Here is a 72,089-nt window from a genome sequence, read left to right on the forward strand (position 1 = left end):
CCTATGCTGGTGCACTATCGTTGCATAACAATCTGGTTAAACAGGTCCGGGGTCAGAGGAAGCGGATATGGGTCACGAATCGTGATACGGTTCAGCTCCCTGAAATCCAGACAAGGTCTTAAAGAAGCATCTTTTTTCTTAACAAAAAAAAAAACTGCGGCAACAGGTGACTTCAAGGGTCGGATGTGTCCCTTTCTCAGGCTCTCAGAGATATAAGTACGCATAGCGACTCTTTCAGGTTGGGAGAGATTGTATAGTCGTGATTTTGTCAGCTTGGCGCCTGGGATGAGATTAAAAAGGGCAGTCGTACTCCCGGTGAGGGGGCAACTCCTGGACACCACTCTCGGAAAACACATCCAAAAATTCAGAGAGAAAAGATGGCACAGTCTTGGTAGAAACCTCTGAAAGAGACGCCGTGAGGCAATTCTCTCTGCAAAACTCACTCCAACTATTTATTTGCCTTGCTTGCCAATCAATTGTGGGATTATGTTTAGTGAGCCAGGGTAGCCCTAACACTAGAGGAGTAGGTAATCCGCTTAAGACGAAACATGACATATCCTCAACATGAGCGTCACCCACAGTCAAACGGATATTGTGAACTATGCCCTTTAACGATCTTGGAGAAAGTGGAGCGGAATCGATAGCAAAAACAGGTATATCCTTTTCCAAAGTGCATACCTGGAAACCATGCGTTGTTGCAAATTGATTATCAATGAGATTGACAGCTGCTCCACTATCTACTAAAATCTCACAAACAATGTTCTTGCTGTCTAGCGCCACCCTGGCAGGCAGGAGAAAACAGGAACTACAAGCAAACGGCAAACCTTCAATTTCCGCATCAACCTTGCCAATAGTAGAAAATAGAAAGTTTTTAGAGTTTTTTCTTGTTTTGTTTTGTTTTTATTGCCCTCAGAAAACGCTATGAATCTCTTAGAGGGGAAAACATTAGCCAAATGATTTATACTCCCACAACAGAAACAAACCCTCCTCTGAGAGCTGAATCCTCTACTATCAGAGGCAAGCAAACCCAGCTGCATGGCCTCCTCCTCAGATGGGATTGATACAGACTGAGACCCCTGCGCACTGATTGAGACAGCCCCACTGTCCTTGGGCTCAATATGACAGGAAAGAGTAGTCTCCTCTCTCTCTCTAAGACGCCTGTCAATACGAACAGCTAGAGACATGGCTGACTCTAACGACGCTGGTCTCTCATGAAATGCGAATGCATCTTTTATTGTTTCCGAAAGACCATGGAAAAATTTACTTCGGAGTGCAGCATCATTCCAACCAGTATCAGCTGCCCATCTCCAAAATTCAGAACAATATATCTCTGCGGAATGTTTACCCTGGCATAAAAAACGCAGTTTAGATTCAGCCAGAGCAATACGATCCGGGTCATCATATATCTGCCCCAGGGCTACAAAAAATTCATCCACCGATTGGAGGGGCTGTGCCCCCACCGGCAGCAAAAAGGCCCAAGACTGAGCGTTATTCCTGAGCAGCGAGATGATGATCCCAACCCTCTGCTCCTCATCACCAGAGGAATGGTGAAGTAGGCGAAAATGGAGTTTGCAAGCCTCTCTAAAGCAAACAAAATTCTCACTACCCCCGGAGAACGTATCCGGGAGCGAGATCTTAGGCTCGGAACAAACTCCATGAACGCCAGCAGAACCGGTCACCTGAAACTGAGAAACAGTTTTACGGAGATCTGCTACCTCCAGCGAAAGACCTTGCATGCAGTCAATCAAGGCTGAAACCGGATCCATGCTTAAGACGGTTATGGCAGTTTATAATGTCATGGATGAAGTTAGCAGATAGCTGGAACATATAAATAAACAAGCGACTGGCTTGATCCCAAACTAAGGAGCTTATAGGTGAGCCCTATAAAACCCTAAGAGCTCTCCCTGACTGCTATGCACATGCAAGGGTCTGTATGGTAGACGATTGCATGCCCGCGTACCTAATACTGTGTGACAACTGAAAACCCTATAATAGTGAGGGGACAGGACCACCGCTCCCTGCACTTAATACGGACGGAGTCAGGGTCACCTAGAATCAAGCCAGAAAGGAAACACAATAAAGTAACTGACTTATCTTAACAAACAGCAGAAGCAGCCTCCAGCAGTGAACACCTCATCCAGGAAGTGGTATAAACCGCAAAGTGAGGCAGTATGGGAGGGATTATAAAGGAAGACAATTAGTCGAAATAAGTGACACCTGGCAGAAGGAAAGGAGATGAGAAAGTGAAACCAAAACAAAGAATATCATACAAGAGGTAGAGAAGAACGTCTGCCAGATCTTCTCACAGAACTGGCGGTGACAAATAGATGGCGCTGTTCATCTTGTAGGGGGGCTAGTAGGTGAGGAACCCTGCTCAACAGAGTCCACACACCGTGTAGCACTCCCCTATAATAGCCTGCGCTAACACTGAGGTGTATATTGGATTGTTGCTATCATTCACACATCTTCTAGCACTTTATCTGCGGTAATATGTTTGCTAGGATGTATCTGAGGACTATTGCCCTGCTTGTAATGACACATGAACAGCGCCATCTATTGGTTTCATAGTCTTATGACAAGACTATGAATCCAATAGATGGCGCTGTTCATGAGTAGTGTAGATCGTGAATATTCTAATCGCGAATTTTCCATGCAAAAGGCTAAATGCTACATGGCGTGTGGAATCTGTTGAGCAGGGTGCCCCACTTACTAGAGCCCCAACAAGATGAACAGCAACATTTATTGGTTTCATAGTCTTATGACAAGACTAATAGTCTTGGTATAGTAAGGACCAGCACTCGCTTCAGTAATAATTTCAAATAGATTTAATGGTCACATACAAATGATAAGTGACGCGTTTCGGCTACTGTGAGCCTAGCCGAAAGGCATCACTTATCATTTGTATGTGACCATTAAATCTATTTGAAATTATTACTGAAGCGAGTGCTGGTCCTTACTATACCATTATCCGTGGATCTTCCTCCTGGGACGCGCGCACCGCACCGCTGAAAGCAGAAGTGCCGCTTGTATCTTCTCTTGGATCTAAGACTAATAGTCTTGTCATAAGACTCATTGTCTAATAGCCTTGTCATAAGACTATGAAACCAATAGATGGCGCTGTTCATGAGTAGTGTAGATCGCGAATTTTCCATGCAAATGATTTTAGAGCTAAAAAACAAGGCAGATTCTGCTAATTTGCATGTCTTTCCTATATGCCCATGTTTATGCAAATAAGTTTTTACATGACAACACTGTAAAAAAATGTTATTAAATATTATGTTAGGACAATCAGAAAACTTTTTGTCACCCTAATGATATTGATCTAGGTGTGCAGGTCCACTCAAGCCATTCAACAGATGTAAAGCAATTTTGAGGCTTACTGGCTCTCAGTCAGATGAGAGCTAGTTTGGAATGTCTCATAATGCACAAGTGTCATGCCCTGCTCAGGTTATGTGCGGAGGTCTGCCAGGTTAGCAGCACGTGTGTAGTTTTTTGTTTTTGTTTTGGAGTTGAGCTGTATCCACCTCCCTTCAGGTGCACTGGGTGGGGTCGTTTGTATGAGTTTAAATTACTCCCCTTCCCAGTGTCCTGTGCGGGTTATAGCTTCTATCTTGCTCAGTGGAAGGAAGGAAGGAAGGAAAGAGGATTTTCTGTATCTGCTCTGTGACAAGATAAGTTGGTTTTGCTTTCTTGTGTGTGTTCTGTCTAGGCTGTTAGAGAGACGCCTGCCTCATCCAGGTCTGAGGAGTCAAGCTGTCTCTTTCCCCCTGTCACCATCTTAGGGAATCTTCAGCCTTAGGCACGGGGGCACGTTTATTCCCACCTCTAGGGTCTAAACATGGGCACAAAAGTCTAGGGAGAGCTGGTAGGGATTTGTAAGGAGGTGACCTTTATCCCTAGCTTCTGGCCTAGACACTTGTTTGTGGATTTCTGTTGTATCTTGTATCCTGTCTAGCGTGACATTATAACCCGCCCATACCTAGACTGCCATTTATCAGCAGCTTTGAGATGGAGTCAATTGATTCGTTGGTTGATCGCATGCAGGAGTTAACTTGGGAGGTAGCTGACCTCCCCAATGCAGTTTCACTTTGTCAGAATTTTCTGCTTCATGGCTCCGCTGGTGGGAGTCAGTCCAGCCTTGAACCTAAGGTTGCTCTCCCTGATTGGTTTTCTGGGGGGGTGGATGATTTTATCCGCTTTAGAGAGTCTTGCTAGTTGTCTTTTTAGCTGCAGCCGTCTTCATCTGGTGATGAGAGTCAGAGAGTAGGGATAATCATTTCCCTGCTTAAAGGGGACGCGCAGTCCTGGGCCTTTTCTCTGCCGACCGGTTCTCTGGCCCTTCGGTTGGTGGATGAATTTTTTAAAGCCTTGGGATTAATTTATGATGACCCAGATCGGGTCTCGATGGCAGAATCTAAGTTGCGTACTTTATTACAAGGAGAACATTCTGCAGAGGTGTATTGTGTTGAGTTTAGGAGATGGGCTATGGAGTCTGGGTGGAATGACCCCGCGCTTCGTAGTCAGTTTTGTCAGGGGTTGTCTGAGAGATTAAAAGATGCCTTCGCTTTTCATGAGTATCCTGACACATTGGAGAATGCTATGTCTTTGGCAGTGCGGTTAGATAGACGCATTAGAGAGAGGTGTAAGGTCCCCTCCACGCGAGGGATCCCTTCTGTGAGTGGTTTCGTCCCACCAGTTCCCCAGAGTATTATGACATGTAATACTGGGGTAGGGGAGGAACCCATGCAGCTGGGTCAGGTGTTGTTCTGTTCTGGTAATAGGAACTTTAGGAGGTTGCATAAGCTATGTTATTACTGTGGAGAAAGTGGTCATTTTGTTTATGCTTGTCCTTTTGTTAAATCACGTGTTGATGATAAAGAACCACAAAGAGGTTTACATAAAGACAAAAAAAAAACATCCTTGACTCTTGGTAGTGTGAATGGGCTGCCGGAGCAAGCAAGCATGCAATCTCCCTGCAATACTGGTTTTCTCCTTCCAGCTATGGTGGCGCTAGACTCAAGAAAATTTTATTTTGAAGTATTCCTTGATTGTGGTGCTGGGGTAAACCTTATTGATTATCTTTTTCTTCAAAATCTGGACCTAAGTACTTGCACCTTAGAAAGAGAGATTCCGGTGTTCTCAATCGATTCTTCCCCTCTTTCTCACTCATATTGCTCATGGCATTCAGTTAAGGGTGGGTGATTCATATGTTGAGATCATATTTTGTTTTGTCATGAAGGACTTGCCCGCTCGTATGGTCTTAGGGTTACCGTGGTTGATAAAACATAACCCTACTATAGATTGGCAGGCAAGGCAGATCATTGGTTGGAGTGAATTTTGTTCGGACAATTGTCTTAGTGCCTCTATCTCTGGGGTGTCTACTACGGTTTTACCCCAGTATCTCTCAGATTTTGCGGATGTATTTTCGGAAGGTGGGGCTCAGGAATTGCCTCATCATCGTGACTATGATTGCCCGGTTAATCTCATCCCAGGGGCTAAATTGCCAAAGTCTCGGCTATACAATCTGTCTCAACCCGAAAGAGAGGTCATGCGGAAGTATATTGCCGAGAGTTTGGCAAAGGGTCATATTAGGCCATCTAAATCTCCAGTCGCAGTTGGATTATTCTTTAAGAAAAAGGATGGATCGCTTAGACCCTGTTTGGATTTCCGGGAATTGAACCGCATTACGGTCCGTGATCCGTATCCCCTTCCCTTGATCTCTGACCTTTTTAATCGAATTGTTGGAGCCAAGGTGTTCTCCAAGTTAGATTTAAGAGAAGCCTACAATCTGATCAGAATCAAGGAGGGGATTGAGTGGAAAACGGCCTTCAACACACACGAGGGTCATTTCGAGAATCTGGTTATGCCTTTTGGGTTAACGCACGCGCCAGCAGTGTTTCAGAGATTTGTCAATGACATTTTCCATCATTTTGCAAGGTTTGTGGTAATTTACTTGGATGACATTCTAATTTACTCTCCTGATCTGAAGACTCATCAGGATCACATGAGACAGGTTTTGTCGATCCTTCGGGAGAATAAATTGTATGCTAAATTGGAGAAATGTGTGTTTACTGTTCAGGAGCTTCAGTTTCTGGGTTACCTGCTTTCTGACTCTGGTTTTCGTATGGACCCCGAAAAGGTCCGGGCGGTTCTGGAATGGGACCGACTGGAGAATCAGAAAGCTTTGATGCGGTTTTTGGGGTTTACCAATTATTATAGAAAATTTATCTTGAACTACTCTACCATTGTAAGACCTCTGACCGATATGACTGAGAAAGGCGTCGACTTCTCTGTCTGGTCGGATGAGACATTGCAGGCCTTTTCGGATATTAAGGAATGTTTTGCGTCTGCTCCCATTCTGATGCAGCCCGATGTGTCTCAGCCATTCGTGGTGGGAGTGGATGCATCAGAAGTGGGGGTTGGAGCAGTGTTGTCGCAGGGTTCATCTCCTGGCAAGTGGCGTCCGTGTACTCTTTTTTCCAAGAAGCTCTCGGTCGCCGAGAGGAATTATGATGTAGGAGATAGGGAATTGCTGGCCATCAAATTGGCCTTTGAGGAATGGCGTCACTGGTTGGAGGGTGCGTCTCATCCCGTTACGTTATATACTGATCATAAGAACTTACCTGCAAACTGCCAAGCGTCTGAATCCTAGACAGGCTAGATGGTCACTGTTCTTTACTAGGTTCAACTTTGTGGTTACTTTTCGCCCAGGGGTTAAAAACATCAAGGCGGATGCATTGTCTTGTAGTTTTCCTGGGGGAGGTGATTCATAGGATCCTGCTCCGATTTTGGCTGATGGGGTGGTTGTTTCCGCTCTGTACCCCGAGTTGGAGATGGAGGTATTGGGAGCCCAGGAGGAGGCTCCGGATTCTTGTCCCCCAGGTAGGTTGTTTGTTCCTGCTGGATTGCGATACAAGGTATTCAAGGAACATCACGATACTGTCCTTGTGGGACATCCTGGTGGCAAGTCCACCTTTGATCTGATTTCTCGGAGGTTCTGGAGTGCTGAAGATTACGTAGCAGCTTGTGAGACCTGTGCACGGGCAAAGGAGGAATGCAATGGAGTATGGCGGAGCGCACCTGAGTGACCACCAGTGGAAGCACAAAAAAAAAAACGCCAGGAACCAGGCGTGGACGAAAGCAACAGAAGAAAGTGATCCAGCTTCCAAGATGGCAGTAATAAACGTGATATTCTTTATTTCATGGGTGCAGAATAAAATCCAACATATACTTCTACGCGTTTCGGATCGTCAGGTTCCGATCCTTACTCATGACAATAGTAAATACTGAGTGCCGGTCTTATATAGAAAAAAGAGGTCGGACATCTCAGGTGGAGGTCATTAGCAATAACCACTCCTTCTTACATGCAAATTAAAATATCCTGGAAAACCAGTAAAAGACGAAAAAACTGTGATGTCTGAACAGAGTCCAAGAAAAGACTAGGACTAATTTTTTGTGCTATGGTAGGCGCCCTGCTTGCAATGCAGATGATACCTGGGTGCACTATATGTGTTCAGACATCACAGTGCTGGCTGCAGTTTAAGGGCACTTTCAAATGTGGTCACCGCATTTGTATGTGTTGTGACTTTATACAACCAGGCCCAACCATTCAATCTACAGCTAACAATAAAATACACACTTTGAAACAGTATGTTAATTGCAATACCACATTTGTGGTTTATTGCATTACTTGCACATTATGTCAACTACAATATATTGGCTGTACTACTAACAATCTCAAGGTGAGGATACGCAGACACATCTCTGATATACCCTTTGTATTATCTAGAAATGTGTCTGTGGTCAGTGCACACTACGCGGCATGTCATGCGGGTGATGTTACTGGTAATAAAAATATTAAACTGAAAGTACCATCTTGGAAACTGGGTCCAAGATTTATTGGACCTTACAAAATATCTGCGGTGATCAATCCAGTAACGTTTCGTCTGGATCTTCCGCAGATCTGGAGGATCCACGATGTGTTCAACAGGTCTTTACTTAAGAAATATGTGAAACCGGTGGAACCATTGCCTTTGCCTCCTCCCCCTGTTCTGGTTGATGGAAATTTAGAGTTCGAGATCTCTAGGGTTCTCGACTCACGGGTTCTTCGGGGTTCCCTTCAGTACCTGGTACACTGGAGGGGATACGGCCCTGAGGAGAGGATGTGGGTTCCGGCTGTAGATGTTAGTGCCAGCCGACTGGTGAGGGCTTTTCACAGATCCCACCCGGACAAAGTTGGGCCGGGGTGTTCGGAGGTCACCCGTAGAAAGGGGGGTACTGTCATGCCCTGCTCAGGTTATGTGCGAAGGTCTGCCAGGTTAGCAGCACGTGTGTAGTTTTTTGTTTTTGTTTTGGAGTTGAGCTGTATCCACCTCCCTTCAGGTGCACTGGGTGGGGTCGTTTGTATGAGTTTAAATTACGCCCCTTCTCAGTGTCCTGAGAGGGTTATAGCTTCTATCTTGCTCAGTGGAAGAAAGGAAGGAAAGAGGATTTGCTATATCTGCTCTGTGACAAGATAAGTTGGTTTTGTTTCCTTGTGTGTGTTCTGTCTAGGCTGTTAGAGAGACGCCTGCCTCCTCCAGGTCTGAGGAGTCAAGCTGTCTCTTTCCCCCTGTCACCATCTTAGGGATTTTAGGGAATCTTCAGCCTTAGGCACGGGGGCACGTTTATTCCCACCTCTAGGGTCTGAACGTGGGCACAGAAGTCTAGGGAGAGCTGGTAGGGATTTGTAAGGAGGTGACCTTTTATCCCGAGCTTCTGGCCTAGACACTTGTTAGTGAATTTCTGTTGTATCTTGTATCCTGTCCAGCGTGACAACAAGGTTGCCATTGTAGGGTATGCAGACTGTTATCTGTCTCATGGATAGATTGTTGGCTTCCACATACCTGGCTTTTGGCATATAGCCTTTGTGTGGTTGTCTATTGTATGTCATAGATAATAGGAGTCCAAGACGCATCCAGCCATCCTCTTAATGCTGTTTCCAAACCATTTTGATGGGGTTTCCATCAATTTCTAACCTTTTTTTGTGGACCAGACACCCTCTCTTCTTCAGAGCAAGGGGTGCCTGGCTTGATGCTCGGGTCTCCCATTGACTTTCATTGTATTAAATTATACTCGAGCACCAGCAGTATTCAGCCGAGCACAGCAATGTGCTGAACATAGCCATGCTTGAGCCAAACAGCAGTTTGGCCGAGCATGCTCGCTCAACACTAGAAATTACGAATATATATCACTATATTCTAAATATTCGCGAATTCTCGAAGTGCCGATATTCACGATTAATATTCGCAATTCGAATATTCACGCCAAACACTACTTACCACTATTGTCATAGGGCCACTCTGTGTTCTCCTCATACTGCTTCCACCTCACCACTATGTCATAGGGCCACTATATAATCTCCTCATGCTGCTGCCACCTCCATACTATGTCACCTTGCCACTCTGTGGTTTCCTGATGATCCCACCACCTCCAAACTGACATTGTGCCACTCTATGGCCTCCTGATGCTGCCACCACCTCCAGACTCTGTCATTGGGCCACTCTGTGGTATCCTTATGCTGCTTACACCTCACCACTATGTCATAGGGCCACTCTGTAGCCTCCTCATGCTGCTTCCACCTCACCACTATGTGATAGGGCCACTCTGTGGTCTCCTCATGCTGCTGCCACCTCCATACTATGTCACCTTGCCACTCTGTGGTTTCCTGATGCTGCCACCACCTCCACACTGACATTGTGCCACTCTGTGGCCTCCTTGTGATGCTGCTGCTGCCACCACCTCCACACTCTGTCATTGTGCCACTCTGTGGCCTCCTGATGCTGCCACCACCTCCAGACTATGTCATAGGGCCACTCTGTGGTCTCCTCATGCTGCTGCCACCTCCATACTATGTCACCTTGCCACTCTGTGGCCTCCTCATGCTTTTTCCACCTACAGACTGTCATTGGGCCACTCGGTGGCCTTCCTCATGCTGCTTCCACCTCACCACTTCGTCATAGGGCCACTCTGTGGACTTTTCATGCTGTTCATAGCTGAGTGAAGGCAGATGTAGGTTATTGTTCTGACGGATCAGAGGAAGGGCAAAATAAACACAAACTTACTACTGACACCTCCCTCCACTTGCATTAGTGTTTAATAGAACAGGTTCTGTAGACATCTATGTTAAATCAGTTGCCGAGGGTGTAAAAGAAGTACGCTTCTTCTTGGCGCTAACATTGAACTGTAAGGCTGAGTTCATACTTGAGTTATTTGATCAGTTTTGACCCCGTCACTGCCCAAATAAGTGAAGTGTGCAGTGATTCTAAGCGCCATGCCTGTTATCTGCATTTCATACTGGCTAACAGTATTATTTCACTACCAAAGCAGACTCCCTATGCGTGTTACTGCAAGGCACAGTGTTCTACACAACTATAAAGGCTCTGTGCAGCCAGGAAATAGCTGTTTTTTAACGTAATTCGCCGCAAATATATTCGGATCGAACCAAATTCTCCAAAAAAAATCGGCGAACAGGCAAATTGAAATTTTTTAAAATTCGCATCATCTCTAATTATTATACACTGCTCAAAAAAAATAAAGGGAACACTTAAACAACACAATGTAATTCCAAGTCAATCACACTTCTGTGAAATCAAACTGTCCACTTAGGAAGCAACACTTAATGACAATCAATTTCACATGCTGTTTGTGCAAATGGGATAGACAACAGGTGAAATAATAGGCAATTAGCAAGACACCCCCAATAAAGGAATGGTTCTGCAGGTGGTGATCACAGACCACTTCTCAGTTCCTATGCTTCCTGGCTGATGTTTTGGTCACTTTTGAATGCTGGCTGTGCTTTCACTCTAGTGGTAGCATGAGACGGAGTCTACAACCCACACAAGTGGCTCAGGTAGTGCAGCTTATCCAGGATGGCACATCAATGCGAGCTGTGGCAAGAAGGTTTGCTGTGTCTGTCAGCGTAGTGTCCAGAGCATGGAGGCGCTACCAGAAGGACAGGCCAGTACATCAGGAGACGTGGAGGAGGCCGTAGGAGGGCAACAACCCAGCAGCAGGACCGCTACCTCCGCCTTTGTGCAAGGAGGAACATGAGGAGCACTGCCAGAGCCCTGCAAAATGACCTCCAGCAGGCCACAAATGTGCATGTGTCTGCTCAAACGGTCAGAAACAGACTCCATGAGGGTGATATGAGGGCCTGACGTCTGTGGTTGTGCTTACAGCCCAACACCGTGCAGGACGTTTGGCATTTGCCAGAGAACACCAAGATTGGCAAATTCGCCACTGAGCACATGTGACAGACGTGACAGAGTCTGGAGACGCCGCGGAGAACGTTCTGCTGCCTGCAACATCCTCCAGCATGACCGTTTGGCATTGGGTCATTAATGGTGTGGGGGTGGCATTTCTTTGGAGGGCCGCACAGCCCTCCATGTGCTCGCCAGAGGTAGCCTGACTGCCATTAGGTACCGAGATGAGATCCTCAGACCCCTTGTGAGACCATATGCTGGTGCGGTTGGCCCTGGGTTCCTCCTAAATTCAAGACAATGCTAGACCTCATGTGGGCTGGAGTGTGTCAGCAGTTCCTGCAAGACGACGGTATTGATGCTATGGACTGCCCGCCCGTTCCCCAGACCTGAATCCAATTGAGCACATCTGGACATCATGTCTTGCTCTATCCACCAACGTCACGTTGCACCACAGACTGGTCCAGGAGTTGGCAGATGCTTTAGTCTAGGTCTGGGAGGAGATCCCTCAGGAGACCGTCCGCCACCTCATCAGGAGCATGCACAGGAGTTGTAGGGGAGGTCATAACAGGCACGTGGGAGGCCACACACACTACTGAGCCTCATTTTGACTTGATTTAAGGACATTACATCAAAGTTGGATCAGCCTGTAGTGGTGTTTTTTCCACTTTAATTTTGAGTGGGACTCCAAATCCAGACCTCCATGGGTTGAAAAATTGATTTCCAATTTTTTATTTTTGTGTGATTTTTGTTGTCAGCACATTCAAATATGTAAAGAACAAAGTATTTCAGAAGAATATTTAATTAATTCAGATCTAGGATGTGTTATTTATGTGTTCCCTTTATTTTTTTGAGCAGTGTATTAAAAGTTATGGTATAAAAATAGAATTTTTTACTTTTCTGCTTTTTTCTTTACTGGTAAAAAAAATTATTAAAATTCTTCTGCAAGTTATTGCAGTTTTTGTAATGTACTTACTATGAAATATCACAAAACAGTATTGGTGTGTTCTATAATCTTAATACACTATACAATATAATGAACATGTTATTTACCGTGCTGGGTAAATGGCGTGAGTATTTCCCCTTCATTTCAGTATTATACTATTTATTTAGTGTCATGCCTGTGAAGAAAGTAGCTTTATAAGCACAGAAAACTCCAATAATGGTAGGTTAATAGTGTTATGGTAACTCTTCTGCTTGCCATACACAAAGTCTGGGGTTCAAATCCTAGTGAAGAGCTGTTAAGTAATTTCTTTAGTAAAAGTCTATGTGCCTGAAGAGGACCCCTTCCCCAACACATATCCAGCACAACTTCATTAGTATTACTAATTTTCGAGCTGGGAGGGGAACTAGAGGCAGACACCTGATGCTGCAGACACTCTCTGTGAGTCTTGCTCTAGGATGTAAAAACAGGGTGTGTGTCACAGATTGCAATTACGCTGAAGGAGTAAAAATGCACTCAGACCTTTCTTCAGATTTATTTTTTGTGTAATGGGAACACCCAGTGCACTTAAACTAGGCCTGAGCCCCTCAATGGACCAAACCTCCTCTGCTTCTTCCTCCCTGCCCCAACCAGCCTAATTTTGATGAACAGGGTCTTGTCAATCAAGATGGCCTTTTCAATCTAGACAGAGTGTGAGGAACTGGAAGGATGAAACAGAGCAGCTGTGCACCAAATGGCTCTGGCCTGCTCTCAGTGCACTTAAAGGGGTTGTCTCACTACCTGCAAAAGGCATTTATCATGCAGAGAAAGTTAATACAAGGCACTTACTAATGTATTGTCATTGTTCATATTGCTTTCCTTTGCTGCTAGACTAATTTTTCCATCACAATATACACTGCTCATTTTCCTTGGTTACACAGTCATTGCAGACCACAATACAGGCACAGTCATGTGGCATGAGGCCTAGGAATCAAAGGGTATGTGAGAAATATTGGGGGGGGGGCAGCCACCATTTGTGTTATTTACAAGTGTTTTTTACAGATGATATATTCCCTTTAAAAATTCAAAACCTATATTTTCACATTACTAATAGAAAGAGCTGGATGACTGAAGAGGATCAGAGCTCTTCAACATAGTCAGTTATTGTACTCTTTGAGGCTATTTCACGCTGGCGTCAGAAGCTTCATTAGGAGCCTCCATTACAGATTCCATCATTAATGACAAATAGCTCATCATGCATGACATAAACCTGTAGGAACCCATCATATCTCAGCGGGGTCCGTTCAGCATTGTTGGTGTTTGTCATTTGACAGATTTTCTCACAGCTTGACTTGCAGATATGAACTTAGTCTAAACTAGTGGTAAAATAGCTCTATTGTTAGATATCAACAGAGCTCGAATAACATCACAGAGTAGAGCGCGTGGTGATGAACAGTGCTGAGTCTGTCAATAAGATAATTTTTGCCCAATGATACCTTATGGTCTGTTACTTAGTTAACCAATTGATCTACTTAAAGGGGTTATCCCATGATTAATGAAAAAAATGAAAATCAGACATCATGTAGCACATGACAAACAAAGCTAGAACCAGCCCTGTACCTCACATGGAGCCAGAGATCTCCTAATTCATTGCTTCAATTGCTCTGCTAGCAGCTCAGGGGGCATGTACTTTCTTAAGGAGGTGTGTCCTTTCTGCCTCAGCTTTCTCCTTATCCCAGCTCAGACGGCATGCCCTTTCTGCAGCAACTTTCCCATAACTTTCACAGCTTCTAATAAAAAAATATGACTAGTAACATTTAAAGGATGAAATCGAGTATTTGTGTCTGCCTCAGTGAGGTGGACAAATGCTTAGGCTGATTTCAGCCTGTAATTGTGGGAGTTGGCGGAGGCCCCATAAATTCTCACCTGCTCAGTCTATCCAGGGCAGGCGTCCTGTAGTGCTGAGGGATGTTTCCGTCGAAGAGCTTTCTCCTAGCTACGTCACTATCGGGTGTCCCCCTAGGTGAGTTTGCTCTCTCGGCGCTCCTACTACCCCGTTATATTCTTTCAAGGACCTCCGGTCTCCCTCCCCCTGCTTCCAACCGATGCTGCTTATTTGGTTTATGTTCGAATCCGTATGAGGGGATTGGTCAGTTTGGCAGCACTCACAGGTAAGCCGAAGGCGGCTGAATCGCTGCTCTCATGTCTCATTCCTGCCTGGCTCCGGGTCACGTGTGCAGCATGAGTAGGCGCAGGCTTCAGATTACCATTGCTAGTTTTTCTTTCCTACCATTAGCATGGGGCTAGAAGCTTATGTTTTTTCCAAGGCTTCAAGTCTTCAGTTTTTATATTCATTATTTATAACAAATTAAAAAAAAAAAAAAAAAGGGGGGGAGTATACGTTTTATTATAATAAAAAAAACAAAAAAAAAGACATGTACATATCAAATATATAAATAAAGAACGTAACACCAAAATTCTATATGCATCTTATTTTTGGGGGGATAAATCGCTGCAGGCACTGGCGTTCATCATCCCACCTTCCGAGGGGTTCGTTTTAGTTATTACAGCATTTCATTCCTTTCTACAGTATGTGGTCATTTACTTAATGCGGACATGTTGTTTAATTTTTTATTCATGATTATATCTGATTTCACATGTCGCATGTCCAGGATTATTACAAGTTCTAACAGAGATACCAAGCCTGCTTACGCCACGTAAACCATCTTTAACGATTCAAGGTTTGCATGCTATTTATGCACCTTCCTCAGTTTCAGCATGCATTTCACCAATTTTCGCTTGATCTACCTATCTGTCTGCTCCTCCCTAAATTAAAAAAAATATATATAAAAATAAATTATATATATACACTGCTCAAAAAAATAAAGGGAACACTTAAACAACACAATGCAACTCCAAGTCAATCACACTTCTGTGAAATCAAACTGTCCACTTAGGAAGCAACACTGAGTGACAATCAATTTCACATGCTGTTGTGCAAATGGGATAGACAACAGGTGGAAATTATAGGCAATTAGCAAGACACCCCCAATAAAGGAGTGGTTCTGCAGGTGGTGACCACAGACCACTTCTCAGTTCCTATGCTTCCTGGCTGATGTTTTTGGTCACTTTTGATGCTGGCGGTGCTTTCACTCTAGTGGTAGCATGAGACGGAGTCTACAACCCACACAAGTGGCTCAGGTAGTGCAGCTTATCCAGGATGGCACATCAATGCGAGCTGTGGCAAGAAGGTTTGCTGTGTCTGTTAGCGTAGTGTCCAGAGCATGGAGGCGCTACCAAGAGACAGGCCAGTACATCAGGAGACGTGGAAGAGGCCGTAGGAGGGCAACAACCCAGCAGCAGGACCGCTACCTCCGCCTTTGTGCAAAGAGGAACAGGAGGAGCACTGCCAGAGCCCTGCAAAATGACCTCCAGCAGGCCACAAATAGAAACATAGAAACATAAAATGTGTCGGCAGATAAGAACCATTTGGCCCATCTAGTCTGCCCAATATATCTGAATCCTATGAATAGTCCCTGGCCCTATCTTATATGAAGGATAGCCTTATGCCTATCCCATGCATGCTTAAACCCCTTCACTGTATTTGCAGCTACCACTTCTGCAGGAAGGCTATTCCATGCATCCACTACACTCTGAGTAAAGTAATACTTCCTTATATTACTTTTATACTTCCTTATATTACTTTTTGTGTCTGCATGTGTCTGCTCAAACCGTCAGAAACAGACTCCATGAGGGTGATATGAGGGCCCGACGTCCACAGGTGGGGGTTGTGCTTACAGTCCAACACTGTGCAGGACGTTTGGCATTTGCCAGAGAACACCAAGATTGGCAAATTCACCACTGGCGCCCTGTGCTCTTCACAGATGAAAGTGTGCTCTTCACAGATGAAAGCAGGTTCACACTGAGCACATGTGACAGACGTGACAGAGTCTGGAGACGCCGTGGAGAACGTTCTGCTGCCTGCAACATCCTCCAGCATGACCGGTTTGGCATTGGGTCAGTAATGGTGTGGGGTGGCATTTCTTTGGAGGGCCGCACAGCCCTCCATGTGCTCGCCAGAGGTAGCCTGACTGCCATTAGGTACCGAGATGAGATCCTCAGACCCCTTGTGAGACCATATGCTGGTGCGGTTGGCCCTGGGTTCCTCCTAATGCAAAACAATGCTAGACCTCATGTGGCTGGAGTGTGTCAGCAGTTCCTGCAAGACTAGGGAATTGATGCTATGGACTGGCCCGCCCGTTCCCCAGACCTGAATCCAATTGAGCACATCTGGGACATCATGTCTCGCTCTATCCACCAACGTCACGTTGCACCACAGACTGGCCAGGAGTTGGCAGATGCTTTAGTCCAGGTCTGGGAGGCGATCCCTCAGGAGACCATCCGCCACCTCATCAGGAGCATGCACAGGCGTTGTAGGGAGGTCATACAGGCACGTGGAGGCCACACACACTACTGAGCCTCATTTTGACTTGTTTTAAGGACATTACATCAAAGTTGGATTTTGTTGTCAGCACATTCAACTATGTAAAGAACAAAGTATTTCAGAAGAATATTTAATTAACTCAGATCTAGGATGTGTTATTTTTGTGTTCCCTTAATTTTTTTGAGCAGTGTATTTATATATATATTCCATTTGGCCTGTTTGCGTTACTCAGGCCACGCTTGATTACTTTTCTACCGCCTGTTTACTCTATTCAGGCTGTGTGCTTGTTCCTTAGCCTGTATACATTATTCAGGCTACGTTTGGTCTTTCTCTCGTCTTCTGCCTGTTTGCGTTACTCAGTGATGTTTTTTGTTACTTCTATGTGTACTGCCTGTTTACATTATTCAGGCAGTTGTGTCGTCCATACCCTGGTCATGTCAGTCAGGCTACGTTTGTTTTTCCATGTCTCCTGCCTGTTTGCGTTACTCAGGCCACGTTTTTTCATCTTTTCTATGTCCACTGCCTGTTTACGTTATTCGGGCCACGCTCTCTCATCTTAAATTCTCCAACCGCTTTTCTTCAGGGCACGCTCATCTATGTTTTTAACCTGTTTATGCTATTCAGGTCTTCTATTCCTCATCTTCATTCACCCCTCACACCACTCAACACCAATCTTCATCTGCACAATTCATGGTTTCTTGGGTCTCGTTTCAGTCCATCTAGGAGCTGGTTTGTTTTTTCTATACTCTGCCTTAGGGGACAGCTATTTCCTGGTTTCAGGCTTTCAGGTTCCTTCATCACTACTAACTCGCCTCGTATTCATCTATATGCCCACGGACAGCCGCACTTTTCAATACACGTCATTCTATCTCATGGTTTTTTCAAACTGTCTCCAGGGTCACACGTCTAGACTGTCGGGTGCTCCCGACTCCAACATTTTTCCCAGGACAAAATTGATTTATAATGCTTTCATTTAAGTTGATTGTGGTTCGTATCGGCGATACAATCCAGCTTTTCATTCCAAGCATCGCTTGCCAGCTTCATGATCAGGTATTTAACCTCCTTTTACTAGGTTCTTATTTCACAGGTTCCATTTCAGTCTTCCGCACTTCATTCACTCCGTCTCTTCTCATCGGACGACTATACACCCTGCAGCAGAATAACTTCTAGTCACAAACACGGGTTTAAAGGATAACTGTCACATTTAGACCCTAATTTCAATTTTCATATATGTAGTTACTAATAACATGATATTCCAGAATCAGTTACTATTAGACTGACTTACCCCATATTTAATAAGATTCAGCCCTTAGCGAACAGTCTGCATAAAACTGCAATTTCACTATTCAGTTAAGATGGCCGCCACTGCCGTCACCCTGAGGCTAATCCCGCCTGCCCTCACTAGCCAGTAACAATAGCCCCCCAAAAGTGTCAGTAACCAGAGCCCACCCCCCCTAAAGGGTTAATCTCCTGCAGCACAAAGGGGTCCTCTTACCACGTGTTGCTTTCATTTATACACTGAGCAGATGGCGGATCTCCCTTCTCTGCTCTGCGCTGCTCCAACTCTGCATTCTCCAGCTCTGCTGAGTGAGGGAGCATCTGCCAAGCGCAGGGACAGGGAGAAGTGCACACAGCCCAGGCACTGTTATCAGCTGCTGGGGAGGACCTGGGTTTAATGTGACCTTGCAGATAGACGGACCATGCCTAGCAACCCTATTTTAAGCACAGGTAAAAGTAGGCAGTACAGGGAACAAAAATGTGGAATTAAGGGGTAATTGAATACACATTGAAAAGTTGAAATAGGGCCACCAAGGTGATATTAATCACCACAATCGAATACTCAAAAAAAAGAAAAAAAAAGACAGTTATCCTTTAAGGTTACTCCATAATCAGGGGGGACGATTGTCTTAATGGTAGTCCCTTACACTCATTTATTTCAGTTTCAGCATGTCACACCTGGCAGATATCGAGGAGGCCTCGTCAATTACAGAAACCCCAGCATCTGAGCATGCAAGTAATATGTCTCTAAGAAGCTGGACGGTTCCCAAGCTAATCGCTGAACTGAACAGAAGAGGCATCCATTACCCAGATTCCGCTCACAAAACGGAGTTATACAGACTTGACTTTCGAGTCATCTTCCCCAACGAGGGAGCAGGTGTCTATGTCAACATACAATTATCCTTGACACAACTGCATGCCACAATAAACTGCTTAACTTCCTCAATCTCGGACATTCAGAATAGGCTGCAGGTTGTGGAATCTAGAGGCTCGGCAGCCAGCTTATCTGCGCCTCCTCTCCCAGCCTCTTCCACGTCACAATCAACCTCCCAGGTAGAGTCCTCAACATGACTGAAGTAGGTCTGTCCCATTTTGTCACAGATGGCGTTAATAGAGTTTTATTGGAAGGGAAAGATGTTAACCTAGCTGCTATTCTTATAGCCACACATGATACAGTGGAAAACAAAACAATTGTTTCCATAGTTCTTAAGTCCAGAGATGCCAGTCTGAACAAAAAATTATCTGTCCCTAAGTTTGTATTGGCGTTCAGTCTATTTAGGGATATAATCTGTTCTGCCCACCCAGAAAGAAGGGAGAAACTGGATCTTTAAATGTATAGGGTCACCGACTTGGGGTACAAGTATGGATGGTATGCCTTTTACGATTATCATCGTTCTTTTTCAGCAAAAGCAGCCGCAGCTCTTGCTCAGTTCCATCGGGTCACCAATTGGGCGTCCCTGGACATGGAACTTTCCTGCCGTCATTTCGCTGGGCTAAAAGCTCCAGCGTGTATCACTTGTCAATCGATCCTCCATTCCTCAGAGTGGTGCCCAAATGTTAGTCATCCGGTGGCCATAAGTCGACCTTCGGCCGGCCCCTTTAGGGTTCCTACAAAGGCAGAACATTAACACAGATAAAGTGGGGCGCCCCATGGTGTTTTTAGGAAATAGTCAGGTCTGCAATAATTACAATTTAGCTTCATGTAATTATAATCCATGCAGAGCACTCCATGTCTGTTCCTCTTGCTTTAGAGCTCACCCCCTAGTGGCTTGCCCTAAAAAAGAACATCCAAGCATAAATGACTAGGCGGGGTTAATGTTGATCTGCTGGGGCTACTGCTTCGGGACCATTCTTGCTGGATGGGTTCACAAACGGTTTCCACACTGGTCTCAATGCCCTTCCTTAGTCCACCTGGGAAGGTCCCAATCTAATGTCGGCAGTCAGCGACACCAGTTCAGTAGATTCTTTAATCCAGGCAGAAGTGGGAAAGGGTTTCCTCATCGGTCCCTTTTTCACGTTTTCTTTTGACTACTAGAGAGTCAATAACATGAGTATTGTCACCAAAAAATTCTGTAATAAAAAAACATGCATGATCTCTCAGCGCCTCATGGTTCAGACATTCCTAGCCTTAACTCGTTAATTCCATCTGAAGAATTTTCTATGAAATACTCCTCACTTCAAGAGGCCATATCACTCATCCTGTTAGCAGGTAAAGGGGCTTGGTTGTCTAAAGCAGATATTGCAGATGCCTTCAAACTGCTACCTATTAACCCTCAACTTTGGAAGTTTTATGGAATAAAATGGGAAGGCCTCTATTACTTTGCTAACCGATTAACATTTGGTTCCAAGAGCAGCCCTTGGTTATTCAACCAGTTCGCTCAGGTCCTACATTGGATTTTGGTCAACCACTGCGAATGCCCAATGGTTATTCACTATTTGGATGATTTTCTTTTGATAGAACAACCCGACGTCAAACCCTGCAAACTTAATAGCCTGTTACAACTATTCGAAAATCTCAATATTCCGGTAGCTCCATCCAAAATAGAAGGGCCCTCCACGGTAGTAACCTTTTTAGGCATAGTCTTCGACACAGAAAAAATGGAGGCAAGACTGGCAGAGGAGAAGCTCATTAAAATCAAGGAGATCATGTCCAAATTTGTGGGTTCCCGAGTTCTCATAAAACAGGAGTTACAATCTATGTTAAGTATGTTAAATTTTGCAACCAGAATCATGCCGCAAGGCAAGGCCTTCATGTCCAGACTTTTTGATCTGCTTGTGACAGCCACAGAGCAGGACTCTCCTGTATCCCTGGATTCCCAAGCTATGGCCGACTTGGCAATGTGGAATACCTTCCTGGCCAGTTGGAATGGGATATCTTTATTCATCACCCAAAGGAATCCTACATCTCCAACTGTTTTCTCAGATGCAGCGGCCTCCAGAGGTTTTGCAGCCATATACAAAAACCAATGGTTTGCTGGCCATTGGCCCCCTGAAGTTTATTCGCTTAACGAGTACCCCAAATTCTCCACGTTACTAGAGATCTACCCAATAGTGGCCGCTGCTCAAGTGTGGGGTAGGCAATGGGCCAATTTTCCAGTAACCTTCATCACGAAAAATCAGGCAGTGGTGGACAACATTAGCAAAGGGCAGTCAAAGTCTTCTTGCATCATGCCCTTTGTTCGCAAATTAGTCTGGCTCTCTTTGCGTTATAACTTTCAAGTGTCATGAAGACATATCCAAGGTATTCAGAATGTAGCTGCCGACGCTTTATCCCGCTTAAATTTTTCGTAATTTTTTCCATGTTATGCCAGAAGTGGAGCAAATGGGATTACCCCCTCCAGCTTTTCATACTCTACAAATGAACTAGAGCACTTCATATCTACAGCCAAAACCCTTGTCCATAGGTCGCTTTCTGCTAACACGGCCAGAAATTACATGACCAGCTGGAGCATCTACAAAAAATTTTCCCATCTCCATCCAAGATTCGACTCAGATAAGAGCACTTATTTAATGGCTTTTTTGGCATATTGTCACGAACATCTAAAACTTTCCTACAATTCAGTTAGATTATATTTGGCCGGGGTGCAGTATTATTCAATGTTCAAAGATCCAGGCAGTAGGTAGATTTTCACTTCCCATGCAATCAACTCTCAGAGGTATTCAAAAAAGCAGCAGGAATCCCACCCCAAGCAGACAGACAGTTACAGGGAACTGTTCAGGAAACTCTTTAATTCCCTAGACAGCTCCAACCTAGCACGGTCATCAAGGTCGCTATGTATCCAGGGGAAATTACAGTTTTTTATCCCAAAGCCAAAGGTTTAACCAGGAGTAGGGTTGAGCGTACCGAACTTTTGGATTTTGGGACCCCGGACCCGAACATTTCCGTAAAAGTTCGGGTTCAGTGTTCGCCGCTTTCTTGGCGCTTTTTGAAAGGCTGCACAGAAGCCAATCAACAAGCGTCATACTACTTGCTCCAAGAGGCCATCACAGCCATGCCTACTAATGGCATGGCTGTGAATGGCCAGAGCAGCATGTGACCCAGGCTCTATATAAGCTTGAGTCACGTAGCGCTGCAAGTCACTCTGCTGTTACAAGTGTAGGGAGAGGATGCTGCTGGACTTGCGATTTCAGGGAGAGCATAGGAGAGAATCTAACTCAGCGATCTACAGACAAATAGTTGTGTGGGTGCAGGGCACTATCGTTTTACCCTGCCCTGAGATCATTGACCAAAAAATACTAATTTTTAGAATTCTAGAGTTAGTTAGGTGGGTGGCGGCGGCGGCGGCCATTTTATGCATGCTCAGTGCACCAGCACTGCATCTGAGCTTTTAGGACATTGCAAATCACCATTTTTGGGGGGGCAATCTACAACATCTGTATTAGTCAGTGTGTAATTTAAGGTAGAAATACACCCATCATTTTCTGGGGTTTGAAAAACACACTCTTTTGACAAAAAACACTATTTTCAGGCCTTGCAGCATCAGCACGTGTGAAATTACAGGCTTATATACTGCTGTCAAATTCAGTTTTTAAACAAACACTCATTTGGGCACAAAAAATTTAGTTGGCAGCCTTTGATGGAGATGTCATTGTGAGATACACCCTAAATACATTTGGGTTACATTCAGAGATTTTAAATACCTCCATTTGGTGCACCAATATTGAATTCAGGTCTACACTGGTTCAGGCCCGGTGAGATACCCCCTCTACATACAGGGATTTGAATTAGGCATTTGAAATACAGCCATTTGAAATACATGGTGGGAATAACGTGTCCACGTGCCTGGGCTGAAAATACGCTAAAAACCCTAAGATGGTGAAAGGGGAATAGAGGCAGCCTGCTACCTCAGAACCTGGAGGGGCAGGCGTCTCTCTAACAGCCTAGACAGCAAACAACAAGAGAACAAAAAAAACAACTTATCTTTCTGAGCAGGAACAGCCAATCCTTCCTTCCTTGCATACACAGAGCCAGACAGAAGCTATAACCCGCAGGGAACACTGGGAGTGGGTGTGATTTAAACTGAAACCAACGACCCCACCCAGTGCACCTGAAGGGAGGCAGATCTAGCTTGACTCCAAAACAAAACAAAAGGCTACACACGTGCTGTTAATCTGGCAGACCTCCGCACATAGCCTGAGCAGGGCATGACAGTACCCCCCCCCCTTCTTACGGGTGACCTCCGGACACCCCAGCCCAACATTATCCGGGTGGGATATGTGAAAAGCCTTCACCAGTCGGCTGGTACTAACATCCAGAGCCGGAACCCACATCCTTTCCTCAGGGCCATATCCCCTCCAGTGAACCAGGTACTGAAGGGAACTCTTGAGTCAAGAATCCTGGAGATCTCGAACTCTAAATTTCCATCAACCAGAACAGGAGGAGGAGGCAATGGCGATGGTTCCACCGGTTTCACATACTTTTTCAGTAAAGACCTGTGGAACACATCATGGATCCTCCAAGTCTGCGGAAGATCCAGCCGAAACGCTACTGGATTGACCACCGCAAATATTTTGTACGGTCCAATAAATCTTGGACCCAGGTTCCAAGATGGTACTCTCAGTTTAATATTTTCAGTAGATAACCACACCAAATCACCCACACACAGGTCCGGACCAGTCATACGTCTCTTGTCAGCCATTCGCTTATACCTCTCACCCATCTCCTCCAAATTCACTTGGATCCTCCGCCAGATAGAAGACAAGGCAGAAGAAAATCTCTCCTCCTCTGGCATCCCAGAGGAACTAGTCCCAGAAAAGGTACCAAACTGAGGATGAAAACCGTATGTGCCAGAAAATGGCGACTTACCCGTGGACTCCTGCCTACGGTTATTCAAAGCAAACTCTGCTAGGGACAAGAATGAGGACCAGTGCTCCTGATTCTCAGCCACAAAGCACCTCAAGTAGGTCTCCAGGTTCTGATTAGTACGCTCTGTCTGCCCATTCGACTGCGGATGAAAAGCCAAAGAGAACGAAAGTTGAATGCCAAGCCGAGAGCAGAACGTCCCTCCAAAACCTGGAGACAAACTGTGTGCCCCTATCAGAAACCACATCCGAAGGAATGCCATGCAATTTCACAATATTATCCACAAAAATCTGCGCAAGAGTCTTGGCATTGGGCAGACTAGCTAACGATATAAAGTGAGCCATTTTACTAAACCGGTCATCAACCACCAAAATTACTGTCTTCCCGGAGGACTTCGGCAGATCCGTAATAAAGTCCATAGACAAGTGCGTCCAAGGACGAGACGGAATAGACAAAGGAAGAAGTGAACCAGCAGGTCGAGTATGTGCAACCTTTGACCGTGCACAGGTTTCACAAGCTGCCACGTAATCCTCAACGCTCTTACATAACCCGGGCCACCAGAACCTCCGGGACACAAGATCAAAGGTGGACTTACCACCAGGATGTCCAGCAAGGACAGTATCGTGATGTTCCTTGAATACCTTGTATCGCAGTTCGTCAGGAATGAACAACCTCCCTGGGGGCAAGAACCAGGAGCCCCCTCCTTGGCTCCCAACACCTCCATCTCCAATTTGGGGTACAGAGCGGAGACCACCACCCGATCAGCCGAAATCGAAGCAGGATCCTCAATCACATTCCCCGGAAAAACTGCGAGACAAACGCATTTGCCTTAACGTTTTTAACCCCCGGGCGAAAATTAACCACAAAATTGAACCTGGTAAAAAACAGTGACCATCTGGCCTGTCTAGGGTTCAGACGCTTGGCAGATTGTAGGTAAGCCAAATTCTTATGATCCGTATATACAGTAACGGGGTGAGACGCCCCCTCCAACCAGTGACGCCATTCCTCAAAGGCCAATTTGATGGCCAGCAATTCTCTATCTCCTACATCATAATTCCTCTCGGCGACCGAGAGCTTCTTGGAAAAAAAAAAGCACACGAAGCCCATTTGCCAGGAGATGCAGAGCTGCGACAGAACTGCTCCAACCCCCCCCCCCCCCCCCTCTGATGCATCAACCTCCACCACGAATGGCAGAGACACATCGGGCTGCACCAGAATTGGAGCAGACGCAAAACATTCCTTAATAGTCGAAAAGGCCTGCAATGCCTCATCCGACCAGACAGAGACATCGGCACCCTTCTTAGTCATATCGGTCAGAGGTCTTACAATGGTAGATGAGTTTGAAATAAATTTTCTATAATAATTAGTAAACCCCAAAAACCGCATCAAAGCTTTCTGATTCTCCGGTCGGTCCCATTCCAGAACCGCCTGGACCTTTTCGGGGTCCATACGAAAACCAGAGTCAGAAAGCAGATATCCCAAAAACGGAAGCTCCTGCACAGAAAACACACATCTCTCCAATTTGGCATATAATTTATTCTCCCGAAGGATCGTCAAAACCTGTCTCACGTGATCCTGATGGGTCTTCAGATCAGGAGAGTAAATTAAAATGTCATCCAAGTAAACTACCACGAACCTCCCCACAAAATGATGGAAAATGTCATTTACGAATCGCTGAAATACCGCTGGCGCGTTTGTTAACCCAAAAGGCATAACCAGGTTCTCGAAATGACCCTCATGCGTGTTGAAGGCCGTTTTCCACTCATCCCCTTCCTTGATTCTGATCAGATTGTAGGCCCCTCTTAAATCCAACTTGGAGAACACCTTGGCTCCAACAATCTGATCAAAGAGATCGGAGATCAAAGGAAGGGATACGGATCACGGACCGTAATACGGTTCAATTCCCGGAAATCCAAACAAGGTCTCAGCGATCCATCCTTTTTCTTTACAAAGAATAAACACACTGCCACTGGAGACTTAGATGGCCTAATATGACCTTTTGCCAAACTCTCGGCAATATACTTTTGCATGACCTCTCTTTCAGGTTGAGAAAAAGATTGTAAAGCCGAGACTTTGGCAACTTAGCCCCTGGGATGAGATTAACTGGACAATCATAGTCATGATGAGGGGGCAATTCCTGAGCCCTACCCTCCGAAAAGACATCCGCTAAATCTGAGAGATACAGAGGTAGAGCCGTAGTAGACACACCAGAGATAGATGTGCCAAGACAATTATCCGAACAAGACTCACTCCAACCAATGATCTGTCTTGCTTGCCAATCTATAATTGGGTTATGTTTTGTCAACCACGGTAACCCTAAGACTATAGGAGCGGGCAAGTCCTTCATGACAAAACAAGACATCATCTCAACATGTGAATCACCCACCCATAACAGAATACCATGAGCAATATGAGTAAGACTCCTTTGAGAAAGAGGGGAAGAATCAATTGCAAAAACCGGAATCTCTCTTTCTAAAGTGCAAGTATTTAGACCCAGATTTTGAAGAAAAAGAAAATCAATAAGGTTTACCCCAGCACCACAGACAATGAATACGTCAACAAAATTTATTTTTGAGTCTAGCGCCACCATAGCTGAAAGGAGAAAACGAGTACTACAGGGAGCTTGAATACCTGCTTGCTCCACCACTCCATTCACACTACCAAGAGTCAGGCATGTTTTCTTTTTCTCTTTAAGTAAACCTCTTTGTGATTCTTTCTCATCAACATGCGGTTTAACAAAAGGACAAGAAAAAAATAAAACGACCACTTTTTCCACAGCAAAGTTTATGCAACCTCCTAAAGTCTCTATTACCAGAAGGGAAAGATACCTGACCCAGCTGCATGGGTTCCTCCCCTACCCCAGAGTTACATGTAATATCACCCTGGGGAACAGGTGAGACGAAACCACTCACAGGAGGGATCCCTTGAGCGGAGGGAGCTTTACAAATCTCTCTAATACGTCTATCTAACTGTACTGCCAAAGACATAGCATTCTCCAATGTATCCGGATACTCATGAAAAGCAAGGGCGTCTTTCAATCTCTCAGATAAACCCTGACAAAACAGACTACGTAACGCGGGGTCATTCCACTCTGACTCGGTAGCCCATCTCCTAAACTCAATGCAGTAAGCCTCTGCAGTATGTTTACCTTGTAATAAATAGAGCAATTTAGATTCCGCCATCGAGACCCGATCTGGATCATCATATATTAATCCCAAGGCTTTAAAAAATTCTTCCACCGACCGGAGGGCCAGAGAACCGGGCAGCAGAGAAAAGGCCCAGGATTTCGCGTCCCCTTTAAGCAGAGAAATGATTATACCAACCCTCTGACTCTCATCACCAGATGAAGATGGACACAGCCAAAAATACAACTTGCATGATTCTTTAAAGCGGATAAAGTCATCCACACCCCCTGCAAATCTATCAGGGAGAGCGACTTTAGGCTCCCCATAAATTTGACTTGCACCTGATGCCAGAGCATTCTGACACTGTGTGACCGAATTACGCAGATCCGCAACCTCTAGGGATAATCCCTGCATGCGATCAACTAGCACATCAATTGACTCCATCTCAAAAACCGCTGAGCAATGGCAGTCAAAGTATGGGCGGGTTATAATGTCAATGCGGACAGGGTATAAGATACACAGAAAGATGAACAAACAAGTTTCTAGGCGAGAAGCTGGGGATCAAGGTCACCTCCTGGCAAATCCCTACCAGCTCTCCCTATACTGCTATGCCCACGTTCAGACCCTTATGGTGGGAATAACGTGTCCACGTGCCTGGGCTGAAAATACCCTAAAAACCCTAAGATGGTGAAAGGGGAATAGAGGCAGCCTGCTCCCTCAGAACCTGGAGGGGCAGGCGTCTCTCTAACAGCCTAGACAGCAAACAACAAGAGAACAAAAAAACCAACTTATTTTTCCGAGCAGGAACAGCCAATCCTTCCTTCCTTGCATACACAGAGCCAGACAGAAGCTATAACCCGCAGGGAACACTGGGAGTGGGTGTGATTTAAACTGAAACCAACGACCCCACCCAGTGCACCTGAAGGCAGGCGGATCTAGCTGGACTCCAAAACAAAACAAAAAGCTAGACACGTGCTGCTAATCTGGTAGACCTCTGCACATAGCCTGAGCAGGGCATGACAGCAAGATCCTAAATTTTAAAAATATGAGGAGAGCGTCAAATAAGGGACGTGGCCCAGGTCGTGGTGCTGCTGGTGGAGCTCCTGTGGCAGGGAGAGGACGTGGTCGATCTGTGCCAGCTACACGCACAAGTAAAACACCTTCCTCAGGTGCGAGTAGGCGACAAAACCTGCAGCGGTATTTGGTCGGGCCTAATGCTGCTCTACGAATGGTGAGGCCAGAACAAGTACAGGCGATAGTGGATTGGGTTGCTGGCAGTGGATCCAGTTCCTTCACATTGTCTCCCACCCAGTCTCATGATGAAAGACCACAGTGTGCACCTGCAGCCGATGTCCATCAGTCTTTCACCTCCCCCCCTTGCAAATCAGCCAAGCAGTCTGAGCCCCAAGTCATGCAGCAGTCTCTTCTGCTTTTTGATGACTCTGTTAGCAGGGTTTCCCAGGGCCATACACCTAGCCCTGCCCCAGAAGTGGAAGAGATTGAGTGCACCGATGCCCAACCACTTATTTTTCAAGATGAGTACATGAGAGGACCATCGCAGCACGTCTCGGATGATGACGAAACACCGGTGCCAACTGCTGGGGCTTTCAAAAGTGTGCAGACCGACAAGGAAGTCAGGGGTGAAGACTGGGTGGAAGATGATGTGGAGGACGATGAGGTCCTCGACCCCCACATGGAATCAAGGTCATGCGAGTGACCGATTTAGTTCGGAGGAAGAGGCGGTGGTCGCACAGAGCCACCATCACAGGAGAAGAGGGAGCAGGGTGCAAAAGCGGAGCAGCCGTCCTCTAGACAGTACGCCTCCTGCCCACCACAGCAAGGGACCGAGAACACCAAAGACAGCTCCAAGGAGTTCCCTGGCGTGGCAGTTCTTCAGACAATGTGCTGATGACAAGACACGAGTGGTTTGCACGCTGTGCAATCAGAGACTGGAGCGAGGCATAAACGTTCTCAACCTGAGCACAACCTGCATGACCAGGCATTTAAGTGCAAAGCACGAGCTGCAGTGGAGGAGACACCTAAAAAAAACAAGAAAGGTCTCTGGCTCCTCCTGCTTCCTCTTCTGCTACAGTCGCGGCCTCTTTATCCACCTCTGGAGTGACAGTGCCACCTGGCACCCTGCAAACAGAGGATCTGCCAGCAACACCAACACCTGGGTCACCAAGCATCTCCACAATGTCCCACGGAAGCGTTCAGCTCTCCATATCCCAAACGCTGGAGAGGAAGAGGAAGTACCGCCCTACCCACCCGCGATCCCTAGCCCTGAATGCCAGCATTTCTAAATTACTTGCCTTTGAAATGCTGTCATTCCGTCTGGTGGAGACGGATAGTTTTAAAGGCCTTATGGCGGTGGCTGTCCCACAGTAAGTCGTGCCCAGCCGCCACTACTTTTCAAGGCGAGCCATCCCTTCCTTTCACAACCAAGTAGGGGACAAAATCAGGTGTGCACTGCGCAACGCCATCTGTGGCAAGGTGCACCTGACTACAGATACGTGGACCAGTAAGCAGGGTCAGGGCTCTATAACAGCACACTGGGTAAATGCAGTGGTGGCTGGGCCTGAGGTGGATAGCAGTTTTGCGCATGTCTTTCCACCACCGAGGATTGCAGGGCGCTTCAGTTTGCCTCCTGTTGCTTCCTCCTCCTCTGCTTCCTCATCCTCTACCAGTTCCTCATCCGGTCAGCGTAACACCTTCACCACCAACTTCAGCACAACCAGGTGTAAACGACAGCAGACAGTTTTAAAACTTATCTGTTTGGGGGACAAACCCCACACCGCGCAGGATCTGTGGACGGGCCTGGAACAACAGACCGATGAGAGGTTTGTGCCAGTCAGCCTCAAGCCCGGCCTGGTGGTGTGCGATAATGGGCGAAATCTCGTAGCAGCTCTGGGACTAGCCGGTTTGACGCACATCCCTTGCCTGGCGCATGTACTGAATTTGGTGGGGCAGAGATTCCTTAAAAATTACCCCGACATGTCAGAGCTGCTGCATAAAGGCCGTCTGTGCGCGCTTTCGGCGTTCTCACCCTGCTGCTGCTCGCCTGTCAGTGCTGCAGGGTAACTTCAGCCTTCCCGCTCACCTCCTCATATGCGACGTGCCCACCAGGTGGAACTCCACCTTGCACATGCTGGAGAGACTGTGCAAGCAGCAGCAGGCAATAGTGGAGTTTCAGCTGCAGCACGCACAGGTGAGTCGCTCAGCGGAACAGCACCACTTCACCGCCAATTACTGGGCCTCCATGCGAGACCTGTGTTCCTTGTTGCGCTGTTTCAAGTACTCCACCAATATGGCCAGTGCCGATAACGCCGTTCTCAGCGTTACTATCCCACTTCTATGCCTCCTTGAAAAAACGCTCATGGCGATGATGGAAGAGGATGTGGCACAGGAGGAGGAGGAAGAGGGATCATTTCGTAGGGTTTCCAGCCAGTCATTCCCAAGTGGCTCAGAGGGTGGGTTCCTGCACCCACAAACCCAAGGTACACAATTGTCCAGCCAGGGCACAGTTATGGAGGATGAGGAGGTGGCGGAGGAACCATGCTCACAGCAGGGTGGCACCCAGACCAGCTCATGGCCATCACTGGTGCATGGATGGGGGGATACAGAGGACACAGACGATACACCTCCCACAGAGGACAGCTTTTCGTTGCCTCTGGGCAGCCTGGCACACATGAGCGATTACATGCTGCATTGTCTCCGCAACGACCGCCAAGTTGCCCACGTTCTAACTTGTGCTGATTACTGGGTGGCCACGCTGCTGGACCGCCGTTACAAGAACAACGTACTGTCCTTAATTCCGTCACTGGAGCGTGATAGTAAGATGCGCGAGTACAAGCCCACGCTGGTAGACGCGCTGCTGGTGGCATTCCCACCTGACAGTGGAAGCACAAGGCGAAAGCAGAGGAAGAGGTCGCCAACGCAGCTGGGGCACTGCCAGCACCTCAGAAGGCAGGGTCAGCATGGCCGAAATGTGGAAAAGCTTTGTCAGCACTCCACAACAACCAGCACCACCAGCTGATATGGAACGTCTTAGCAGGAGGCAGCATTTCACCAACATGGTGGAGCAGTATGTGTGCACACGCCTACACGTACTGAATGACGGGTCTGCCCCCTTCAACTTCTGGGTCTCAAAATTGGGCACATGGCCTGAGCTTGCCCTTTACGCCTTGGAGGTGCTGGCCTGCCCTGCAGCCAGTGTATTATCTGAACGTGTGTTTAGCACGGCAGGGGGCGTCATCACAGACAAGCGCAGCCGCCTGTCCACAGCCAATGTGGACAAGCTCACGTTCATTAAAATGAACCAGGCTTAGATCTTACAAGACTTGTCTGTACCTTGTGCAGAATAGACATTTATACCACCATCAAACATACATTCTTGTACTCAAGTCAAGTGCAATGATTCTTTGTTTTCTTTTTTTTTTATTTGTCCCAATATTTTGGGGGCTACCTACCCCAATTAAAAAAAAAAAAATTGTTGGCTACCTCCTCCTCCTCCTCCATTGCTGCCTCCACCTCCAACACCACATTCACCGCCTCCTCAACCTCCAACTCCATATCCACCTCCTTCTCTGAGTTGCAGGTTAATAATTTGTAATTTTTAGTTATTTTATTTTACTTTAAGTTATTTCCCTATCCACATTTGTTTGTAGAGCAGTTGCCATGCTCTTAAGCACATTTTGTTGCCTTTTACATCCCTCTAGCCTTTTCAAGGACTATTTTAGAGCCATTTTAATGCAAAAAAAAGTGGCCTAAATTGAAAAAATTCTTATTTTCAATTGTCTGGTGACATTTTACTATTTTTGGCATGTACAAACCCCCTTTTGCCGTGAATGAACCCCTGCTGTGCCTGGGTTACAGGGGCCTAAATCTCTCAAAATCGTCTGTTCTATTGCTGGGAGACATGAACCCCCTTTTGCCGTGAATGAACCCCTGCTGTGCCTGGGTGACAGGGGCCTAAATCTCTCAAAATTCTCTGTTCTATTGCTGGGTGACAAGAACCACCTTTTGCCGTGAATGAACCCCTGCTGTGCCTGAGTGACAGGGGCCTAAATCTCTCAATATCCTCTGTTCTATTGCTGGGTGACAAGAACCCCCTTTTGCCGTGAATGAACCCCTGCTGTGCCTGGGTGACAGGGGCCTAAATCTCTCAAAATCCTCTGTTCTATTGCTGGGTGACATGAACCCCCTTTTGCCGTGAATGAACCCCTGCTGTGCCTGGGTGACATGGGCCTAAATCTCTCATAATCTTCTGTTCTATTGCTGGGTGACATGAACCCCCTTTTGCCGTGAATGAACCCCTGCTCTGCATTGCTAACAGGGAACTAAATTTAGTGAAAGCATCTGTTACTGATCGGAAGATGCGCGACTACAAGCGCACGCTGCTGATGGCATTCCCACCTGACAGCGGGGGCCCAGTGGAAGCACAAGGCGAAGGCAGAGGAGGAGGAAGAGGTCACCAACGCAGCTGGGGCACCGCCAGCACCTGAGAAGGCAGGGTTAGCATGGCCAGAATGTGGAAACACAAATCAGTGTTGGCTACCTATTCCTCCTTCACCGCCGCTTCTACCTACACCGCCACGTCAACCTACACCGCCACATCTATCCATACACCACCTCCTCAACCTCCTACTCCTAGATCCAGATTGTTATTTTTAATTTTTCTGTATTTTATGTTATTTTAAGTCATTTCCCTATCCACATTTGTTTGCAGAACAGTTGCCATGCTCTTAAACACATTTTGATGCCTTTTGCAGCCCTCTAGCCCTTTCCAGGACTATTTTAGAGCCATTTTAGTGCCCAAAGGTTCGGGTCCCCATTGACTTCAATGGGGTTCGGGGTCAAGTTCGGCTCCCGAACCCGAACTTTTTTTTCAAGTTCGGCCAAACTCGTCGAACATCCAGGTGTTCGCTCAACTCTAACCAGGAGCCAACTAGTATGGAATCATGACCATTACATCCTATATCTGCCATCAACTAAAACATCTCAAACCGGGCTTCCTGTTCAAATTAAATATTTTCAAACTTTCAATAAGTTGTGCCCTTTTCAAGTCCTAAATAATCTACTAGCAACCTTGAGTAATTCTTCCCCTGACGACCCGTTACTGCCATTCAAAGTCAAAACCCTCACTACAGCACAGTTCATATCCCATATCCGCATTTTAGCTACAGGGTTAGGTGTTGACCCCAAAACCATTTCAGGGCATTCATTTTGCATCGGAGCTGCTTCGGCGGCTTCCAAGAACAACTTGCACTGCCATATCATTCGTAAAATGGGTCGCTGGCAATCGTCGTGTTTTAAGAGTGTAAGGGATCGCCTCTTATTCGGGGGTCATTCTCACAATGATCTTCATCGACCACAGGGTTAGGGGCCAAACATTGCTTTTATTTGGCACCTCAGCAAAACCAAAACAAACAATACAAATAAAACACCTACCCGGCTGGGCTCTAACTAAACATGATGACTCCCTACCTCACTGAAAGCCCCGTTCACACACGGGAAGAACATGCGGCTTTTCCCAGCCTAACAATCCAGCACTTCCAGGCTGTAACAAAGTCCAGTACCTTTTGGGGGATTGTGGCCCAGAAGTCCTCCTGACTCTGGCCTAGCGACCGTCGATTCCATGACCTCGCGGAGTCCCCCATATTTCAGGCTAACACCTAGCCCCATGGCCCCTCAGCCAGCTCGGCTGAGCCCACTTGTACAGAGCCTTCCCAGGCCTCTGCTTCACAAGACACTCCAGAGTGAGACACACCCAAGATCCAGTAGCAGGATGAAATAGGATCCCTGGACATGAGCATGCCCTAAGTCCCGGACTGGAACCTGGGGAAACAACACCTCAATGTTCACATTGCCACATATCCCCCCCCCCCCTCTGTTCAAACCTGTGGGGGTGAACACATGTACCAACTGGATGCTCGTGGCAGGGCATCCGCATTATACTGCCATCTTCCGGCTCAACGTTCCCCCTGGAAAAGATGGCCAGCGTCACATGCTTCCCTTTATTTTGCCAGACCCAGGCCATCAGAGCTTGGTTTGTCATAAACACTGCCTTCCTACCTAGTCTACAGTGTCTAAGGGCCTCCTCCGTCTCCTCTTCGCTGGAGAACTTAGCTTTCTGGCTTGCTTCTTTTCTAGATTTCTTCTTAGGCCCACAACCTTTAATTTCCGCAACCTTTACAGCCGCATTTTCCACGGGGACCTCCCGCCTCCTCCTTTTGTTGGAGATCCGGCTGGTCAGTTTTAAACCACCCTTCAGCCGCTCTAATGTCACCTCTGTTCCCACTCACTTTGTTTCTTTATTCTATCACCAAATAGCACTTCTCTTTTTTCTTTAGTCCCCACAAGGGTTACCTCAGGTTTGGCTTCAGTATCAGAGTCTTCTGCTTCTTCCACATTAGCCCCATCAACTGGTTCAGGAGATACAGTCAGGTCCATAAATATTGGGACACTTATCACTTTATTTATCTCAGGTTTCCATATTGTGCTACCTCTTACCCGGGCCATCATAGGGTCTCTAATTTTCTCCACCCCATGCCTAGCCTTGGTCACGGGCATTTTGGGCAACACAACAACCTTCTCCCCTGTAAAGTCCTGTGAGGGAACAACCGCAAAAGGCTTACCCGCCTGTTCAGACACTGCGATTTTCCCACTGTCATCCACTTCCGAGACAGTTCCTCGCCTCAGTGATTTATCACTCACCGTCCCAGCAGGTATCCCCTGCCGCCGGCTCACTGTCCCTGGGTCTGACACATAATTAATAACAGGAGCGAGCTTACCCAGCGATGTCACGGGTTCGGCAGTCCCAGGAGCCAAGGATACTCCAGGGTCCTCCATTACAAAATCACCTGCAGCCTTCTGACTGCAGTGGTTGCTACGAGAAACGCCGTGACTCCATCCTCCTTCCAGATGTGGAGTCACACTCTCAGGAGACCTGTCCTTGGGATCTCCAGCCACAGAATATGAGCCACTTGCTCTGCTCCATAACTGCTGGGCAGCCGCACGCTGTTGTAGTTTGTTGCCCTTGCAGATCCTCGGCACATCCTCTCTAGGACTCTGTCTCCACTGGTAGGGAACATTCGACTTCCTGAGAGATGAACCGCTCTCCCCCTCTTTATCTTCCCGACGGTTGCCCTTGGCAACGGCATATCTTTGCTTTTCCTCAATAGTCCCGGCACACCACCAACCTCTTGGAACTTTCTACAGGGTCCATACAGTGTTGAGAACCCATTTCTCAAGGCCAGCTGCAACTGTGCCTCCAAAGCCTCTCGCTCTGCATCAAATTTTGCCAATTCATTTTTAGTGTAGCCAATTGCTATGGCCATTTCTTCTGCCTGCTGTATGTGCCAGCGCCGCCGGACGTACTCTTCCCCGATACCCATGGTAGGAGGAAAAAAACTTTCAGCCACAAGTCCACATTTGCTGGGCTACTGGCCCTTTAATTCACTGCAGTTTTACTTGCACCACAGCAAAATAGTCCACACTCTTATGAGCAGCACCTGCTCCACTGGACAAAAAAAAGCTTCCGGTCCTTTAACTCCACAAACGGCAAAAAACAGCTTTTAGCAGAACCTGCTGTCTAAGCTTTTCCCCGACCGTTGCCCTTCTCTCATGGACAACTTGCCCGCATTCCGACACCAATTGTAAGGGATCGCCTCTTATTCGGGGGTCATGCTCACAATGATCTTCATCGATCACAGGGTTAGGGGCCAAACATTGCTTTTATTTGGAACCTCAGCAAAACCAAAACAAACAATACAAATAAAACACCTGCCCGGCTGGGCTCTAACTAAACATGAGGACTCCCTACCTCACTGAAAGCCCCGTTCATACACGGGAAGAACATGCGGCTTTTCCCAGCCTAACAATCCAGCACTTCCAGGCTGTAACAAAGTCCAGTACCTTTTGGGGGATTGTGGCCCAGAAGTCCTCCTGACTCTGGCCTAGCGACCGTCGATTCCATGACCTCGCGAAGTCCCCCATATTTCAGGCTAACACCTAGCCCCATGGCCCCTCAGTCAGCTCGGCTGAGCCCACTTGTACAGAGCCTTCCCAGGCCTCTGCTTCACAAGACACTCCAGAGTGAGACACACCCAAGATCCAGTAGCAGGATGAAATAGGATCCCTGGACATGAGCATGCCCTAAGTCCCGGACTGGAACCTGGGGAAACAACACCTCAATGTTCACATTGCCACATATCCCCCCCCCCCCCTCTGTTCAAACCTGTGGGGGTGAACACATGTACCAACTGAATATTTTTCATTGGACAACCCCTTTAAGGCCTCTTTACATGTGGGAGGTTATCAGGAAGGAGCATTCCTAGAATAACTGCTCTGTGTAAGGCCTCTTGCACTCAAACGTTTTTTTTCTGTTTCCGTTCTGTTTTTTGCGTTCCGTATACGGTCCATATACGGAACCATTCATTTCAATGGGTCTGCAAAAAAACGGAATGTACTCCGTATGCATTCCGTTTCCATATTTCCTTCTTCCTGTTCCGTTTAAAGATAGAACATGTCCTAATATTGTCCGCATAACGGACGAGGATAGCACTGTTCTATCAGGGGCCAGCTGTTCCGTTCTGCAAAAAACGGAATGCACAAGGACCGTCATCCGTATTTTTTGCGGACCACAAAATACTGAAAAAGTCATACAGTTGTGTGCAATAGGCCTAAGGGTACAGCCACACATTCAGATTTCTTGATGCAGTTTTGGAAGCCAAAATCAGGAGTGAATTCATAAAAAGAGGAGAGGTCATGTCTGTCCTTTATACTTTCTCCTCTTTTATGAACCACTCCTGATTTTGGCTTCCAAAACTGCATCAGGAAACCTGACTATGTAGCCGTACCGTAAAGGTAGCACTAATCATCCTATGAAATGTTCATTCATCAGATGAAAGCATTGGTGACGCAAACACCAAAATCATTGTTTCTGGTCAGAAGATTGTCCTTTGTAAACAGGGATCTTCTGCCCAGAACCAATCATTCTCCCTATACAAAAGAGACGATTGCTGCATTTAAATGCAGATCTCACCTCCTCTGATTAGCAATTATTTGGAATGAACAGCCTTTTCCCAACAATTGCCTACTGCAGGGATGCCCAACCTGTGGCCCTCCAGCTGTTGCAAAACTACAACTCCCAACATGCACTGATAGATGTAGGCTGTCCAGGCATGCTGGGAGTTGTAGTTTTGCAACAGCTGGATGGCTGCAAGTTGGGCATCCCTGGCCTACTGTTTTAGTGCCCCTAGTGAAAGCCATCAATAAACACATCTCTGACTCAGCTTTGATGTTGACTTCAGTTACCAAGAGTAGATCTCTCAGATCAATTCTGCACATTGTAGAAATAAGGCAGTTATATGGCACATTGATGGTAGTGGTGTAGTTTTAGGACATGCTAATGTAGAAGATAGCACCTGAGCCTTGGTGTCTGAAGAATGCACCATTAAATTCCATAAAGCAGATGGGGGAATTTTGTTTTGGGGCCAAGTAGTAGACAAGTCTGGTATACGGCATGTCACCCCTTATAACACTGGTATTTTAGCACACGTTTCATAGATTAGACGTAAGGTCAATTGGTTATAAAGGCTGAGTGTATAAAAAATTAAGACATAAAATCATGAGGTTTTTTGTAATAAAAAAAAAAAAACGTAGAAGTCAAATGTCTTTCTACTAAATTGATCGTTATGGACATGTAAGAGATAAGTCATTAGCTTCTAATTTGAGTCATCAGTACAACACTGTTCATGCTTTTTATGGCTAATGAGAAAAAATTATATTAATAGAAATAGTCACCTTTGATTTTGCAATTATTGGATTACAAAGGTTTCCACAAACGCACTGTACTGTATGGAGGAGGATATTGGTGTGTGACAGATGCAAATGTAACACTGTAACACGGGTATCGCTCCCTGTCGCATGGATCTGTAGGCTGCATGTTATAGAGCAGGAGGAGCTGAGCAGATTGATTCAGTGTAATGGGGTTTAGGAATCCACTGGGTGATCCTACTGATTGTCAGCTATCACAATCTCAATGTGCATTCAGAGCTGTCAGTCACTGAATAGGACTGCCCACTGGATTCCTAAACCCAGAATAAGCAAAGACTTAAAGGCTATGTATTTCTTTTTTATGATTGCATTTTACCCATTTTTGGCTAAGAATCATTGTTTCATTTGGTCTTAATTAAAAATATTGAGCCGTTCTGTCACAAAGTGTTTTTCTAGCTGTGTGAATCTGCTTTTTACTTTCACTTTGTTCCGGTCATCTAAAGGTCCCTTTACACGAGATGATATTACAGCAGATAGTTGGAAAGGATGCATTCCTTCCCGACAATCTGCTGATGGCTGGTGGAGGAGTGTGGAGAGTGGGCGATTGCTAATGATCATTTTTCCATGCAAACAAACATTTGGATTACCCAATGAATGAGCGTTTCGGCTAATCGGCAGTATATTTACACCTCCTGATCATCACTAATAAGCGTTACTATGAACGCTTGTTAGCGATAATCTGTGCGATTCTCGGCAAATAGATAAACCTCATCTCTAAATTACTAAGAGTAGTCGAAGAAGACCGGCACTCAATCTTGCAGTTTGTAGATCTTTTTTTATTGTCACATCTTATAGATACTGTGACGCGTTTCGGCAAAAAGTATACCTTTTTCAAACGGTGTGCAAAATACATACAACAGTGTGTTTAAATAGCCTGCCCAAACAAACCAATTAATTAATTAATCAGCTGCCTGTGTGTGTCACGTGACGTAAAGAAAATCATGCAAATTAATTTAAAAAAAGAAAATAAACTTTATCAAAAATAACAAAAGTCAATATTATAATGTCCAGTTCATTATTTTCGAGAATAGTCTCTGAATATTCTGGAAATACAAATCACTGTGCTTTAAAGGTAATGCCGCAAGTAATATGAACAAGAACCCATAAGAAGCTATTCAGTGTGTACTCGTGGTTCAGACCTTTAGGCTCTAAGGTCTGTAGACGATATATCCAGTATGCTTCACGTTTTAATAGTTGGGCATTTCTGTTCCCCCCACGTCTAGGTTGCGATATTTCCTCAATAATTTGAAAACGTAATCGTGCAATGTTATGTTTCTGTGAATGAAAATAGTGCGGAATTGGTAGCAGTTACTTTTTCGGATAGTAGATTTGTGCTTACTAAGACGATCTTTCATCCGCATTGATGTCTCCCCTACATAGAGCAATCCACACAAAAATTTCAAGGCATAAATGAAAAATTTGCTGTCACAGGTAAAAAAATCTTTTATTGGAATGTTTTCTCCTGTTTGTGGATGAGATAGGAACGAACCCTTAATAATGTCAGCTCTTATAATTTTGTCTCTAATGTTCTCAGCTATCTTGTAACACAGGGGGGAGGGTCCCAAATTCCTCAATTTGTGGATAAGATTTTTGTACAATGCTCCAATGTTTATTAATGGTGGTTCTTACTTTGTTCATCAATGGATGGTATTTTACTACAAAAGGTACTGTCACGGCTGTATGTGAGCAACTAGAGCATACACAGAAAATAGAGCCACTGAACGGACCCAAACTAGGGAGGATAAAGGGTGACCCCTGTCAGACCCTCAAAGCTCTCCCTATGCTGCTAAGCACATACCCGGATCCTAATGGTGGAACGAGGCATGCCCGCGTACCTAAGACTGATGACCACTGTAACCCGTACAATAGTGGAAGGGGCACGGCCACCGGTGCCCTGCTCAGTATATGGAGGGAACCGTGGTCGCCTCGGATCCGGTCAGAAAACAAACAGATACACTACAATGTCTGCACACTTAGCTGAAGGAGCTGCAGCAGCAGAGAAGACGGATCCAAAGACAGGTGGCAATATCCGGAGTACTTGCTGCAGCAGAACACAGGTCCAGTGAAATGATAGCTTACAAGTGAAGATACTCAAGCAAGAGCTACAACTCAAATGAGAAATATAATCCACACTCTACAAAGGAGGAGGGGTGATTTAAAGGCAGAGAAATCAAACATAGGAGGAACAGCTGGGAGGAAGGAAACAGAAAGTAATGACCTCATCCCAGGGGCGGAGAAACAGAGCAGTGAGAACTCCTCCAAGCTCTGGTAGTGACATCATCACAGGGGTGGAGAAACAGAGCTGTGAGAACGTCTCAAAGCTCTGGTAGTGACAGGTACAGTATACGTGTTTTTTTTGTTTTGTCTTGAGTTTGAGTATCATGGATTGTATCTCTTTGCTTTTGTAATAAATGTATCCTCTTTGTCTGAATTTCAGCGTCATTTCATCCAATCTAGTTTCAAGTGTAACAGGGTCACTTACAATCTGTTTAACTCTTTGATATTGAGAGTAGGGGAGCGATTGTTTCGTGGAAATTGGATGGTTGCTATTATACATCAATATACTGTTCCGATCAGTATTTTTACATAGAGCTCAGTTTCCAATGAACCATTCACTCCCCTAATAACCCAAAGTGAAGAGTGAATTTGATCAAAGTGAAGAGTGAATTTTAGTTCAGGCCAGATTCCATTAATGGAGGAATTAAACTCTTGAAGGGTCCAAATGTCGCCCCGCCACATGCAAAAGACATCATCTATGAATCTTCGCCAGAAAATGCAATGTTGTTGGTATAGACAATCCATCTCAAACTGTGCCATGTAGCAATTTGCGTATGGCGGTACGACCTTCGGACCCATCGCGGTCCCGCATTGCTATTGGTAAAAAACATCCTGAAACAAGAAGTCATTTTTCTCCAATATAATCCTCAGCAGAGAAAGAAAAAATCTTGTTGTATAGTACTATATGTACTGTGCTCTAAAAGACATCTGAGAGCATTCAAACCCTTCTGATGTGTAATGGAGATATACAAACTGCATTCATCCAGAGTAACCAGAATGCACTCATTAATTTGTAATGGAGCAATTTCGCTAAGAAATTGTTGAGTGTCTCTTAAATATGAGGGTGCCAGTCTGGTTAGTGGTGTGAGAATCTTTTCAATAAATATGGCTGGAGGTGAGAGAATGGAATCCATAGCCGCCACAATGGGGCGACCCGGAGGTTCTGTCATTGACCTATGCACTTTAGGTAGTGTATAAAACACTGGTGTGACTGGGTGTTGATTCATTAAAAATTCTCCCAATTCGGCGTCAATGGTTCCAGTCTCTCTATATTCATCAATTAAACTCTGCAATGTATTTTTTTATATGCCATACTGGATCAGTTTGTAATACTTGATATGTGTTGGAATCCTCTAGCTGTCTCAAAATCAAATTTACATAGTATGTCTTGTCTAAAACCACAAGGGCTCCCCCTTATTGGCTGGTTTAAAGACAAGTGACTTATTATCTGTCAGGTGATTTAAACTTAATTTCTCCTCAGGGGTTAAATTCGGATGTGTATGGAAACCTCCCTGTTTGATCTGGTGTAATAGAACTTGAATATCTTTCTGAACTAAGTTGATGTATGTCTCAATGGAGTGCTGAGTTTTGGGTGGAGAGAATTACTAAGAGGTCATAAACACTTATTTAAGCCACATTCATATCGGTAAGATAAGAACTGAGCTATCACAAGTGTTTATAAGGTCAGAGATCAGGGTTAAGGATCCGTCAGCTGATCTGCCTGACGGAACAGAGTGAAAATTCAGATCCTGCTTCTAGAGAAACACAAGGCTGCAGAGAGACAGTGGTTACATTTTTTTTTAAAAAGACCAATTGAAAAAAATTATTTTTTAGCTGAAAATGAGAACAATGCAATAATTTAAAAAAAAATTGCCCCCAATGGTGTACATGGCCTTTAATTACTTCCTTGCTGGGGTATTTTAAAGGCTGTTGTACACCAGTGCCTCTACCTAACTTAGGCGCATCAAGCACCAGTGCAGGGTTATTAACCCCTTCAGGACACAGCCATTTTTCACCTGAAGGACACAGTCTAATTTTGCAAATCTGACATATGTCACTTTATGTGGTAATAACTTTAAAACACTTTTACTTGTCCAGGCCATTCTGAGATTGTTTTCTCATCACAGTCATGACAGTGGCAAAATTGAGTCAAAATATTTCATTTTTATTTATTAAAAAAATACAAATTTCCAAATTTCAATTTCTCTACTTTTATAATAGATAGTAATATCTCCAAATATAGGTATTACTTTACATTCTCCATATGTCTACTTCATGTTTGGATCATTTTGAAAATGACATTTTATTTTTTTGGAACATTAGAAGGCTTAGAAGTTTTTTAAGAAAATTTCCAAAACCCAATTTTTTCAGGACCAGTTCAGTTATGAAGTCACTTTCTGGGTCTTACATATTATAAACCACCCATAAATCACCCCATTTTAGAAACCTCAAGGTATTCAAAACAGATTTTTCTAACTTTGTTAACCCTTTAGGTGTTCCACAAGAATTAAAGGAAAATGTAGATGAAATTTCAGAATTGAACTTTTTTGGCCGATTTTCCATTTTAATAAAAAAAATTCCAGTAACAAAGCAAGGGTTAACATTAACAGCCAAACAAAACTCAATATTTATTTCCTTGATTCTGTAGTTTACGACCACATATGGAGTGTTTCTGTAAACTGCTGTACGGGCACACGGCAGGGCGCAGAATTAAAGTAACGCCATATGGTTTTTGGAAGGCAGATTTCACTGGGATAATTTTAAGTTGCTATGTCACATTTGAAGACCCCCTGATGCACCCCTAGAGAAGAAACTCCAAAAAAAGACCCCATTTTGGAAACTATGTGATAAGGTGGCAGATTTGTTGGTACTATTTTAGGGTAATATGATTTTTGGTTGCTCTATATTACACTTTTTGTGAGGCAAGGTAACAAAAAATAGCTGTTTTGGCACCGTTTCTATTTTTTGTTATTTACAATGTTCATCTGACAGGTTAGATCATGTGGTATTTTTATAGAGCAGTTGGTTATGAACGCAACAATAGTAAATATAACTACTTTTTTGGGTTGTTTGTTTCAGGTTTACATAATAAAGCATTTTTGAAAAAAATATTTTTAAGTGTCTCCATATTCTGAAAGCCATAGTTTTATTTTTTGGGCGACTGTCTTATGTAGGGGCTAATTTTTTGGGGTATGAGATGATGGTTTGATTGGTACTATTTTAGGGTGCATATGACTTTTTGATCGCTTGGTATTACACTTTGTGTGATGTAAGGTGACAAAAAATGGCTTTTTTTAAACACTTTTTTATTTTAATTTTTTTTATGGTGTCCACCTGAGGGGTTAGTTCATGTGACATTTTTATAGAGCATGTTTTTACGGACGTGGTGTTACCTAATATGTATACTTTTTTATTTATTTAAGTTTTACACAATAACAGCATATTTTTTTTTTTTAGAGCCATATATTTTTTTATTTTTTGGGCGATTATCATAGGTAGGGTCTGATTTTTTGCAGGATGAGATGACTGTTTTATAGGTATGATTTTGGGGTTCGTATGACTTTTTGATTGCTTGGTAATACACTTTTTGTGATATTAGGGCTCTTTCACACTTGCGTTCTTTTCTTCCGGCATAGAGTTCCGTCATCGGGGCTCTATGCCGGAAGAATCCTGATCAGTTTTATCCTAATGCATTCTGAATGGAGAGAAATCCGTTCAGGATGCATCAGGATGTCTTCAGTTCCGGACAGGAACGTTTTTTGGCCGGAGAAAATACCGCAGCATGCTGCGCTTTTTGCTCCAGCCAAAAATCCTGAACACTTGCCGCAAGGCCGGATCCGGAATTAATGCCCATTGAAAGGCATTAATCCGGATCCGGCTTTAAGCTAAACGTCGTTTCGGCGCATTGCCGGATCCGACGTTTAGCTTTTTCTGAATGGTTACCATGGCTGCCAAGACGCTAAAGTCCTGGCAGCCATGGTAAAGTGTAGTGGGGAGCGGGGAGCAGTATACTTACAGTCCGTGCGGCTCCCCGGGCGCTCCAGAGTGACGTCAGGGCGCCCCACCCTCATGGATGACGTGTCGCATGGATCACGTCATCCATGCGCATGGGGCGCCCTGACGTCATTTTGGAGCGCCCCGGGAGCCGCACGGACTGTAAGTATACTGCTCCCCCGCTCCCCACTACTACTATGGCACCCAGGACTTTAATAGCGTCCTGGGTGCCATAGTAACGCTGAACGCATTTTGAAGACGGATCCGTCTTCAAATGCTTTCAGTTCACTTGCGTTTTTCCGGATACGGCGTGTAATTCCGGCAAATGGAGTACACGCCGGATCCGGACAACGGAAGTGTGAAACCAGCCTAAGGTGACAAAAAAATGGCTTTTTTTACATTGTTTTTTTTTTTACAGTGTTTACGGTGTTCACCTGAGAGGTTAGGTCATATGATATTTTTATAGAGCAGGTCATTATGGATGTGTCAATACCTAATATGTATACTTTTTATATTTACTTAAGCTTTACACAATAATATCATTTTTGAAACAAAAAAAAATAATAATCATGTTTTAGTGTCTCCATAGTCAAAGTTTTTTATTTTATGGGAGATTGTCTTAGGTAGGGGCTCATTTTTTTACGGGATGAGGTGATGGTTAGATTGGTATTATTCTGGGGGCATACGCCTTTTTGATCGCTTGGTGTTGCACTTTTAGTGATGTAAGTTGATAAAAAAAAGTTTTTTTAGCACAGTTTTAAATTTCATTTTTTTACGGTGTTCACCTGAGAGGTTAGGTCATGTGATATTTTTAGATAGCCGGTCGATACGGACGCGGTGATACATAATATGTCTACTTTTCTTATTTTCCCTATTTTTAAAAAATATATTTTACTTTATTTTGGGAAAAGGATGCTTTTTTTTTCTTGAAAATTTTATTTTTTTATTATAAAAAAAAAACTTTTTTGTACTTTTTATATTCCTCCCACTGTGGGACTTCAAGTTTTCAGGGCTTGATCCCTGTTTCAATTTAGTACAATACATTCTGCATTGTACTGAATTGAACTGCCAGCGTCTTACACAGTAAGCACTGACAGTTGCCTAGGAGACCAAGCCCTCATGCTGGATCTCCTGGGCTTCCGTAACTGGCAGGCTCCAATGCCTGTGGAAGGCATCGCGGCTGCCATGGCAACCATCGCCCCCCTGCCAGCGCAGCGCGGGGGTCCGATCGAATGAGAGGGAGCCCCCTCCCTCTGTAAACCCCGCGGCATGTGAAAGGGTTAATCCGCTGGCATCACCGCATACAGCGATGCCCGCGGATGCAGCAGAGGCCCGGCTATCAGTAACAGCCAGGCCCATGCTGTGGATTGGGCAGGTGCAGCTCCTGCACCCGCCCAATCCCATCATGTACACGCATGTGGGAATGCAGTAAGGCGCCACATTCCCCCACGTACATGTACGTGAAAATGCGGGAAGGGGTTAAGATCGGTGTCTAAAACGCTAGTCTTAATAAATTATCCCATTAATGACTAAATAGCAAGTTATACTGGAACTTTTTTTGACAAAACTATGTCATACATCATTCTGGGTTTAAGAGCACAGTGAGTGTTCCTACTCAGTGATTGATAGCTACTTCTGTATACACATTCTGACTAAGACAGCTGTCAATTATTAGGACCACCCACTGGACTCCTAAACCCAGAATAAGCAGAGATATAATGACTAATGAAACACAAGGCTATGTCATTAGTCGATAAACCTCTGCTCATTCTGGGTTTAAGAGTCCAGTGGGCGGTTCCATCTTGTGATTGATGTTATCTCTGTATGCACATTCTCACTTAGATAATTACTTACTACGTGGGAGGTCCTAATAATTGACAGCTATCTATCAAAGTGCTCAGCTCCTCCTGCTCTAACACATGCTGCCCACGGCGCAGACTGCATTGCCTTATTAATGTGAGAGGTTTCCTTTAATACCAGCCTATGCCACAGGATCCAGTCACCGCAACCAGGATGCCAGTGCAAATGAAAGGCTTTAGGGCAGAGGTCCTCAAACCTTTTTGGGTCATAAGTAGGGAGGAACGAACTTGTGTTTTTCAAGTTTGGGTTCGGGTATTTGTGTAATTCCATTATGGATTCCGTTATAATGAAATTCTATGATGGAAGGCACCACAAAAGCCTTTAAGTGTCATTCCTTTTTGCATTCCGTCATAAAAGAAGTCAATGGGCAGCATAACGGATCCTCCTGGGTTCTGTTATGCAGGACAGGAGTCCACACAGACCCGTTTTGCGGCCCATTGACTTCTATTATGACGGAATTCAAAACAGAATGGCTTTTAAAGGCTTCCGTGTGGTATTCCAACATAGCATTTCGTTATAATAGAATTGCACAAATATACCCAAACGTCGAACCTGAACTTGAAAAACACAAGTTTGATCATCCCGAATCATGGGCCATTTTCAAATACTCTAAATGGTGGAGGGCCAGGCTGAATATTAAAAATCCTGTTCAAGAAATGGGTCTACCATAGGGTTAACTGCCAACGACATGGTGCCAATAATTCTATGACAAAATCACTGGTTACTCAAGTGCACAATATGATCTGCAGCTGCCAACAACTGGGGAGCCACATGCACGTGTCCAAGAGCCGCACGTGGCACCTGACTCACTGGTTCAGGACATAGTAGCTAAAAACCTGAAATCAGTAAACGTTATATAATATTAAATATATCTGAGATAAATGACAATCCTATATATAATATATCCTAATAATTTCATAAGAATCCAGAGTTTCAGCTCATGAAATGAACGGTCTAATATTTTTGCTATTTATGCAGTGTTCTCTGATACTGCAGCAGGTGAAATACTCCAGGGCTTATCCCATATTTCCAAACCAGCAGCTAAGCTAAGATTCGGACAGATGGCATTGGGTCATGAGAGCTGCATCAGTCACATGCCAATCCACTCGATTACTGCACATGGTCTCCTCCTGCCAATCTCAGCCAGTGTGTGCCGTTCCGAGTGCAGCACATTAACGTTAGCTCTTCTGCACAGCAGGCGGTATTGGTATGGGATTTAATAGACACACCAGCTGTAAACATGAATGTATGTGCTTGCCTTGCAGACCGTATGCTCAACATGAATCTGCTAATACACATTGGCACAAGACAAAATATTAATTGAGCTACATTGGTGTTAATGGTATGTAGATGAGCGTTATGGTCGAAGTGAGGAACGATAGGTTAACATTTAAAGAGGTTATGCCTTGATTGATGAAAATCAGACATCATATAGTACAATGTAAATACGGAATTATGTCACACTCGAGTGATAGGGAATCGCTTAGAGGTGCTCCCACTGGCAGACAACACCCAGTCTGACAAAAAAGTAGTAAATAAATAAATAGTAGTAGGGCACTCTCTATAGTATTGGGATTTTTATTGAATGTAAGATAAAATTCAGATATTAATAAGTACAATTCTATAGATGGATAAATAAAAAATTCTAAATGAATAGCAGCAATGGTAGAGAGTGGATGTATAAATGATGATTTAAAACCACATCTGTATATAGACACAGTAAAATATAAATCCCAATTATCAATAATAATCTCTAAAACCAACAATCTGCCAGGCCTCTGATGATTTAAAATATTTGCGATAAAACAATCGACCAGATACAATATTCAATGAAGCACAATAATCGATGGTATAAATATTCGATAGTAAAATTCGATAATAAAGTTCGATAATAAAAGTTCGCAATAGGATAAGGACACCAAGTTCTTCCCAGTGTCAAGACAATATACCAGATACTTATCGATTTTAAGCACAGGTAGAAATTGATAACATATAGAGCGGCGTCCCACTCACTTGATGCAAACAGATTAATATCTGCATTTTATCTTACATTCAATAAAAATCCCAATACTATAGAGAGTGCCCTACTACTATTTATTTATCGTATAGTACAAACCTAGAACCAGTCCTGTACCTCGCATGGGACCAGACATCTCCCCATTCAATGGTCAAATTGTTCTGCTGGATATATTTCAGCCTGGCAGAACAGGGGGTGAGTCCTTTCTCAGGGGGCATGTCCTTTCTGCTGTAGCTCTTTCCCTGTAACTGATACACCTTCTAACAGAAGATATGGATGGTGATTAGAGATAAATGAATTATTCAAACTTTAATATTCAAGTTACTTTGTCACAAAGCGCATTTCTTTGTAAGTAGTGGGTGCAATGACAGGGAGCGGAGATTGCGACACTCCCTGACATTGTACCCATCAGATGCCTCGTTCATATAAATATGAGTGTAAAATAAAAAAATAAAAAATCATACCTGATCCTCTTGCTCGCGACAGGTGTGCCACCACCATCTTGCTTGAAAATCTGGTGCCAAATCTCGCGAGGCCCATGATGACGTCATCACACCGGGCAGCGCGGTGACAACATACGTCACTACGCATGGGATTTCATGCAAGATCTTCAAAGAAGATGCCGGCTACTGGCCCGTCGCGAGCAAATGGATCAGGTAAGTAGTATTTTTTGTTTTTTTGTACTAATATAGGTTAAATCAATTCGCTACCATGAAGCACGAGGAAAGTTTGCTTCGCAGCTAATCAAATTTATCCTGAAATTCAATTGAAGTCCTCTTCATATATCTAATATTTCTAACAGGAAAATTCTGTTTACTTTTCCAAGTATATATCAATATCTGTATGAAAGTCCTGTTTATCACGGATGTATTTACGATGCTTTCTCTCCTTTATTTCCTCTCTTAGAATATCAAGACTCTTTTGCAGTGTGGATTCTTGAGTTTTAAAATCCGAATGTTGACTGAAAGTAAGTATTACTTTTACTTCTTTATTTAATTGTTCCGAAATACGAATAAAGTATTGTTTTTTTTAGTCCACCATATACCTCTTGAGTCTTAGGGCCCTTGCCCACGACTGTATGCCCTCCGAGATATACAGTCCGTGAGCGGGCCATATGTCCCGGAGCGGCATTGATCATGCGTACGGGAGCACATAACATCATAGATTACAATGATGCTGTGGACTTCAGGCCACCCGCGGGGCTATTGTCCCGCACTCATATAATTATACAATAGCTCCGCGGGTGGCCCGACATGCACAGCATCATTGTAATTTATAATGCTGTGTGCTCCCGTGCGCACAATCTTTGCCGCTCCGGGACATATGGCCCGCTCACGGACCGTATATCTCGGAGGGCATACAGTCGTGGGCAAGGGCCCTTAGTGAGTTTTCAGTGAGGACTCTATCCCATCCTTTGACGAAGTCTGGGTCCTCAGTATGCACATTTGGTCTCAAGGGGCTTCTCAAGCCACTATATACTATTTCCTGATTGAGATATGTGTCAAGACTCGCTATCTCCCACCAGGATCTGTGCCACTGTTTATATGTTTTACTCACATTTTTAAATGCTGTGTTAGTGTCCGTATCATTCAAAGGAATACAGGAAGTGCAGAATTATTAGGCAAGTTGTATTTTTGAGGATTAATTTTATTATTGAACAACAACCATGTTCTCAATGAACCCAAAAAACTCATTAATATCAAAGCTGAATATTTTTGGAAGTAGTTTTTAGTTTTAGCTATTTTAGGGGGATATCTGTGTGTGACTATTACTGTGCATAATTATTAGGCAACTTAACAAAAAACAAATATATACCCATTTCAATTATTTATTGTTACCAGTGAAACCAATATAACATCTCAACATTCACAAATATACATTTCTGACATTCAAAAACAAAACAAAAACAAATCAGTGACCAATATAGCCACCTTTCTTTGCAAGGACAGTCAAAAGCCTGCCATCCATGGATTCTGTCAGTGTTTTGATCTGTTCACCATCAACATTGCGTGCAGCAGCAACCACAGCCTCCCAGACACTGTTCAGAGAGGTGTACTGTTTTCCCTCCTTGTAAATCTCACATTTGATGATGGACCACAGGTTCTCAATGGGGTTCAGATCAGGTGAACAAGGAGGCCATGTCATTAGATTTTCTTCTTTTATACCCTTTCTTGCCAGCCATGCTGTGGAGTACTTGGACGCGTGTGATGGAGCATTGTCCTGCATGAAAATCATGTTTTTCTTGAAGGATGCAGACTTCTTCCTGTACCACTGCTTGAAAAAGGTGTCTTCCAGAAACTGGCAGTAGGACTGGGAGTTGAGCTTGACTCCATCCTCAACCCGAAAAGGCCCCACAAGCTCATCTTTGATGATACCAGCCCAAACAAGTACTCCACCTCCACCTTGCTGGCGTCTGAGTCGGACTGGAGCTCTCTGCCCTTTACCAATCCAGCCACGGGCCCATCCATCTGGCCCATCAAGACTCACTCTCATTTCATCAGTCCATAAAACCTTAGAAAAATCAGTCTTGAGATATTTCTTGGCCCAGTCTTGACGTATCAGCTTGTGTGTCTTGTTCAGTGGTGGTCGTCTTTCAGCCTTTCTTACCTTGGCCATGTCTCTGAGTATTGCACACCTTGTGCTTTTGGGCACTCCAGTGATGTTGCAGCTCTGAAATATGGCCAAACTGGTGGCAAGTGGCATCTTGGCAGCTGCACGCTTGACTTTTCTCAGTTAATGGGCAGTTATTTTGCGCCTTGGTTATTCCACATGCTTCTTGCGACCCTGTTGACTATTTTGAATGAAACGCTTGATTGTTCGATGATCACGCTTCAGAAGCTTTGCAATTTTAAGAGTGCTGCATCCCTCTGCACTATTTTTGACTTTTCTGAGCCTGTCAAGTCCTTCTTTTGACCCATTTTGCCAAAGGAAAGGAAGTTGCCTAATAATTATGCACACCTAATATAGGGTGTTTATGTCATTAGACCACACCCCTTCTCATTACAGAGATGCACATCATCTAATATGCTTAATTGGTAGTAGGCTTTCGAGCCTATACAGCTTGGAGTAAGACAACATGCATAAAGAGGATGATGTGGTCAAAATACTAATTTGCCTAATAATTCTGCACTCCCTGTAGTTTGGTTGAAAAAAAAAATCATACTCACCTCATCCATTTGCGTGCAAAGTCCTCTGTGGCCATCTTGATTGAAGATCCAACACGAAATCTCGCATGGATCGTAAAGATAGAAGACTTATCAATAAACTGCAGTCATTGAGCATGGACTCCCATATTGTTGAGTGGATTAGGCAGTGGCTGAGTGACAGACAACAGAGGGTTGTAGTCAATGGAGAACATTCAAAACAAGGTCATGTTACCAGTGGGGTTCCACAGGGATCTGTACTGGGACCAATTTTGTTTAATATCTTCATAAGTGATATTGCAAAAGGCCTCGATGGGAAGGTTTGTCTTTTTGCTGATGACACAAAGATATGTAACAGGGTTGATGTTCCTGGAGGGAAACGCCAAATGGAAAAGGATTTAGGAAAACTAGAAGAATGATCAGAACTCTGGCAACTGAAATTTAATGTGGATAAGTGCAAGAAATTGCACCTGGGGCGTAAAAACCCAAGGGCAGAATATAGAATATTTGACACAGTCCTGACCTCAGTATCTGAGGAAAGGGATTTAGGAGTAATTATTTCAGAAGACTTAAAGGTGGGAAGACAATGTAATAGGGCAGCACGAAATGCCAGCAGAATGCTTGGATGTATAGGGAGAGGTATAAGCAGTAGAAAGAGTGAAGTGCTTATGCCGCTGTACAGAACACTGGTGAGACCTCACTTGGAGTATTGTGCGCAGTACTGGAGGCCATATCTCCAGAAGGATATATATACTCTAGAGAGAGTTCAGAGAAGAGCTACTAAACTAGTACATGGATTGCAGGATAAAACTTACCAGGAAAGGTTAAAGGACTTTAACATGTATAGCTTGGAAGAAAGAAGAGACAGAGGGGATATGATAGAAACTTTTAAATACTTAAAGGGAATCAACTCAGTAAAGGAGGAGAGCATATTTAAAAGAAGAAAAACTACCACAAGAGGACACAGTTTTAAATTAGAGGGGCAAAGGTTTAAAAGTAATATAAGGAAGTATTACTTTACTGAGAGAGTAGTGGATGCATGGAATAGCCTTCCTGCAGAAGTGGTAGCTGCAAATACAGTGAAGGGGTTTAAGCGTGCATGGGATAGGCATATGGCTATCCTTCATATAAGATAGGGCCAGGGGCTATCCATAGTATTCAGATATATTGGGCAGACTAGATGGGCCAAATGGTTCTTATCTGCCGACACATTCTATGTTTCTATGTTTCTATGACGTCATATGTCACAGCGCACAAGATTTCACGTGGGATCTTCAATCAAGATGGCCGCAGAGGACTTTGCAAGCAAATGGATGAGGTAAGTATGATTTCTTTTTTTTATTTTACCGCATTTTAGGGAAAATTGATACCACGAAGCATGAGAAAATTCGGCTTCACAGCGAATCGAAACTTTAATTTGCTCAACACTAAGGTCGAATGCACACGGCCGTGTTCCGAGGCCGAGAGCGGTCCATGGTATGCCAGGCTGGATTCCTGTTCAGAGCAGGAGCGCACGGCGTCATTAGTTGCTATGACGCCGTGCGCTTCATGCCGCCGCTGCTGTACAGTAATGCACTCGTATAGATCACAACAGCCTGTGTGAGAGGGCCATATATTGTCCCATGAAAAATATTCTACACCTGGATCTGAATACTTTTGTAATGTCAAGGCAATACATGTCCCAGCTGTCTAAAATTAATACAAATAAGTCACAGGGGCCTGATGGGATACACCCAAAGCTATTAAAAGAGCTCAGCGGTGAACTAGCAAAACCATTAACAGATTTATTTTACCAATCACTGGTAACAGGAGTCATCCCAGAAGATTGGAAATTAGCAAATGTTGTGCCCATTCACAAGAAAGGTAGTAGGGAGGAATCGGGCAACTATAGGCCAGTAAGCCTGACATCAATAGTGGGGAAATTAATTGAAACCATGATTAAGGAGAGGAGGATTGTGGAACATCTAAAATCCCATGGATTGAAAGATGAAAAACAGCATAGGTTTACTTCAGGGAGATCATGTCAAACTAATCTTATTGATTTTTTTTGATTGGGTGACTAAAATAATAGATGGCAGAGGTGCAGTAGACATCGCTTATCTAGACTTTAGTAAGGCTTTTGATACTGTCCCACATAGAAGGCTTATCAATAAATTGCAGTCTTTGGGCATGGACTCCCATATTGTTGAATGGATTAGGCAGTGGCTGAGGGACAGACAACAGAGGGTTGTAGTCAATGGAGTATATTCAGACCATGGTCTTGTTACCAGTGAGGTACCTCAGGGATCTGTTCTGGGACCCATATTGTTTAATATCTTTATCAGCGAAATTGCAGAAGGCCTCGATGGTAAGGTGTGTCTTTTTGCTGATGAGACAAAGATTTGTAACAGGGTTGATGTTCCTGGAGGGATACACCAAATGGAAAAGGATTTAGGAAAACTAGAGGAATTGTCAAAAATCTGGCAACTAAAATTTTATGTTGATAAGTGCAAGATAATGCATCTGGGGCGTAAAAACCCAAGAGCAGAATATAAAATCAGTGATACAGTCCTAACTTCAGTATCTGAGGAAAGGGATTTAGGGGTCATTATTTCAGAAGACTTAAAGGTAGGCAGACAATGTCATAGAGCAGCAGGAAATGCTAGCAGAATGCTTGGGTGTATAGGGAGAGGCATTACCAGTAGAAAGAGGGAGGTGCTCATGCCGCTCTACAGAGCACTAGTGAGACCTCGTTTGGAGTATTGTGCGCAGTACTGGAGACCATATCTCCAGAAGGATATTGATACTTTGGAGAGAGTTCAGAGAAGAGCTACTAAACTAGTACATGGATTGCAGGATAAAACTTACCAGGAAAGATCAAAGGACCTTAACATCTATAGCTTGGAAGAAAGACGAGACAGAGGGCATATGATAGAAACTTTTAAATACATAAAGGGAATCAACAAGGTAAAAGAGGAGAGAATATTTAAAAGAAGAAAAACTGCTACAAGAGAACATATTTTTAAATTAGAGGCGCAAAGGCTTAAAAGTAATATCAGGAAGTATTACTTTACTGAGAGAGTAGTGGATGCATGGAATAGCCTTCCTGCAGAAGTGGTAGCTGCAAATACAGTGGAGGAGTTTAAGCATGCATGGGATAGGCATAAGGCCATCCTTCATATAAGATAGGACCAGGGGCTATTCATAGTACTCAGTATATTGGTCAGACTAGATGGGCCAAATGGTTCTTATCTGCCAACACATTCTATGTTTCTATGTTTCTATGTCATATATGCCCCTCCCGCATAACCACCCTTTAACACAAGATAAATCAACATTAATAAAAACACAGACTAAAGAGTGAAGGTAAAAAATAGGCCATGGCCTGTTTATTAAACCAACTTAAACCAACTTTACCAAACCACTTATAAGCCTAGTCAAAAACTCAGACTCAATTAACCATAAATACAGGGAGTGCAGAATTATTAGGCAAGTTGTATTTTTGAGGATTAATTTTATTATTGAACAACAACCATGTTCTCAATGAACCCAAAAAACTCATTAATATCAAAGCTGAATATTTTTGGAAGTAGTTTTTAGTTTGTTTTTAGTTTTAGCTATTTTAGGGGGATATCTGTGTGTGCAGGTGACTATTACTGTGCATAATTATTAGGCAACTTAACAAAAAACAAATATATACCCATTTCAATTATTTATTTTTACCAGTGAAACCAATATAACATCTCAACATTCACAAATATACATTTCTGACATTCAAAAACAAAACAAAACAAATCAGTGACCAATATAGCCACCTTTCTTTGCAAGGACACTCAAAAGCCTGCCATCCATGGATTCTGTCAGTGTTTTGATCTGTTCACCATCAACATTGCGTGCAGCAGCAACCACAGCGTCCCAGACACTGTTCAGAGAGGTGTACTGTTTTCCCTCCTTGTAAATCTCACATTTGATGATGGACCACAGGTTCTCAATGGGGTTCAGATCAGGTGAACAAGGAGGCCATGTCATTAGATTTTCTTCTTTTATACCCTTTCTTGCCAGCCACGCTGTGGAGTACTTGGACGCGTGTGATGGAGCATTGTCCTGCATGAAAATCATGTTTTTCTTGAAGGATGCAGACTTCTTCCTGTACCACTGCTTGAAGAAGGTGTCTTCCAGAAACTGGCAGTAGGACTGGGAGTTGAGCTTGACTCCATCCTCAACCCGAAAAGGCCCCACAAGCTCATCTTTGATGATACCAGCCCAAACCAGTACTCCACCTCCACCTTGCTGGCGTCTGAGTCGGACTGGAGCTCTCTGCCCTTTACCAATCCAGCCACGGGCCCATCCATCTGGCCCATCAAGACTCACTCTCATTTCATCAGTCCATAAAACCTTAGAAAAATCAGTCTTGAGATATTTCTTGGCCCAGTCTTGACGTTTCAGCTTGTGTGTCTTGTTCAGTGGTGGTTGTCTTTCAGCCTTTCTTACCTTGGCCATGTCTCTGAGTATTGCACACCTTGTGCTTTGGGCACTCCAGTGATGTTGCAGCTCTGAAATATGGCCAAACTGGTGGCAAGTGGCATCTTGGCAGCTGCACGCTTGACTTTTCTCAGTTCATGGGCAGTTATTTTGCGCCTTGGTTTTTCCACACGCTTCTTGCGACCCTGTTGACTATTTTGAATGAAACGCTTGATTGTTCGATGATCACGCTTCAGAAGCTTTGCAATTTTAAGAGTGCTGCATCCCTCTGCAAGATATCTCACTATTTTTGACTTTTCTGAGCCTGTCAAGTCCTTCTTTTGACCCATTTTGCCAAAGGAAAGGAAGTTGCCTAATAATTATGCACACCTAATATAGGGTGTTGATGTCATTAGACCACACCCCTTCTCATTACAGAGATGCACATCACCTAATATGCTTAATTGGTAGTAGGCTTTCGAGCCTATACAGCTTGGAGTAAGACAACATGCATAAAGAGGATGATGTTGTCAAAATACTCATTTGCCTAATAATTCTGCACGCAGTGTATATATACATCAGAGTCCATCCCATCATGGGATGACTATTTTTAAACCACCCATTGCAAAACCATGGCCGCAACCAACAGAATTGGGCCGGTGGGAAGGGGCACGCAGGATCCGGCTCCACGGGCAGGCGCAGATCAAAGGCAGACCAGCCCACGGAGCTCGGATATTTATAGCCCGCTTCTAAACCTCTCCGCCAATTAGACCCTTGCTTTCACTCTAGTGGTAGCATGAGACGGAGTCTACAACCCACACAAGTGGCTCAGGTAGTGCAGCTTATCCAGGATGGCACATCAATGCGAGCTGTGGCAGGAAGGTTTGCTGTGTCTTCAACGTAGTGTCCAGAGCATGGAGGCGCTACCAGGAGACAGGCCAGTACATCAGGATACGTGGAGGAGGCCGTAGGAGGGCAACAACCCAGCAGCAGGACCGCTACCTCCGCCTTTGTGTAAAGAGGAACAGGAGGAGCACTGCCAGAGCCCTGCAAAATGACCTCCAGCAGGCCACAAATGTGCATGTGTCTGCTCAAATGGTCAGAAACAGACTCCATGAGGGTGATATGAGGGCCCGACGTCCACAGGTGGGGGTTGTGCTTACAGCCCAACACCGTGCAGGACGTTTGGCATTTGCCAGAGAACACCAAGATTGGCAAATTCGCCACTGGCGCCCTGTGCCCTTCACAGATAAAAGCAGGTTCACACTGAGCACATGTGACAGACGTGACAGAGTCTGGAGACGCCGTGGAGAACGTTCTGCTGCCTGCAACATCCTCCAGCATGACCGGTTTGGCATTGAGTCAGTAATGGTGTGGGGTGGCATTTCTTTGGAGGGCCGCACAGCCCTCCATGTGCTCGCCAGAGGTAGCCTGACTGCCATTGGGTACCGAGATGAGATCCTCAGACCCCTTGTGAGACCATATGCTGGTGCGGTTGGCCCTGGGTTCCTCCTAATGCAAGATAATGCTAGACCTCATGTGGCTGGAGTGTATCAGCAGTTCCTGCAAGACGAAGGCATTGATGCTATGGACTGGCCCGCCCGTTCCCCAGACCTGAATCGAATTGAGCACATCTGGGACATCATGTCTCGCTCTATCCACCAACGTCACGTTGCACCACAGACTGTCCAGGAGTTGGCAGATGCTTTAGTCCAGGTCTGGGAGGAGATCCCTCAGGAGACCGTCTGCCACCTCATCAGGAGCATGCACAGGCATTGTAGGGAGGTCATACAGGCACGTGGAGGCCACACACACTACTGGGCTTCATTTTGACTTGTTTTAAGGACATTACATCAAAGTTGGATCAGCCTGTAGTGTGTTTTTCCACTTTACTTTTGAGTGTGACTCCAAATCCAGACCTCCATGGCTTGAAAAATTTTAATTTCCATTTTTTTATTTTTGTGTGATTTTGTTGTCAGCACATTCAACTATTCAACTCCTCCTGAGGAAGCGAACAACACGCGAAACGCGCGTCGAGGAGCGCCATTGCCCTGGTGTCAGTCCCAGCTTTGTTGGTATGTAGCCTTATTACTTTGTGCACCGCCTGGTATTTAGACGTGTCTGTTCCGGACCTAGGTAGCATTGCCGTTTAGTATTTTGGGGCACGTACATAGTTCCAATATATCTCTTGTCTTTTGCTGCATCACATCCATTTGGATATTTTTTATACTCTCTGTATTGCGCAATTGAGATATCATTATCACTATTTATGTGTCTGGGCTGATAGTAGGGTGATGTAGGACTGTGGTTGTCCCTGCCTATTTACTTATATGTATTATGCATCATGTACATTTTTACTGATACATTAATAAAATTGATTTGCATTTTTCTGCAAATGGCCCGCCTCCTCATAAATAAATTTCCTCCCACAGCCGAGCTGAACGGCGCCGCCCCCTCCGCTACGTCATATAATTAATTCAACATACGAACCTTGTTTCATCCTTTCTTGCGCATGAAATCTCGCGCAGCCGCAGTATCGCCGACTGCCTGCGCCTGTCCGATCCTACGGCTCCTGAGGCAACAGTGCTCTGATTACGTCACTGGGCTCGGCGCATGCCCAGTGACACTATTGAGGCTGTTGCCTTCAGGAGCCATAGGATCGGACAGGCGATTTCATGCGCAAGAAAGGATGAAGCAAGGTTCGTATGTTGAATAAATTATATGACGTAGTGGAGGGGGCGGCGCCGTTCAGCTCGGCTGTGGGAGGAAATTTATTTATGAGGAGGCGGGCTGGGCACTGCAGGAGGGCGTTACTGGGCTCTAGAGGAGAGGAATAACGCCCCTCTGGGCACCTTGAAGGTTCATTAGCATAACCCCAAAAAATCACTTTTTTATCTAAATGACAAAATGAAAAAAAGAAAAAAGACCCTTGCTGGAAAGAAGGTAGTTTATTGAACATTGCAATGGTAGCAGCTTAATATGCTAAAACCTGATGACAGATTCCCTTTAAGCATTTGGATTAGCAGGGTTTTCTGGGAGATTAATATTGATGGTCCATCCTCAGGATAGGTCATCAATATCTGATTGTGGGGGAACGACCCCTGCCACCCCTGTCAATCACCTGTTTGAAGGGGCTGATCAGTGGAGGATCAATATTTTCCTATCAGAAAAATTCCTTTAATTGTAACTATTGAGACATTATTTTGGTAAGAAGTAATTGTCAATGATTATATTTAGAGATGATCGAAGTTTTGAAAAATTTGATTCGGTAACGTCACCACTCTGCCTTAGGGTATGGCCACACGGAGTAGCTGTGCTGCAGACGGGTTGCGCCATGCTGCGGTGACAAACCACGCGGCCAATTAGCCCACAGCTGCCTTTTATGTAATAATGAAGACCGCACTGTATACTTGGTTTTCATTGTTAATGGTCATGCGGCACCTTTAATGCACCTTTAAACAGCGGCAGTTGCTGGTATGGGGTTTGGCTGGTTAGGTTGGAGGACAATATGCATATCATTGCTGTTCTGGCCTGCAATTTCCTGCAGGTTATTTGACAGTAAACACAGATTATTAATCAGCTTTGACATACCCACTCTCAGCGCTCTCCTGCCCTACAGGTGGGAGCCCTTCTTCTGCCATCTGCTTTTCCTCCTTTTCCACATCATCTAATATCGATGAGAATATGTCATCTGGAACATCCAGCTCCTCCTCTCTCTGCATCTTGCTGACTTTTCTAGGACATGGAGACTTTGAAGGATGATTTGGAAGAAGTAAAGCCAGCAAAGAGGATGGTCATCATTAAAGGGAGTCTTTCACCTATACTGACCATTATAGAACACTAACATCATTATCAGCGCAAATTAGGTCTGAAGGTGACCAGGGGTGGCGTTCAAGCGGCCGGTGCCCAGGCCCCTCGTCGCTATTCATATGAAACCTCTCCCCTTTCACCCCCCTGGCCCGCCCTAGGTTCTTCAGAAAGAGATGGTGGACACGGTAAAAAACCATATTTGTATACAAAACAATTGCACTTTCTAAAACCCGTGTTGGATCTTAGGCCGTGAGTATCCACTGTAATTATTTTGTCGTTTGTAATGTTTGTGCAAAAGAAAATATTCGTACTGTTTGTTTTTTGTCATCATTTATAACAGCATAAAAGTAATGGTTTGTGCTATGCTATTCTGTAAACTTAGTTTTTGTTTGCACATGCATGGTACACTTTGTTCTCTGCCGGTAAAAATCTTCCCTTCTCCATACCCTGCTAGAAGAATACTTCCATCTCTTTTTTTTTTTTCTCTTGACATTACCAGCACAAATCAGTGCAGGTCCTTTTTGTAAAACAAGGTCGTCCACATTGCTATTCGGAAGTCAGGGTCTAGCATAGTGTGGACAAGGACATTACATCACTGGCAGTACTGAAACAGACCTTGGCCTCTGCAATGCTTCACATGGCTCATGTGAAACATAGACCAAAAATACTATTTCAAATTCTCAGAATGTCTTTTTTCCATACTTGAAACATGAATATAAACAGAGAAGAGAAAGTCCAGCTTCAAAATTAATTAAAGTGGTGTCTTTAATAATTCAGTGCAATAAAAACCAAAGGCAATCCCAGTCTACGCGTTTCGGATACTACAATATTGATCCTTACTCATGACATTTGTTATGAGTAAGGATCAATATTGTAGGATCCGAAACGTGTAGACTTGGATTGCCTTTGGTTTTTATTGCACTTAATTATTAAAGATACCACTTATTAAAATTTGGAAGCTGGACTTTCTCTTCTCTTTGTTTGGATACGTACCTTCACTCCTCATTTCCCGGTGTTGTCTGTGCCTTCTTCGATTGGCCTCAGGTGAGCGCACCACCCTTGCTTTTTTTTGGCAAAGATGAATGTTAACTTTTGGAGACCAATAAAGTTAATTTTTCAAACATATTTCATCATTTTTAGATATAGACAACCAGTACTATAAATACTGTCAACATTAATAAAAATTATCATGGAAGCCTCTGTTCCAGTTTGTATAGTAAAGGTTTTATTTTATGTCTATACCCTTCATATATACACTTTCCTTGATTGCAATTATCTCTCATTCCACAGGACCGTTGACAGCCTGGAGCAAGAGGGAGATCATAGCAGCACCAACAGTGATGAAGATGCTGGTGCACATCCCATAGATTTTACAGTTACTGCGGATGACGAGCCCCAACCAGTGCTGCAGCAAGAGAGGGAGGAGTCTTCAGCTTTGGAGGGTCCTTCTGCTGCAATTCAATCAAGCCCTGAGGCAAGAAGAAGGCAGCCACAGCGGAGAAGGGGGGCAACTAACACTGCCGTCTCTGCCTCAAATACTCAAGCCCTGATTCAAAATCAGGTGCTTGACTATTTGAGGCAGAGACGGGCGGAAGGAAAGGAGGAGCGGATGCTCTGTGGTCTTGCTCCTCTTATTGAAGATCTGGATTCCTATAAACAAACAATATTTATTGACATCATGGGGTCAGTGGCGACAATTTTAAAAACGTCACTTGATCCCCATGAACTTGTGAGTTGGGTCGAAAACCTGAAGCAACGTGCATTTCGGTTAGCAAAAGAAACCCAACCTGGGCCCAGTATGGTCCAACCACCTCCTAGGCCAACCTCATACTCACAGCCTCTTTATTCTCAAGAGTCACAGTTTATGCCACGGCCACAATATCCAGGGCCCACAATGAACAACACCAGTGCAAATAATGTGGCTGGCCCTTGTCCAACTGGTCCGGGGTCATATTTGAGGGACCTAATGGACATTTAATGTTATATTTACATTTTAGTAATAAATAATTTTGGCTGATTGTTAAGCCTTTTGGGTATATTTTCATTTATATTAATAATATACTTACTAAAGCAAAAATCTATGTGTCGACTTTTATTTCATATTGCACATACATACCAATATTACAATATGAAAAAGTATATTCACATATAAGAAGAATAGGAATAGAATACACATATATAGTTTTTTATTATTAAGGACAAATAGGGATGTACATATACTTTTGGACAGCTATGCTCAACCTGTCACACTACAGCTATTAAAAAACTAGAACTCCCTGCATGTCTGAATAGCTGTTGTATGTCCACACATGCAGGAAAATAACTTTTTCTATACAGCTGGAGTGCTGCGGTGTGGACATTCCTGTAGTAAACCACAAACATATATATGCAAATTGTATTAAAAAGCCAAATCTTCCAAGTGCTGGGATAACCTCCAATGGCAGGACAATGGACAGCGTCTTTAAGCGCTCTGCAAAGATAAAGAATGAAAAAAATTGTTAAATGTAGATAAAGATTAGGCAATCTCAACATACAATACATATGTAATAAATATATCAGTATAAAGAGGTATTAGAGGGTTAATGTAGACAAAAAAAAAAAAATCATATACATGTTCACATCGAACATGATTTACTACATAGTGTTATTTTTTTTATTGTCTACATTGGAACCCCAGCCCACAAGCCCACGTCAAGGGTCCTCTTTGCCTTGTGAGTCCTACACTATCTACATAAACCCCCCCCACCCACCAAAAAAACTACACTTGAAAATAATAAATACTAAGATGACCAGAGTCCAGACAATTCATAATCTGCCATGCACTACGTCCATCTGCCACGGCAATGCTCCCTCAGGAGCTCCCTCAAGTCTCCCCGCACTCTCCATGCACTCTCCCTGAATTCTCTCTGCACTCTTCCTTCCCAATATTCTTCTATTAATCATTTTCAACATCACTATCCCTAGCGCATGAGCGCTTGTCACATCTCTTCATATGCTCAGCTCACAGGACAATGGAGGCGACCACATGGGATGAGGGTTTTATAGGGCTGTGACATCACAGGGGATGGCTATCTGCGGATTGGCTGCTGCATTATGGTTGCCCTCGCATTCCCAGGCTTCTTACTTTCACTTTGTAACACATGCAGCCACCATTTTAGAAAAAAATGATTTGTTACCACGAAGAAATTTTGATTCATTGTGAATCAAAGTTTTACCCCTCACCCACAACAGCACCATGAGAGAGGATGGATCTGCCCCCAAAGACAGGAAACCTGAGGTACAAAAAGACGGAGACTCCTCTCTGCCTCCAGTATGGTCTCCTTTCTTAGAGGGGAAGCCTGTGGTTCGTCCTCCTCTCCCTGGGCTGCCCTGTTTACCTGTGGTCCCCGTTCTGGTGCGGCACAGTGTGCGCGGTGGGGCTAGCAGAGGCATGATGTCAAAGCTCTCCTGAGCGCTCGGGGCATGATGCTTTGGTGCGATAACAAGCACCAGTAAGCATAGCACACGCGGCTGAAATCAGAACATGTCGGCCGAGGAGGAGGAGCCTCGGCTCCGCTCACGTGACTACCGCTTCCGGTTTGAGAGTGAGGCTTGGAGTGCACGTATGGGAGGAGCGCATTACGTGCAGAGGGGGGAGTGGTTTTAAATACACTAGAACCCGGAAGTGAGCTGTCGGCGTTATTCTCTCGCGTGGGGCTGCAGAGGACAGAGCATAGAGTTGTCTAGTGAAAGCGGTGGCCCCGATGGAGGAAGAAAGACAGGACACAGCAGAAGAACCAGTGTCCAACCCAGCTTCAGTACCTAGGAGGGGTGAGAGGCTTCTTAAGCCATGTATTCATGTTCATCTTCTTGATGTGGATTTATATATGTGTTGTTGCAGGAGAAACCTAAAAAGGCTGTATCTAAAAGACGCTATAAGGAATGTGCCTTGTGTAGATATGCCCTGGCGTCTGACTATGGGAAAAGGTTATGTCAACAGTGTATTGATAAGACTGTTGCAGAACAGTCGCCATCCTTTTATAACTGTCTACAAAATTTTGTTAGAGCAGAAATAAATGCATCTTTGTCCTGAAGCTGATACTTCAAAACAACCAAAAGTAAGAAAGAAGGAAAAGGAGTAAAAAATAGTTTCCTCATATTCAGATGAGGGTGAGGATATCCAATCCTTGGATTTGGATTCGGGGGGCTTCATCTCTTTCTTCTGACTCTGAAGAGAATGAAATTAAAAGAGTTTTTTTTCCCGTTGAAGATATTGATAAAGGCGATAAAAGCCACAATGGGGATAGAGGATGTCAAAGAGTCAAAGTCGGTGCAGGAGATTATGTTTGGGGGGCTACAAACAAGACAGGTCAGATCCTTTCCAGTTCATAAAAATGTGTCGGCATTAATTAAGGAGGAATGGCGTAAACCGAACAAAAGAGTGAGTATTTATTTCAAAGAATCTAAAAAGGAAATACTTATTTTCAGATGAGATAGCCGCAAATTGGAACAAAGCTCCCAAAATAGGTGTGGCCATATCTAAAGAAGCGAAGAAGTCATCCCTTCCGTTTGAAGATATGGGTTAATTGAAGGATCCTTTAGGTTCTTAAAAGCAGCTTGGGAAGCCTCTGCTTCAGTGTCACGGCCGCTGTCCCAGCAGCAGTCGTGTCGCACCAGACGGAGGGGAAGGGGGACCCTTATCTACGGATGGGAAATAGAATGGCCACCCCTGACTAACCCTAAGCTGGCACCTGTCTGCCCTAATACCCTAGACGGGGTGTGAACCCATGCGGCGAGCAGGATGCCTAAACCCTCAGTCACCCTAACAAGACTAGACTGGGGAAAGGCCGATGGGAGCACTAGTCACCATCACTCACGTTTAGGATAACAACAGGGGAAGACAGCAACAAACAAACAAACAAACAAACAATCAACAGCAGAGATAGACTTATCCAGTCACGAGCAGAGAAGGCGATCCCAAACACGACAGTCCATGCCGGACAAGAGCTCCACAGCAACACCGTCAAACGATCTCCTTCAAAGGTCAGAATAGCACTGGAAGTAAGGTCTATATCTGGCAATGACTGCAAGTGAAACTGAAACTAATATAGTATCTGGGAGTGGCAGACAGGACTCACCTGAGAAGGATGCCTACAAACTCCCAGTCAGGACAAAAAGGTTCACAAGGCAAAACCCGGATGACATACCCTGAACCACGGAGCAAACTCACAAGCTATCGCGAGTAGCAAGTCGCTGCGACCTTCTCCTCCCAGATCTGTCTGGATCAGTCACAGTCGTGACATTCAGCCTTCAGGCCATATATTGCCTCAACATGCACCGCGAGATCTCTGATAATATGATTGTCTGATTTAGAAGAACAGCTAAAAAACAAGAGTCTTAGAGGGGATATATTGGCCAGTTTTCCGACTATTAAAATAGCGGTGGATTTTTTGGCAGATGCTTCTGCTGACGCTATAAGTTTATCTGCTCGCGTGGCAGGGTTTACAAATTCTGCGCGCAGAGCATTATGGTTAAGAAATTGGAGTGGTGATCTCCAGTCAAAGAAAAGGTTATGTGCAATACCCTGTTAAAGGGAATATTTATTTGGGTCAGCACTGGATGAGTTGCTGGAAAAAGCAGCAGACAGAAAAAATTTACAGCACAAGGTGTTTTTTCTTTTAGAGAAAGGTCAATTCGCCCTTTTCACTCCTTTCGTTCCTTTCGGAGCAATAGAGAAGAAAATAAAGAAGATACATCTTTCAAAGCTAGATAACAAAGGGAAGGGGGAAGAGGTTTCCTCTTTAAAAAGCAGGTTAGAGGAGAGAAGAAAACTGGTCAGCAATGACGCCAGGGACCATGTAGGAGGAAGACTGAAAGATTTTCTTCCTGCATGGACCCAAATTTCCAGCAGTCCTTGGATTCTGGACACTTTGAGTCACGGATTAAAAATTGAATTTTGTTCAATTCCCCCTTCAAGATTCGTAATCGCAAAATCAATGCAAAAGGAGGAAGGAAGGGCTATAGTATAGTATAGTATCCTTAATAGAAAATAAAGTTTTGGAACCAGTTCCAGAGGGTCAAGAAGGAGCCAGGGGTTTTACTCTCCTCTCTTCTTAGTAAAAAAAAAAAAACAGATGGTTCTTTCAGAACCATAATAAATTTAAAGAAATGAAATCAGTTCCTGTTGCAGAAAAAGTTCAGAATGGAAACTATCAGGTCGTCAATAAACGTATTATTTCAAGGATGTTTAATGGCAGTGCTAGACATGAAGGATGCATACCTTCATGTTCCAATCCATCAGGAACACCAGAAATACCTAAGTATAGCGATAGAGATAGGAGGGATAATGATTCACTGGCAGTTCCAAGCCCTTCCTTTTGGCCTAGGGATGGCTCCCAGAGTATTCACCAATGTGGTGGCGGAGATGTCAGCCCATATTCGGATGAAGGATATTTTGTTCATTCCCTATCTCGACGATTTTCTAATTGTAGCAGGAACGGAGATGGCCTGCAGAATAGCAGTTCCAGAGGCAATTCAGATCCTGAAGAAATTGGGATGGATCTTGAACGAAAAAAAATCAAAGCCAGAACTTCTTCAACGCCAGCAGTTCCTAGGTCTAATCTTGGACTCCAGAGACCAGAAATGTTTTTTGCCAGAAGAGAAGATAGTAAACATAATGCGGAAAATACGGAATTTAATAGATCATCCACAAATTACGTTAAGAAAAGGTATGTCGATCCTGGGGAGTTTAACTTCTTGCATCCCAGCGGTCACATGGGCCCAGTTTCACTCAAGAGATCTTCAGTGGGAGATTCTAGAGGCCTGGCAGAAGGGGAAGCAACCCCTAGAAATGAAAATAAAGATCTCTACCCAGACCTTGCTCAACTTGAGATAGTGGTTGGAAGCAGACAATCTAAATCAGGGACTTCCGTGGTTAAAGAAGGACTTGGTTTGTTTAACAACGGACACAAGTCCCTGGGGCTGGGGAGCACACATTCAGAATTGTTCCTTGCAGGGGCGTTCGGAGGAAACTCTAAAGAGAGCTTCCTCCAATATTAAAGAATTAATGGCGGTGAAATATGCGATTCTAGGAGCTCTGCCATTGTGTATAGACAAGGATTTGAGGATAATGTCAGACAATACAACAGTAGTGTCGTACATAAACAAGCAGGGGGGGACCAAGAGTCAGGGTTCGATGCTAATACTCAGTTCCATTTTCCAGATAGTAGAACAGAAATGCAGGTCAATCTCAGCAGTCCACATCAAGGGGAAAGAAAATATTCAACCAGACTTTTTGAGCCGTCATCTAATTTCCCAGGGTAAATGGTGTCTGGATCCCGGGATATTCAATCAGATAGTAGACATCTGGGGTCTTCCCTGTATAGATCTTTTTGCCACAGTACAGAACAGGAAAGTGGAAAGGTTTTTTCCCTGTCTTCGGAGAGATCCCCCTGTGGGCTGGATGCCTTTCTCCACAGGTGGGATTTTCCTCTGGCCTACGCCTTTCCTCCATTTTCTCTGATTCCTCGAGTGCTAAAGAAGGTCATGGAGGATCAGTCGAGAATAATATTAAATCGCCCCGTTTTGGCCAAGAAGGCCATGGTTCACGTGGCTGAGAAGATTGTCAATTTCAGATCCTTGGGTGCTCCCAGCAACTCACGGTCTTCTCTTTCAGGGTCCGGTATTCCATCCTCAGGTGGACAGTCTCCACCTGACGGCTTGGAACTTGAAAGGCAGCTTTTAAAGAACAGGGGTTTTTCTACTAATCTGATTAACACCCTTTTAAAAAGTAGGAAGGTAGTCACTATGTCAATTTATGCTAGAAACTGGAGAAAATGTTTGTCCTTTGCAGATCTGCAGTTTAATAACCTTCCAGTCTCCCCCCTTTTAAATAAAGTACTAGAATTCCTTCAGAAAGGGTTGGAGTTGGAGCTTTCTCCTAGCACTTTAAAAGTACAGGTTTCAGCTTTATCGCCCCTCTTTAACAATCATCTAGCTTCCAATACCTGGATTATGCTTTTTTTTTTTAGAGCTCTTTCCAGATCTTCTCTTAATGTTTCCCCAAAGGTAGCCCCTTCGGATTTAAATCAGATCCTGCAGGCTTTTACAGTTTCACCCTTTGAGCCCATTCATCAGATCCCTATTAAAATCTTGTCGCTTAAATTATGTCTGTTGGTGGCCTTAACATCTGCTTGTAGAATTAGTGAGCTTTAGGCGCTCTCCATCAATCAACCTTACACTTCCATTCTACATGATAGAGTCATTATTAAACCTGACCCTGCATTAATTCCAAAAGTGGCCACAAAATTTTATAAATCCCAGGAGATTATTCTTCCCTCCTTTTATGATAATCCGTCTTCAGAAAAAGAAGAGGTCTTCCACTGTTTGGATGTCAGAAGATGTCTCATTCAATATTTAAGTGAGACTAAAGATTGGAGGAAGTCCTCCTCGTTGTTTATTCTTTTTCAGGGGAGGAATAAAGACATCAAGCTTCAAAAAAGACTCTGGCGCAATAGATTACTTCTGCTATATCCCTGGCATACTCATCTTTGGAGAAGGATCCTCCTGAGGGTCTCCATGCACACTCTACCAGGGCTATCTCTACATTTTGGGCTGAGAAAGCGTCAGTTTCTATTGAAGATATCTGTAGAGCAGCGGTCTGGTCTTCTCCTTCTACTTTCTTTAATCACTACCGGTTGCAATTAAATTCTCCTTCTGATTTGTCTTTTGGATCTAAGATGCTTTCTGCGGTTATCCCACCCTAAGTTTCCTTGGTTTTCTCTTTCTCTTGGTGCTGTCATGGGTGAGGGGTAAAATAAAGATTACTTACGGGTAATTGGATTTTCCTGAACCCACGACAGCACCCTTATTTTTCCCTTCCCTCTTTTTTGGGTGGTTTATTCACGGGTGTTGCAAAAAAAAAATTACAGTATATATATTGTAGGGATTTGCTCTGGTAGGCAAGGTAAGCGGACGCAATACAAAGGCAAGACCACGGTTTAAAAAACCAAAGTCCAGTGTTTATTCACACAGAAAAGGCAGAAAAGAAAAAAAAACAATGCTTTACAGAGTCCTGGTGTTAATTCACACAGCAAAAGCTCCCAAAAATAACATAAATCACCTGGCAGACCCCAGCAGGCTTTAGGGCGCCTGACTCTTAGCAGGCGGCTCTCATGCGGCTCTCATGCAGCTCCCAAAAACACAGAGCTTTCACAGCTCCACTCTCACTTGGAGGAACATACCACACCCAGCTGAGCTGCTGGCTGGGTTTTTAAACCCCAGCCCAAAACCTGGCCTGGAAGTGGGGAACAGCCACCCACCATGCTCTTTGGCTGCTCCCAATAAGAACCGGCCCGGATTGGCTTTACAGCCAAACTAAGTAAAACAGTGTCAGCGAGCACTAGCTGCCGCTGACTCACAAAATTACCGGTTCTTATCTCACCGAGGCCAGGAACCTCGGTGACACGTACAGTACAGACGAAAAGTTTGGACACACCTTCTCATTCAAAGAGTTTTCTTTATTTTCATGACTATGAAGGCATCAAAACTATGAATTAACACATGTGGAATTATATACATAACAAACAAGTTTGAAACAACAGAAAATATGTCATATTCTAGGTTCTTCAAAGTAGCCACCTTTTGCTTTGATTACTGCTTTGCACACTCTTGGCATTCTCTTGATGAGCTTCAAGAGGTAGTCCCCTGAAATGGTTTTCACTTCACAGGTGTGCCCTGTCAGGCTTAATAAGTGGGATTTCTTGCCTTATAAATGGGGTTGGGACCATCAGTTGCGTTGAGGAGAAGTCAGGTGGATACACAGCTGATAGTCCTACTGAATAGACTGTTAGAATTTGTATTATGGCAAGAAAAAAGCAGCTAAGTAAAGAAAAACGAGTGGCCATCATTACTTTAAGAAATGAAGGTCAGTCAGTCAGCCGAAAAATTGGGAAAACTTTGAAAGTAAGGGCTATTTGACCATGAAGGAGAGTGATGGGGTGCTGCGCCAGATGACCTGGCCTCCACAGTCACCGGACCTGAACCCAATCGAGATGGTTTGGGGTGAGCTGGACCGCAGAGTGAAGGCAAAAGGGCCAACAAGTGCTAAGCATCTCTGGGAACTCCTTCAAAACTGTTGGAAGACCATTTCAGGGGACTACCTCTTGAAGCTGCAAGAGAATGCCAAGAGTGTGCAAAGCAGTAATCAAAGCAAAAGGTGGCTACTTTGAAGAACCTAGACTATGACATATTTTCAGTTGTTTCACACTTGTTTGTTATGTATATAATTCCACATGTGTTAATTCATAGTTTTGATGCCTTTATAGTCATGAAAATAAAGAAAACTCTTTGAATGAGAAGATGTGTCCAAACTTTTGGTCTGTGCTGTACCTTCCGTCAATGACGGACCGTTGCGCCCTCCTACATACCTTCCACCTTTGTTCAACCCTGAGGGGGTGAACACACGCCAGACATTGTACCCAGGACAGGGCATCTGCATTTCCCTGTAACCTGCCTGCCCTATGTTCCACTGAGAATTTAAAGTTCTGTAGAGACAAGAACCACCTGGTGACCCGAGCATTCCTCTCTTTGGCCTGGCTCATCCACTTGAGAGGGGAGTGGTCGGTCACCAGACGGAACTTCCTCCCCAACAGATAATAGCGGAGAGACTCGAGTGCCCACTTGATGGCCAGGCACTCTACATTTTTTTTTATGGTTAATTATTTTTATGACCATAATTAATAATTCTTGATTGAATTATTACTTCCCGACACTCTCCACTATACTGTACCGGGTCTCCGCTTGAGTGAGCTTATGGCTGAGGAAGACAACGGGATGCTCCTCCCCATTGACTTCCTGAGACAGTACCGCACCGAGACCTACTTCGGAGGCATCGGTCTGTACCACAAATTCCCTCTTGTAGTCGGGCGTCACCAAAATCGGGGACCCACACAGGGCCAACTTCAAAGCGGAGAAAGCCTCTTAGGCCTGGTCATTCCAGCGGACTATCACGGACTTCCGTCCCTTTAAGAGCCCCGTCAACAGAGCCGCTAAAGTGGCAAAATGGGGGACAAACCTCATATAATTGCCCACCATTCCCAGGAACGACTTTACTTGTCTAGAGGTGGCAGGTCGGGGCAAATTCCGTATCGCCTCTAATTTGTTTACTTGGGGTTTGATGACTCAGCGCCCAATGACATACCCAAGGTATTTAGTCTCCTCTAACCCTATCGCACATTTCTTTGGGTTAGCTGTTAGTCCCGCCTTGTGAATGATAATATCGTCCAGGTAAGCCGAGGCGTACCGCCGATGTGGACGAAGTACAATATCCATTAGCCGCTGAAAAGTGCCGGGGGCGCCATGCAGGCCAAAGGGTAATACCTTATATTGGTACAGCCCCTCTGGTGTGATGAAGGCAGTTTTCTCTTTGGTAGCCTCCGTCAAGGGTACCTGCCAGTTCTCTTTGGTGAGTTCCAAAACAGAAAAATACCTGGCTTGGCCTAGCTTCTCAATTAGTTAATCTACCCGAGACATGGGATATGCATCGAATTTAGATATTTTGTTCAACTTTCTAAAATCGTTACAAAATTGTAACGTCCCATCTGGCTTAGGAATCAAGACTATAGGACTGGCCCACTCACTTTTAGATTCCTCAATGACGTCTAGCCGCAGCATGAGCTGCACTTCCTCCGAGATGGCTTTTCGTCGAGCCTCGGGCACCTGGTATGGCTTTAACCGGACTTTGGCCTGAGGCTCAGTAACAATATCATGTTGGATTACGGAAGTGTGTCCAGGGAGGTCTGAGAACACATCCGTGTTCCGACTAACTAACTCACTTCCTGGTCTCCTGAGCCTATTTAGAGGAGAGGCTGTCAGCAATTTTTATTGTGGCAACCGCTGCCTTTGCATCAGACAGAGGAGCCGGACCTTTCTCCTAGAAAACCCGGGTCGCGAGTAGAGTTGAGCGAACCCCAACTGTAAAGTTCGGGTTCATACCGAACTTTAGGGTTTTCGGCACCCGGACCCGAACATTTACGTAAAATTTCGGGTTCGGTGTTCAGCGATTTTTATGGCCCTTTTTGAAAGGCTGCAAAACAGCCAATCAACAAGCGTCATACTACTTGCCCCAAAAGGCCATCACAGCCATGCCTACTATTGGCATGGCTGTGATTGGCCAACTGCAGCATGTGACCCAGCCTCTATTTAAGCTGGAGTCACGTAGCGCCGCCCGTCACTCTGCTCGGATTAGTGTAGGGAGAGGCTGCAGCTGCTGTGAGGGAGAGATCAGGGAGAAATCTTATCATGAACTGGTTTATGTACTCAGCGATCTACAGAAAAAGTGTTTTGTGGGTGCAGTGCACAATTTTTTTAAGCCTGCCCTGAGCCAACTACTGCTGAAAACAAACTTTTTTTTCTTCAGTCAGTCAATATCAATACATGATCGGCAGCCATTTTATGCAACGATAGAGCACCAGCATAAGCTATCTGCAAGTCCAGAAATACAGCTTTGGCATACTGGGGTGAAAAAAAACTCTAATATACTGCACATCTGGGATTAGACAAGCATAAGTGACTGTCACATTTAGGACAGAAATGCAGCTTTTTGGTTAGGGTGAAAAAACCCTCTAATATACTGCACATCTGGTATTACACGTGCATAAGTCACTGTTACATTTAGGCCAGAAATACGGCTTTTTGGTTACTGGGGTGAAAAAAGCCTCTAATATACTGCACATCTGGGATTAGACAAGCATCAGTGACTGTCACATTTAGGCCAGAAATACGGCCAGTGCAATAACCTACATCAGGGTTTATATTGGCGGTTAATTATTTTAACATACTTAACCACTTTTTACTTTGCTTTGTGAACGAAAACTATGAGGCAAACATCTAATAAGAGACGCGGTCATGGTCGTGGTGGTGGTGTTGGTGGAGCCTCTGGTGCAGGGAGAGGACGTGGCCGTTCTGCCACAGCTACACGTCCTACTGAACCTACTACCTCAGGTCCCAGTAGCCGCCAGAATCTACAGCGATATTTGGTCGGGCCTAATGCCGTTCTAAGGATGGTAAGGCCTGAGCAAGTACAGGTGCTAGTCAATTGGGTGGCCGACAGTGGATCCAGCACGTTCACATTATCTCC

The 72,089-nt window shown here is 44.5% G+C and overlaps 1 long non-coding RNA gene across 1 annotated transcript; it reads right to left on the minus strand.

Moving 5' to 3' along the window:
* Nucleotides 1-21,208: 21,208 nt before the first annotated feature.
* On the minus strand, nucleotides 21,209-35,117 carry LOC120991898. Its single transcript, XR_005776852.1, has 3 exons — nucleotides 35,007-35,117; nucleotides 25,524-25,526; nucleotides 21,209-21,219 (listed from the first exon to the last, which is right to left on the minus strand). It is a non-coding gene; the product is annotated as an uncharacterized LOC120991898 (long non-coding RNA).
* Between the last annotated feature and the right edge of the window lie 36,972 nt (nucleotides 35,118-72,089).

This window comes from Bufo bufo, chromosome 2, assembly GCF_905171765.1.
Source record: "Bufo bufo chromosome 2, aBufBuf1.1, whole genome shotgun sequence".
In the NCBI taxonomy this organism is placed as follows: Eukaryota; Metazoa; Chordata; class Amphibia; order Anura; family Bufonidae; genus Bufo; species Bufo bufo.